This window comes from Haliotis rufescens, unplaced genomic scaffold (assembly GCF_023055435.1).
Source record: "Haliotis rufescens isolate VD_foot unplaced genomic scaffold, xgHalRufe1.0.p SCAF_8, whole genome shotgun sequence".
Lineage (NCBI taxonomy): Eukaryota > Metazoa > Mollusca > Gastropoda > Lepetellida > Haliotidae > Haliotis > Haliotis rufescens.
This window is the reverse complement of record NW_025964372.1, coordinates 29487959-29560047: the sequence shown is the minus strand read 5'-3', so window position 1 is coordinate 29560047 and position 72089 is coordinate 29487959. Positions and strand designations below refer to the sequence as shown.

The following is a 72089-nucleotide window of genomic DNA, read 5'->3' as shown; positions in this document are numbered from 1 at the left end:
GTTGACACAGAGAACAATGACTTGTGTGATAAGGGAAGCTATGTGTTGACACAGAGAACAATGACTTGTGTGAAAAGGGAAGCTATGTGTTGACACAGGGGAACAATGACTTGTGTGATAAGTGAAGCTACGTGTTGACACAGAGAACAATGACTTGTGTGATAAGTGAAGCTACGTGTTGACACAGAGAACAATGACTTGTGTGAAAAGGGAAGCTATATGTTGACACAGAGAACAATGACTTGTGTGATAAGTGAAGCTACGTGTTGACACAGAGAACAATGACTTGTGTGATAAGTGAAGCTACGTGTTGACACAGAGAACAATGACTTGTGTGAAAAGGGAAGCTATATGTTGACACAGAGAACAATGACTTGTGTGATAAGTGAAGCTACGTGTTGACACAGAGAACAATGACTTGTGTGATAAGTGAAGCTACGTGTTGACACAGAGAACAATGACTTGTGTGAAAAGGGAAGCTATATGTTGACACAGAGAACAATGACTTGTGTGATAAGTGAAGCTACGTGTTGACACAGAGAACAATGACTTGTGTGATAAGTGAAGCTACGTGTTGACACAGAGAACAATGACTTGTGTGATAAGGGAATCTATGTGTTAACACAGAGAACAATGACTTGTGTGATAAGGGAATCTATGTGTTGACACAGAGAACAATGACTTGTGTGATAAGGGAATCTATGTGTTGACACAGAGAACAATGACTTGTGTGATAAGGGAATCTATGTGTTGACACAGGGGAACAATGACTTGTGTGATAAGGGAAGCTACGTGTTGACACAGAGAACAATGACTTGTGTGAAAAGGGAAGCTATGTGTTGACACAGGGGAACAATGACTTGTGTGAAAAGGGAAGCTATATGTTAACACAGTGGAAAGAATGCCTTGTATCCTTATACATAGTACCAATACCAAGTTTATCGGATTGGTTTGTCCATCGACACAAATCATTACAAGATAATATGTTATTTCATCGGGGAAAGATCCCATTATTTTATAGCCAACACACAATCACAGCGTGTGCGTAAACACAAACGACATGAAGGTTGTACATGTAATTTTGTTACTGAGACATTTTTTGTTGTTGTTCAACGCCGCACTTAGCAATATTCACCGGTATCACGACAGCTTTGCGTTATACCCCCAGGGAGATGAGAATGGAAAGGGAGTGCACACTGATCCCTTGACAGTGATAATATTGTAGGGGGGCACGGGTGGCCCAGTCGTCTAAGGCGCCGCGTTTCGCTGTGCAGAGTTGCGTCCCTTGGGCACGCCAGAAACCTATGATTGTGGGTTCGAATCCCGGTTTGCCCCGATTATGTTTCTAGGTTTGTCAGCACCATACCCGTGCTCGCGGGTTTCACCGAAGTGGTAAACGTCTGAGACCTGCATCACTTCGGGCTTTAACTGGAATACTGTTAAAAGCGGCGTAAAATCCAACTCACTCACTCACTAATATTGTAGCGCCATCTGAATGGAATCTGTCGCATTGTATATGGACGTATTACTATTACCTCACATCGAGTGCGGTGAGGTGGCCTAGTGGTTAAAGCGTTCGCTAGTCACTCCGAGGCCCCAGGTTCGATCCCCCACATGGGTTCAATGTGTGAAGCCAATGTCTAGTGTGAAATGTTGCTAAGCGGCGTAAAACCATAATCATTCACTACTCATAATATGGAAGAACAGGCGGGCTTATCGCTTCGACAAGTGTATTTTCTTAATCTTGTGTATACGGTTGAAATAAATATATATATGATGGAACAAACATTTTAAAACTTCGCCAATCTGCACCCACGGACCCAATTATTTCCTCGGGTCGAGAGAACCAATAACTTCACTGAACAAAGGTATAATGTTCACGTTTATTCTGTGTGCATGGCCGCCATTAATAAGCTTAGGATGGAGTATTTAATTAATATAGGATAACTACGCTATTAATGGCAAAGAACAATGAAGAACGAAGCGTGGTTTATTTCACGATAAAACATTGTTCTATCATGACGTCATTTCTAGAATTTCGAACACGCTCTCGCAACTTGAATACATCGTATATTGGGCGACGTTATATTTGAGCGGGGAGTATCTCGTGAGTTGTTCCTCATAGATATAGATGGGCAACGCAGATAAACTCGTTGGCCGAACGATCTCATCTAAAAGTGTTAAAGATATCTCAATGGGTATTGGGAGAAAGGAACAGGTAATCGACGTGAGGATTGTGTGATATGCGGGAAATACCCACCCGTGCATGAAATGGACTTGTCCGACATTACCGAGGTCGGATTCTATTCAGGGAGTCATCATTATTAAAACAGGGGTAAATATATTAAAGCTTGTACATTACTTCATCATCCTTAAAAAGGCTGTACAAAATGTTCATATCTCATTTAAGAAATAAACGACTCCTGGTCGCTGTTTATCGTACAATAAAACTCTGCAGGGAGAATAAACCATGAGGAACGCAGCTCCGGGTTGTTTATTCTCCCTGCAATGTTTTATTGTAAACAACCCCCGCACCTCGTTTTTTATTAAGTAAAACAGCTACTGATAAACTGTACTTCACAAACTAAAATCAGGAAATAATTAGTCACAAAAGAGAAAACATACCGTTGTCGGGTGCTTCACATTGCAGGTGCAAGCTATCGTAGTGTATGAGTGAGTGAGTGAGTATTGTTTTACGCCGGTTTTTAGCAATATTCCAGCAATATTACGGCGGGGGACACCAGAAATGGGCTTCACACATTGTACCCATGTCGGGAATCGAACCCGGGTCTTCGGCGTGACGAGCGAACGCTTTAACCACTAGGCTACCCGACCGCCCTCGTAGCGTATGAACACACGATGCTATTTAGAAAGTGGTCAAATGTAACAAATGTTATATTTGGGACAACACTTTCTGAGCAACACTTTCTGAGCATCCGGGATTCAAACCCACACTGCCAGAGTGAGGCACCTAATCACCAGCAAACAAAGTCAGCGATCTAGCCTCGGTGGCTGTGTGGGTTAGATCGCTGTCTTTGTGTGCTGGCGTTTTCCCCAAGACCTGGTAGAATATAAGATTACAGTAAAATACACGGTTCTAATTTTTGAGTAGTACATATTTCATCTTCAACGAAACATGTTTGTAAAGCATAATAGGAAAAAAATACGCCTACGATGAAAAGTAGATTGAAATGAATGATAATAATTTAGAAAGAATCGGTCACAGCAAAGAGAATACCAGACAACTTTCACTCTCCATGCACGTAATCAGTTTTTAAACTGGCTAAGCTATTTCACGAATGGATGAACACAGAGAAGAAGTAAATACATGAATCGTATCCGCTATCTCCTCCGCCAAGACTAATGATGTCCAACTATTTCAGAGACGGCCTGTAAATAGTCGAGTCTGGACCAGACAATCCAGTGATTTACATCATGAAAATCGATCCTCGCAATTGAAAATCGATGACATGCATCAACCAATTCAGCGAGCCTGACCACCCGATCCCGTTTTTCGCCTTTTACGACAAGCATAGTCGCATTTTACGACAATCATGGGTTGCTGAAGACCTATTCTGACCCGGATTTTCTCGGGTCTCCTTGCATTTGGAAAACTCGATTATTTACAGACTGCCGTCATACAGATGGAATATTGCTGAGTGCGGCGTTAAACAACAAACCAACCAACAAAAAGTAATAATCTTCATAACCGTCCCCTGCTGGGGCTGAAAAGTTACATAACAGTCAATACTTTCTTGTGGACATTACACATTTTTTTAAATCAGCTAATATTCAAGTTCTTCTTTCTCCATCATTGTCGATATTTATTTGATTCAGTTTCAAAACGGCTGCATTGATATTAAATGCCATACAAATACAATGTTCGACAGTTGGAATGATGCTTATTCCTAAACATCCAAGTATTGCCATCGATCGATCGCAACGATGAAAAGTTGGAAACAATTACGGCAGACAATTGTCAATTTCGAAAACGATAACCTAAATAGGTTTTTTTAAAAGATATCAAAACTCCTAAACTTAACTTGAATTTAAGAGATAGTATGGAACAAGAAATCACTCAAGAGGAAATTAATAGAGTTGTCATGGATATGAAAAATAACAAGAGTCCAGGTCTTGATGGTTTTAGCATAGAATTTTTTATTTTTTTGTGGAAGGAATTAAGCCCTTGGATCTTAAGATACATTAATAAATCTTTTAGTAATACGAAATTAACAATAACAGTTAACAGAGGTATCATCACCTGTATTCCCAAAGGTAAAAAGGATAGAACTTTACTTCAAAACTGGCGACCTATAACTCTCCTTAATGTATTATACAAAATAATGAGTGCATGTATTGCAAATAGAATAAAGAAAACTCTCCCTTCTCTAATTGATGAAAATCAAACTGGCTTTATACCAGGAAGATGCATTGCAGAAAATATAAGATTATTATATGATATCATATTCCATCTAAAAGAACAAAATAAAACAGGTCTTCTTCTTTTAGATTTTGAGAAAGCCTGTGACACAATTTCCAAATCATTCATAATAAACGTACTTAAAAAAATTGGTTTTGGATCCTATATTGTTGATTGGGTAAATATGCTTATAAACAATAGTTCTTCCTGTGTCATACAAAATGGCCATATTTCTTCTTTCTTTGAAAATAAAAGAGGATGTAGACAAGGTGATCACATTTCCCCATATCTTTTTATTCTAGTAGATGAAATTCTAAGCATACGTATTAGAGAGAATACAAACATAGCGATGCATGGAAAAGACCATAAACTTGGTCAATATGCAGACGACACTGAATTATTCTTAGATGGTACTCCAGAATGTCTTAATGCTGCAATTAAAACACTTAATGATTTCTACCAAATGTCAGGGCTAAAAATAAATATGGATAAAACAAAGGCTATATGGATAGTCGCCCTCGCTGGTAGCAGATTAAAAATATGTGATCAGCTCAACTTGGAGTGGCACAATGAAGACTTTGAAGTTTTAGGTATTATTCTTAACCCGGAATTAAAGGATTTATTGGTAATCAATACTCGTAAAAGATTAGAAAATATCACTTAACTTTTAGTAAACTGGAGAAAAAGGCATTTAACATTAATTGGGAAAATTACAGTTATTAAAACACTTGCTTTACCACAGCTAGTTCACATATTCACTGCACTCCCAAATCCTCCTGATGCTTTTATAAAGAAATCAGATAATATTTTTAATTTTCTTTGAAACGGAAAAACAGATAAAATAAACAGAGAAAATATTAAGAGAGAATATAAAAATGGGGGACTAAGAATGCCCTCCCTCTCCCTAAATCTTGTTTGAAATGGGAAAATCAGCTAGGATGTTCTTTTCCATGGAAACAAATATTCAGTGTATATTGCCATGGGTTAAGGGACACAAAACTCCGGGACTTCCAGTTTAGTTTTATTCATAAAGTAATATTTACTAAACGTGAGTTATTAAGAATGAAACTTATTGATAACGATGAGTGTTCTATGTGTCATACTCACAAAGAAAATGTTTTTCATGTTTATATCGAATGTCATGTTGGTAAGAATTTTTTGTCAGATTTCTGTATTTACTCGACTCATATTTTGCATAGAAAAATTCATATAACTGACAACGAGCTCCTTTTTGGTACCTCTGATGTATTAATTAACCATTTGATTGTAGCTGCTAAAAGATTTATCTTTGTCCAGGGTATTAAGAATGAAAATGTTGACTTTGTTGCTTAAGAACACAATAAGAAGTATCTATGACGTTGAATATCATATTGCACGTAGAAATAACTACTTCTCTGCCTTTAACAGAAAATGGGCTTTGTTTACTCAAATTGTAAAATAACTTATTCACTTGATGCTTGCAGCATAATTTGATGTACCATAAATACCGCACCTTCTTAATTGTATACATAAATATGCCTTCATCTGTACCATGCTGTGGATTATGCCTTAGGCTTCCTCTGTACCACATCCTTTGCGAATTACCTTTATACATGAATTTGTACTGTTATTTGACTGCATCTGTATCCTGTGTATATGACTGAATAAAAAAAAGAAAGAAACAAGAAAAAGAAAAAGAATGCCTGATATTAAAACTTTTGTGAAAACTCTAAAGATCTCTTTTTTAAGTAAATGTATTAAACATCAGAAATGTCAGCAATATGACATTCCAGTAAAAGATTTAGTAAGATTAGGTTCAAATGCTTTTATCTACACAAAAGCTTCTAACCCTTATTGGAATGATGTTATTAAAGCTTGGTGTGAATATTTTAGAAAATATGAATTAGACCTTTCTCTTATTGAAAACAATTATGAATCAACCATTTTGGTTAAACCACTACTTAAACTCCCCAAATTTTGTCATAAAAGATTGGTATAATAAGGGTATTTGGTCCCTAAAACATAAATGTCAGGGAAAGGACTTTTTTGCATTATGTTCAACTTATTTCAATTATTCCTCAAACATGGAAAACAGCAATTAAAAAACAATTTGATGTAGATTTATACTTTGACATGTATATTCTTCCACGTTATCAGGACTTATTGATTTGTAAAAAAAAAGTTCAAGACTTTTTTATGATAAATTTATTTTTTCGGACTCACAACCCAAAATATGTAAGAAATGGGAGATTGAATTTGGTGAATGCTTAGAATGGGCTATTTTTTGGGTCTCTTTTAGAAAAGACATTAGAGATGTAAAATTCATAGATTTTTAATTTAGATTCCTGCATAGAATGATATATACAAAAAAAGAACTGTATAAAATGAAACTTGTCGATGATGATTTATGTGAATTTTGCAAGATAGAGAAAGAAAACTTGATGCATGTATTTTATGACTGTGAATATGTGTTTGAATTCTGGCTAGAACTTGGAGTCTTTTTTCAATTCTGTTGGAACTTGTCATATACTTTTTACAAGATTTAATGTATGTTTTGGTGAAATAAGTGCAAAATCTGCAAATAATCATATTATTATGTAAGCTAAGAGACACATTTTTATTTCTATTTTAAAGAAAATGAAAACCTCAATGGACGTTTTAAAACAAGTATTAAAAGATGCTATTTATTTAGAATACCTGTCAGCAAAAACTAACAATACGCTTTGTACTTATAACAGAAAGTGGAAATCGTATTTTGGTTTACATGATGCCTTGAATCTTACATAGATTGCTGACGGTATGTTATCATTGATTATTTCCAATCACTTTGACTCTACTGCCGATGAAAAACTACTATGTTTCTCCAATATAATGATTACAATATTATAGTTTGGTATTGTTTATTCTTTTATTATTAGCATATCTTTCTATGATTGCTCATAAATATGGTGTTAACAACTTTCATGCCATGCTGTGTCAAATTGTTAATAATGCTATATATATATATATATATATATATATATATATATATATATATATATATATATATATATATATGAGTGCGGCTTTATACACTAAAACAAACTGAACTTGACAACAACAAAATTCCAATCATTTTTATTCCAGTTTCAGTGGTTACATACACAGTGATATATGAGCAAGATATAGAGTGATATATATACCACTGAAACTGGAATAAAAATAATTGGAATTTTGTTGTTGTCAATTTCAGTTTGTTTTAGTGTATAAAGCCGCACTCAGCGGTCTGTAAACAATCGATACTGCACCAGACAGTCCAATGATCGACACAATGAGAAATGATCTACCCAACTGTATTTGACAAGCAAATCAGCAAGTCTGACTCCCCGATCCCGTTAGTCGCCTCTTACGTCAAGCATGAGTTGCTGAAGGCCAATTTTAACCCGGATCTTCACATGGGAAGAAAAGCATAAGTTGTTGAAGACCAATTCCTACCCGGATCTTTACAGGGGAACTGTCGATTAGAAGCGAGGTTACAGTTTGTTTGGAAAAGGATATCCGTATTTTGTGGCCACCAGTGCTAGACGATAAATATAATCCGTTTGACAGTTGTGTTGAAAACATGTCACTATATGTGTTTGTACTGGTGTTGGTTGACCGTAACATTTACGAATGTATTTATGTTTAATATGATCCAACACCGCACCAAGCTATAGTATAGACTATCAAGAGCAATTGGTTTTAATCTCTTTAGTTTCATAAATACAGCAAAGGTGTCCCTTTCACTTTGAGGTGGTGAATTGAAATGAAATGGGGTTTAATGTTGCGTTCAAGATGATTGCACTTATATAGCATCGTGCCTGCACACCGACCAGCCCTTAGGCAGGGTAACAACAAGTAAAACATTTTAAAGGTATTTTGGTATGATACGACCGGGGATCGAACCACCACCCGTCCGCTCTCCGCTCTCCGCTATCCACTAGACCACTTTCACTTTGAATTTTGACCAGTGAATATGTATGTTATCACCAGTCTCCAGTTCTTATTCGCCAAATTAGAATATGTTTCAACAAAGTGTTTAATAAAGTATACCTTACAATACCGACGAATATCTTTTATCCATGTACTCAACAGTAGTGACAGGTTTCCAAATCACATCGCAGCATATTGTTTCTTTACAGCCCACGCTACTATAACTGTATCAGAGAAAACCATATAAACACAGCGATAGAAATTGTAGATTGTTTCTATTTTATGAGAGTATTTTTTTTATGAAACATGTTAACGTTATCTTCATCTGAATTTTAAAAAATTCATTACTGTTTTCATGGTTTTGTTTGTTGTATCTAACAACTGATCAGGACATGACGTAATGTTGATAGTTCCATACCAGTCAGTTTAGTATTAGCCAGGTTGTGTTCGGCAGACGGATGCCTTAAAGGCAGGAACGGGGAGTTTCTTGAAAAAGACCAGTCTTTGAACTTTATAGCCTATCATTTGAACGTTCCCGGATATGGGAGTCTGTTTAAGGTTACGTGTTGCCTGGAGTCGCTACTTTGTAAAGAGATCTTCGAAGACTTGTGTACCTTTTGGATGTTTATACTGGATCGGACATCTTTTCCCATATTAAGGTACATGATCTTAGCTTATTGTCTTCACATAAAGAAATATATAGGATCGCTTTAGTTTTGAAAAAGAGTGAGAATGTTTGGTTTAACGCCGTTTCGACCAGTGATAATGCCATGTGGTGCCAGCTTCATTTGGCAGAAAAAATGATGCCGGTCTTTGACCGTTACCTCTTTGGTGAAACCAAACAACAGGGTAAGGTGGCGACCAACCAAGGATCATAATCGATTCCTTTCCCGACTGTGCCAAAGCAAAAACGAAATATGTACGGTTATGCAAACAATAGATTGTTCTATGCTGAACAATATGTAATGAGTGAGTGAGTTATGATTTTACATCGCATCGGCAGAACAATATGTAAGGGATCGGGAATATTTTTGGGGGTTTCTTTTTGTAGTTTTGAGCACACAATATGGCAAAGATAGTCATGATCCCTCATGGTTTTTTTTCAAGACACATAATGAAGAGGTCATGTTTTTGTTCAGAACATATAATGACGAGGTCATATTCTTGTTCAGTACATATAATGAAGCGGTCTTGTTTTTGTTCAGTACACATAATGAAGAGGTCGTGTTTTTGTTCAGTACACATAATGAAGCGGTCATTTTTTTTGTTCAGTACACATAATGAAGAGGTCGTGTTCTTGTTCAGTACACATAATGAAGCGGTCATTTTTTTTTGTTCAGTACACATAATGAAGAGGTCGTGTTCTTGTTCAGTACACATAATGAAGCGGTCATTTTTTTGTTCAGTACACATAATGAAGAGGTCGTGTTCTTGTTCAGTACACATAATGAAGAGGTCGTGTTCTTGTTCAGTACACATAATGAAGAGGTCGTGTTCTTGTTCAGTACATAAAATGAAGAGGTCGTGTTTTTGTTCAGTACATGTAATATAGAGGTGATGTTTTTGAGCCTAGGAGCATCAAAGCATGACGACCCTGTTGATACATATATTGGGCCCTTTCCAAGTGAATCTATATTAACACGCTGGTTCTCCCACACAATCCCAAATCCCATTTTATGAAGTCATTGCTTACGTGTTGAAGCCCAATTTACTTTAAAATGACCAGCATTCAGTTATAACACATTGTAACATTTCTTTGGAAAACGGATAACTGGTATAGGTAACAGCTTACAAAAAATTGAAACGTCTTTTCATTGCTTACAACATTATTTCAACAGATTACATCGCTTTTGTAGTCCAGATGTAGTGTTGGACAAAATCATGACGTCGTCGCCAACAACAGGAGAAATTGATTTATGCCGGGTGTAATTGTGCATCTGAATAACAAGAGGATTCTACTGTATCTGCTAATGCATAATAAATATAGAAAAAAAGAAAGGACTTAAAAAACATCCTTGGTGTACACAAACCTTACATTTCTGAGAAGAATTATTTATCTAACATTTGATTCACCCAATCGTAAATGGATCTGATGCAAGCTAATGTTTCAAGCGATATACCTTTCTGCTGCAAAACTGGCAATAATGTTAATATACTATGCAAAACATGTAGGGGATGTTTTGCTTTCAGGTGAGTGAGTTACTTGGGTTTAACGCCGCTTTTAACAAAATTCCAGTTATATCGCCGTGTGTCAGCGAAATGTGGGAGGAAAGCCCGAAGTGATGCAGCTCTCAGACGTTTACCACTTTGGTGAAACCAACGAGCACGGGTATGGTGCTGACAGACCTAGAAACATAATCGGGGCGAACCGGGAATCGAACCCACAATCATAGGTTTCTGACATGCCCAAGGGACGCAAATCTGCACCGCGAATCGCGGCGCCTTAGACGACTGGGCCACCCGTGCCCCCGATTTCAGGTGAAACTGGAGGAAAATACACTATTGTCAAAAAATGAAAGTAAGTGATTTAGGTGTCAAGGACATTTCCGAAGAAATCAAACTCCCAAACACAATAGTGTGACAGTCACGTAGCACATGACTCCGGACAGCACGTGCTAGGGGTGGTGTGCCAAATTTACCATTGCCACTCAGACTCGGTTGTGAGCAGACGCATATTCTTTTTTTGGAACCAAACGCTCAAAGACACTTTATTAAACACATTTATTCAGGTAAGGAAGAAACAGCATTGATCATGCGACGTTTGCAACGTGGAGAACGTTTACGTCCCATAGGCATGTGACGGGTGGGCACACGTCAGAATAGTGTTTATCAAACGCTTCATGTTTCTCAATCTGTCTTCAGAAAAGTGTGGGTACGATACCAACAAGCACATAACGTCGATGATCGACGCCGCTCTGATACCACTGAGATACCGTGCCGCAGTTTAACATGAATAGTCACTACGACACAGTGCACTGACTTCGAGCTTACCTTGTTTTTGCCCCTAAATGCCGAGTTCAAGACAGGGTAACAAGAAGTGCCGTCTTTCAGCGTCTTTTTGTATGACGCAGTCTGTGATCGGATCACCGACTTTCCAGTTGTCCACGGAGGCGGTCAAAGTCAATGAAGAGTTGCTAGCACGAAGCATAGCAAAGTGTGTTAATTACAAATGTTTAATTAAGAGCGATAAAAACATTCCACAATAATAAGAAACCTTTACTAACACACCATTCACTGACTGACTGGTTGACTGAACACACCATTCACTGACTGACTGGTTGACTGAACACACCATTCACTGACTGACTGGTTGACTGAACACACCATTCACTGACTGACTGGTTGACTGAACACACCATTCACTGACTGACTGGTTGACTGAACACACCATTCACTGACTGACTGGTTGATTGAACAACTCATTCACTGACTGGCTGGTTGATTGAACAACTCATTCACTGACTGGCTGGTTGATTGAACAACTAATTCACTGACTGACTGGTTGACTGAACAACTCATTCACTGACTGGCTGGTTGACTGAACATACCATTCACTGACTGACTGGTTGACTGTACAACTAATTCACTGACTGACTGGTTGACTGAACACACCATTCACTGACTGACTGGTTGAGTGAACACACCATTCACTGACTGACTGGTTGACTGAACAACTAATTCACTGACTGACTGGTTGACTGAACAACTCATTCACTGACTGGCTGGTTGATTGAACAACTCATTCACTGACTGGCTGGTTGATTGAACAACTAATTCACTGACTGACTGGTTGACTGAACAACTCATTCACTGACTGGCTGGTTGACTGAACAACTCATTCACTGACTGGCTGGTTGGTTGAACAACTCATTCACTGACTAACTGGTTGATTGAACAACTCATTCACTGACTGACTGGTTGATTGAACGCACCATTCACTGACTGACTGGTTGATTGAACAACTCATTCACTGACTGACTGGTTGATTGAACAACTCATTCACTGACTGACTGGTTGATTGAACACACCATTCACTGACTGACTGGTTGATTGAACACACCATTCACTGACTGACTGGTTGATTGAACACACCATTCACTGACTGACTGGTTGACTGAACAACTCATTCACTGACTGGCTGGTTGACTGAACATACCATTCACTGACTGACTGGTTGACTGTACAACTCATTCACTGACTGGCTGGTTGATTGAACAACTCATTCACCGACTGACTGGTTGACTGAACAACTCATTCACTGACTGGCTGGTTGATTGAACAACTCATTCACTGACTGGCTGGTTGATTGAACAACTCATTCACTGACTAACTGGTTGATTGAACAACTCATTCACTGACTGACTGGTTGATTGAACACACCATTCACTGACTGACTGGTTGATTGAACAACTCATTCACTGACTGACTGGTTGATTGAACAACTCATTCACTGACTGACTGGTTGATTGAACACACCATTCACTGACTGGCTGGTTGATTGAACAACTCATTCACTGTTGACTGGTTGACTGAACAACTCATTCACTGACTAACGGGTTGACTGAACAACTCATTCACTGACTGACTGGTTGATTGCACAACTCATTCGCTGACTGACTGACCCACTCATTCACTGACTAACTGACTGACCCACTCATTCACTGACTGACTGACTGACTGACTGACCCACTCATTCACTGACTGAATAACTGACCCACTCATTCACTGACTGACTGACCCACTCATTCACTGACTGACTAACTGACCCACTCATTCACTGACTGACTGACCCACTCATTCACTGACTCACTCATTCACTGACTGACTGACCCACTCATTCACTGACTGACCGACCCACTCATTCACTGCCCGACTAACTGACCCACTCATTCACTGACTGACTGACCCACTCATTCACTGACTAACTGACCCACTCATTCACTGACTGACTGACCCACTCATTCACTGACTGACCGACCCACTCATTCACTGACTAACTGACTGACCCACTCATTCACTGACTGACTGACCCACTCATTCACTGACTCACTGAATGTTCCACTCATTCACTGACTGACTGACCCACTCATTCACTGACTGACCGATCCACTCATTCAATGGCTGACTGACTGACCCACTCATTCACTGACTGACCGACCCACTCATTCACTGGCTAACTGACTGACCCACTCATTCACTGTCTGACTGACCCACTCATTCACCTATTATATCGTGTACGTTGATAACCAAATTAATTATTTTATGGACATCACTCTAGCGCGATATGACACATGACTGATCATGAAAGGATCTTACTCAGTGTATAACGAGATGCTGTCAGTCTGCATCGACAAAGTCAACTATATGACAAAGTCTTTGGTATAAAGAAGACATGATACGTACTGATAGCGTTGGAAACTATAAACTTCAGATACACGGGAGAGGTTCGTCCTAAAGAATATATATTTGAGAAGTTTTGCGTTTTTAAAGTATATACAAAGTAAAAGAAAACACCAAACAAACAAACTTAGCTTAAATAACAAATCTGTTAAGAGCAAACGAACATAACCATATTCCCAAGTCTAAATACCCATGCCAAACCCCACACAAAAATAATATCAATAAAAATATTAACCGGTAATAAGATTTCCAAATTTAAATAAAAAATTATACAACACAAGAAAATTACCCAGATTGCCATGAAAGTTAAAGAAACCCCCCAAAACACAAAACACAAGAAACACCTGTAATTATTTTCCACGACAACGCAGCCATGAGAATTTTCGTATGGATGTACAACGTAAAAAGAAAATGACATTTTTTATGACGAAGAGATAAGCGCACCACCCAGGGGCCTAGTATAGAAATAACTGCTCGTGGATACAGCTCCCAGTCTTTGCTCATCCCAACCACAGGGTGGATATTCTTAGCTATAGCAGAGAAATATGAAGTGAGGTCAAGTCCACGGGTCAATACACATTTAATTTCGAAATTAACGCTTCTATTTAACTGTCATTAATGATATCTCATGAAGGTCATGCGTACTTTTGTACATATACACATGCAAGTATGGACCTAAAGTACTCACGGAAATGAAAAAAACACTTTTTTCGATCTCAGATTTTAAATAAATGCTCTTAATATACAAAATATATAAATATTCAAACAACTCAATTAGTATTAATTGGGCCTTGGCACAAATACATCGTATCAAAGGTTTTTATGTCTTTTTACACGTAAAAGTGTGTAAAAATATGAACAGACTATTGTGAAACTGAGCATAACCAGGTGTTAGTAGATCAAGGTGAATGTCCATGACCTATGACACCTTGACGACAGGTGAAAACAGGTGCTTGAAACCCACGTGCATGTGATTTGTCAGTGGTTAGTGATTTGTGAGTGGCATTGTGGGATAGTGAATCATCGTCAAAATATCAGAATGTAAAAGTAATATATTCCCTTCTAAAACAACAACTTACATGTCATTATTATTATGTACATAAACATAACTGTTATTTTTATTGTTGTTTTGCTAACTTTCTTCAGGCTAATTTGCATAATGCCTATAGCCTGTTTCTGCCATGTCAATTTGGACTTAGTTTTATTTTTGAATGTTGAAAGTGCCTACAAATTACCTCCTGTAAAGTACATTTTGTATTGAGCACTGACATAAAACCATCAAAACCAGACTAGTACTTTTCCAGTTGTTTTGTTATTTCGTATTTACATCTACGTAATGCTTTGTGTCGATTATTAAATCCAGCAAAACAGTTTTTTTCATTTCCATGAGTACTTTAGGATCGGAATTGGGTGTTTTACTTGACGTCTTATTTTGATAATATGAGTTCTTTCAATTTTCAATTTTCGACAGTCCAGATCCCTTCCCACAACAACAGTGTTCAACGCTTTTGGCCATCTACGGGAATACCTGTTCTCCTAGACTGTGGGTAAGTTAAACCAGAGAGACGGCTTCTTGTGCTTCTACACATCTAAAAAAAGGGTTTTGTTAACTGTGTTGAACCAGAAAGACCGCTTCTTGTGCTTCTACACATCTAACAAAAGGGTTTTTAATGACCGTGTTGAACCAGAAAGACGGCTTCTTGTGCTTCTACACATCTAACAACAGGGTTTTGTTGACTGTGTTGAACCAGAAAGACGGCTTCTTGTGCTTCTACACATCTAACAAAAGGGTTTTGTTAACTGTGTTGAACCAGAAAGACCGCTTCTTGTGCTTCTACACATCTAACAAAAGGGTTTTTAATGACCTTGTTGAACCAGAAAGACGGCTTCTTGTGCTTCTACTTGTCTAACAAAAGGGTTTTGTTGACCGTGTTGCAATGAACGGTTTATATTTTCTGTTGTTGCTGAGTATGAAACTAAAAGATGAAATAGTATATTTATCTGAAAATATAAAATGCTATTTATGTATTTGATGATGAAATACTGTATTTATCGTGAAGAAATACAACTGATACCTCATTCGAGTGAAATAACACTCTGTGTTGGAACTACGTACGTTCAGTCTACCTAAATCAAACACTCAGAAAAACACTCAAGAAATATCTTCTTTGAGAGACATTTAGAAGTTGCAGTACTAAATAAGGATAAGATATATGGATGAACAACCTCTGTATTACAATTCGGTGTAGGTTCTAACACCGTTATCAAGCAAGTGATGAACAGAGTATGGTTGACAAGTATACATACAGATAGGAGGCAGTGTTTATACAGTAGGGGGCGGTCGGGTAGCCTAGTGGTTAAAGCGTTCGCTCGTCACGCCGAGAACCCGGGTTCGATTCCCGACATGGGTACAATGTGCCCATTACTGGTATCCCCCGCCGTGATATTGCTGGACTGTTGATAAAAGCGGCGTAAAACCATACTCACTCACTCATTATACAGTGGATTAGATATCAGATGCAGTTACACTGGGTAAACATATTGACCGGTGAAGCAAGTAATGTAAGCAAAAGGATTATGACTGATTGGAGTCTTTGATGAGTTGATGGTACGCATGGGGTATGTAATAGCCTTGATCTCTGTACATCACTTGCTTGGTAACGTCGCTCCTAATTGTAATAAAAAAGGTTTTCATCCATATATCTTATCCTTACACAACAAATAGAACATTTGTGTTTTGTTGTCAAATAACAGGCTGATCACATCCATCGCATTCGTTGATGTCACACAAAGGAAAAACTTTGGTGAAACTCACAAGCGCGGATATGCTGCTGACAAACCTAGAAACATGATCTGGGCGAACCGGGATTCGAATCCACGACCAAAGGTTTCTGGCAAGCCCAAGGAACGAAACTCGGAACAACCAATTGCGGCACCTTAGACGACTGAGCCAACAGTGCCCCCCCCCCCCCCCCCCTTCTTTCAGAAAATATACTAATTGAATAAAATGTCTCACCAGAATATTAATGTCCGGTCTCTTAATGGGGAGTTACCTCCCCTTGACGAAGCAGAACAGGTGGTTTGACGTAGCTTCTAATTTAAGATATATCACTGCGTGCCAGATTACCATGAGGGGAAAAACACCCTAACGCTGACCACTGACGTTGATGTCTGTTATGTATCATAATAGGGTCGGCCTGGGATTCGAACCCACAAGAAGGGAAACTGGCACGGCGTGGAAAATTCCGCGGCTTAGATCACAGAGCCACCCGACATGATGAGTTAGAGTGAGTGAGTGAGTGAGTGAGTGAGTGAGTGAGTGAGTGAGTGAGTGAGTGAGTGAGTGAGTGAGTGAGTGAATATGGTTTTACGCCGCTTTTAGCAATAATCCAGCAATATCATGGCGGGGGACACCAGAAATGGGCTTCACACATTGTACCCATGTCGGGAATCAAACCCGGGTTTTCGGCGTGACGAGCGAAACGATGAGTTAGAACATTGACAGTAATACGGTCGACACCAGTGGTGATGATGTTTTACGACATTGTCGGGGGGGGGGGGGGGGGGGGGGGGGGGGGGGGGGGGTAATGCTTCTATTGCAGATGGATGATTGTATCTGGACCAAGCGCGCGATGATGTGAGCACCATAGCACACCCATTTTAAAAAAATAAATATATTCTTGTATCTCATCTCTTCTTTTGAAATACCTAAGACGCCGTAAGAAATACAATCGCAATCAATAACAACAGGCAGAATTTTGATATTCTTTTTTTTCTCAAATCTATTACTATTTCCTTTATCTTCTTAACATTTAGAGTAATAATCTTGCACCATTCGAAAATTTTGAAATCTGGGAGCGATAATCAATTCCAGACTGCTTTATGAATCCGTCCACCGCAACTGCAAACCTAACGGATACACAATTGTTAGAATTACTGATACAGTCATTTGTGTCTAAAATACATAAAATAGGAGAGAGCACACAACCTTGAGGTGCACCCGTAGATGTAAAGGTTACAGATGACTTGAAACCATTTACAGTCACAAACTGTGGCCTGTTTACAAGAAAAGATTATATCTATATAATATTTGTTGAATTAACAGACATGTTAGATAACTGTTGCAGAAGCAGATGAGGTTGTATGGAATCAAAATCTGAGGAGAAGTCAACAAACAAGATTCCTTCAAATGATTTAGAAGTTTCAAGATGGGTCAGACTGATCTTTAGGGTCGGCTGTACAACGCTGGGCAGTTACAAAACCTATCCCCGGAAACAGATGTTTTCCAACTTCGAAGCTATTTAGCTATTTAGCCCGTATATTGTGTCACATGCAAGGTATCACTTAAAAGACCAGTGAAGATTCCGGGATAGAATAGGTCTTAAGCAACCAATGCTTGCAGTAAAAGGTGACTCTGCTTGTCGTAAAAGGCGACTAACGGGATCGGGTGGTCAGGCTCACTGACTTGGTTGATGCATGTCATCGATCCCAATTGCGTGGATCGATGCTCATGATATTAATCACTGGATTGTCTGGTCCAGGTTCGATTATTTACAGACCGCCGTCATATAGCTGGAATATTGCTGAGTGCGGCGTTAAACAACAAAGCAAGCAACCAACCAACCACTTAAAACAAAATCAAAGAAAGGTTGTCATCAAATTACGCCATAATAATGTATTGACTGTTTTTTACGACTGTTTTATTCAAGAAACAGGTACATTGACTGTTATATGGCCTTGGGGTGTGTGTAATCTAGGTTTGAATCAGGTGTAGTACAGGACGGTTGGCGGGGTGAATGAGTCAGTCGTGCATATATTCCGCGTGGGGCGCCAGCAGAGTACGCCATGTATATATAATTAACATGGTGTCTTTATCTTGCATGTAACAAAGGCATAAAGTTTTACAATCTAACGAGGTTATTATGGTCACTCCTAGGTATCGGCGCCATGATTGTGACGTCATCAAATACTTGGGGGAGACAACTCTTGTATTTACGTTATGATGTCCACTAAGATATATATATACACACATATATATATATATATACATATATATATATATATATATATATATATATATATATATATATATATATATATATATATTATGTTCGAGGGACCTGAGTGAGTGAGTGAGTGAGTGAGGTTTTACGCCGCTTTTAGCAATATTCCAGCGATATCACGGCGGGGGACACCAGAAATGGGCTTCACACATTGTACCCATGTCGGGAATCGAACCCGGGTCTTCGGCGTGACCAGCGAACGCTTTAACCACGAGGCTACCCGACCGCCCCTCGAGGGACCTGAAGTGGTGAATACGATGCAATGCTTGATAAAACAGATTCATTTACAGCATCATTTAATATGAATTCAAGTTTTTTTCTGTATTAAGAAATGTTTAGAACACATAGAGCACATTTCGTTCTCTTGGTGAATGAGTTAATGAGTATTTTACAAGAGGGGCATTATTCAAAACACTAAACCAATGTGTAATGTCTGCAGGATCTGGTACGTGTTGCCTGTGTGGACTACGTTCAAATTCCATACACGTGGGATGGTTAGATTCGGTGACATGGTCGACAGCGTGGTAGTTTGCTCATAATGTCAGCCACTCGTTGTGAAACCCAGGCGTAAGATGCACGCAATACACCCAGTCGCCCCGTACGACACAGATTCCTCGTTACCTATTCTAAGCTGGATTTATGAACTAATTACAAATAAATAATAAGCGCCACATTAATAAAGGGAGAGTAACCCTTTTCTGCCATATTGATCATACTCGTTAGTGAAAATGACATCGATATAAATTGTTGGGCAAAAGAAAGTATACACACATGTTTAATGGTGGTTAACATTTAACAAACAAGAAATGGTTAGTCGATGGGGATGTATTCATACGGGTATCATAGCTACGCTTTAGACTTAGGTTTGCAGTGTTTCGGGATTGTTTTCAGACTGAAAACCTTGTGTAACAAATCTTATATTTGAGATAACACTTTCTTAGTAAAGTACAGATTCTCGTATTTTTGGGGTTGAGTCCCATCCGGGATTCGAACCAACGCTGCCAGAGCGAGGCACTAATTCGCCAGCACACAAAGTCAACGATCTAACCCACTCAGCCACCGAGGCTTCCACCTTGTGATAACGTTTGTAATGTTTTGGTCAAATCAAGTGTATACTTTCTTTTGTCCGGCAGTGTATTTGATGACATTACATGTGGGCAGAAAGTACAAAATACATGATAGTTTGGCTGTAAGCGTTATTCCAGAAGTATGCCAGGAAATAAAGGATGGGTTGTATTCTCTTCACTGATATTGTGAATGGGTAGTAATCATGTTTCGACACAGTTTTACAATATAAATTACGATAAATGTTTCAGACCAGTAAACGAGTTCCTATCTCATTGAGGTACCTCTTGCTGTTTATCTCAATTTCGCACTTGGTAGCACTATTGAATTATTAAAATAGGCCCCAGAAACCCTTGCTTGTCGAAAGAGGAGACTTAATAGATTTGGTGGTGTGGCTCGCTGACAAGGATGATTGGTGTCATCGTACCCTGTTGACGTGGGAGGTTGCTGCTAATATCAACCGCTGGTTTGTCGAGTCCAGAATTGACCCTAACATCTGACCATTTCTTACAGAATGGGGAAACCGAAGGCAGGCTGGCCGCAAGCTCTTCCCTTGGTTTTCGTCCTTGTTGTTCTTCTGACTGGAATACATCCCACCAAGGGTCAAAGTAAATACACGGGCACACATATACTGTGAATCATGAAATTAATGCGAGCATGCGAGTGTCCTTTGACCACATGTCAAGCCGCTGAAGTGTTTTTCGTGATGATATCATACAATCGAAGTTCTATCATCCCATACTATTTGTTTTCCATGAAGTTTAAAGTTTTTTTATGTTATAGTTTGCTGATTAGTTTTTTTAAAGTTTAAAGGCAAGGCTACTTGCATTTATTTCATGACGCATTTTAGGCGTTAGTCGACACTCGCATTATATTGATGGCGCATTAATTTTATTATTTACAGAAATGCATTTTCCTTAGAATTTATTTGTATCTCATTTTAATATTCATAAAAAAAAATGTCATTATGACCTAACTTCCCGACCCGTGAAGATCCATGTTAGAATTGGTCTTCATTAGCCCATGCTTGTCGTAAGAGGCGACTGACGGGGTTGGGTGGTCAGGCATCGGTTGATGTATGTCATCGATCCCACTTGCGTGGATAGATGGTCAGGACATCAATCACTGGATTGTCTGGTCGAGACTCGATTATTACAGAGTGCCGTCATACAGCTGTAACAAACAAACAAACAAACAAACAAACAAGCCAACCAAACCTAACTTCCCGTTATAACCATTAATTTTTGATGGCTCTATTTCTCCTCAGCCTTTGCCAACAATTCTTTGTAAACATCGTAAAAGTAACTAATATTTGCTTTCTAAGTGACCATGTACAAAGCCTGTTCCCCACACTCTTACATGTATCCATGCTTGCCCATTGATTTGTTTGTTTGTTGTTTAACGCCGCAATATTCCAGCTATATTATGGCGGTCTGTAAATGATCGAGTCTGGACCAGACAAGCCAGTGATTGACATCATAAGCATCGATCCACGCATTTGGGATAGCATGACATGCATGAACCAAGTCAGCGAGCCTGACCACCCGATCCCGTTAGTCGCCTCTTACGACAAGCACAGTCGCCTCTTACGGCAAGCATGGGCTGCTGAAGACCTATTCTACTCTGGAACTTCACGGGTCGTATGCCCATTGAAGTTCCCCGGCTGTGGTACAGAAGCGTTTTCTCAGTACCCTTTGTCTGGCATCAAAGCCGACTAATATAGGAATATGGTGGCAACAATGAGTGACCAGGCTCTTTCCAAATGCAACACATTTTCCCGTGTATTTTCGGGTGACATTTGACTTGCCTTTGCATGTGTTTGTAACGGGTGCCACCTGTCGGGGAGAAAACGCTCACTCTTTCACAATACCTGTAACATCACTATTTGTTAGTGATTCAGAATCACATGCTTATAAGTCAGTCGTAATCGTACAAGCAGAGATGTTTTATGATGAAGTAAAGCGTTTTGTCGCTTTTATTTATCGTTGATATCAACCACTTTTAAAATTTGTCCTGACTCGATTTTGCACAAGTTGCCATGTTGTGGCTGAAATATTGCTGACTGCGGCGTTAAACATGATTCATTCACCCACTCACCATTCGTGCGAGGTATCTATTTGTAGTAATTGAACGAATCTTTTTTTACGAATTCAGTTTTTCACAAGTGTATTACTAGCTGCACTGGGGAAGACACTGGTTACTATGGGAACTGTGATTCCTGTGCTGGCTTCATTGTGTGTGTTCACGGTACGCTGATGAAGTTGCCGTGCCCCAGCGGACTGTTCTACAACTTCAACTCAGGCACGTGCACGTATGAATCACAAGCCACATGCAGGTACAAATAATGTGTAAACACGTTTGTTTCAGGAGAGTGAGTGAGTGAGTGAGTGAGTGAGTTGGTTAAACGCCGCTTTGAACAGTATTCCAGTTATATCACGGCGTGTCAGCTTAATGTGGGAGGAAAGCCCGAGGTGATGCAGGTCTCAGACGTTTACCACTTCGGTGAAACCCACGAGCAAGGGTATGGTGCTGACAAACCTAGACACATAATCGGGGCGAACCGGGATTCGAATCCACAATAATAGGTTTCTGGCGTTCCCGCGAATTGCGGCGCGTTAGGCGACTGGGCCATCCATGCCCCCTTGTTTCAGAAGTGTCGAGGTACCAGGGCCCTTTTGCTAACTGGAGATGTCAAATACTAAATTACTGAAAACTTGAAAATATTGTTTTGAAAATTATTGGACATGGTCATAATACTAGTATTACAAATGACAACGAGCTTTTTTCTCGCGTTTTCATCTTTTGACATACTGAAGTATATACATGAACATGACTATAAAAAGGTCCATTGTCAAAGCTGAATGTGTTGTGCCGTCTTTACCAAACTGTTGGGTCCAAGAAAGTTTTCAAATGAAAGTTGGATTTGACCAAAAATGACAAACATTATCAAAACCGTATAAGGCTGAGTGAGTGAGTGAGAGAGTTTAGTTTTACGCCGCTTTTAGCAATAATCCAGCAATATCACGGCGGGGGACACCAGAAATGGGCGTCACACATTGTACCTATGTCGGGATTCGAACCCGGGTCTTCGGCGTGACGAGCGAACGCTTTAACCACTAGGCTACCCGACCGCCCCCGTACTAGGCTGAACACAGTCACCGAATTTTAAGGTCCAAAACTCAACTATGAAAATGTATCAAATACACCACCACCGAAAAACTATTTCTCGTTTGTTTCATTTTTAGCCACTATCCAAAATGGCGGTATACTTCCTTTTGTCCGACAGTTTATACTCCCAAGAAAATCTGCATGATTCAAAGACTTGCTTTTGTTAAAAAAATCTCTTAAATGTCCTTTCGCTATATTTATTGTTGTTATTTTTCGATACCATACAGGTTTTATAAGATATTTTAAACATTCTCGTTCATATGAACTCATTTGATAAATTTCAATTCGTTTCTAAATGTTTAACTCATTTCTTAAATTATGCAGATCTTGTAAAAAGGTCTCAAACCTTACCGTATTCTTTGAATAAAATAATGGTTGTTGATACCGGGATGATTAGGTTCCAGCCACTCATGCCTACGTCCACTTTTGCCTAGTACAGTTACTATTGCCTACAAAAAAATAAAGCAGTGTGGAATAATGCCTACACAATGAAAACAACATACCCATGCTAGGAATGAATTCTTCCAATATTAAATTTCTTTGAAATCAGCAAATATCTGCTGGTGTATACTATAAGAACTAATGCAATGATGCAGAAATCATAAATTATTACTGTTGGTGTTATGGCAATGTGAAATAAAAAGTAACTTCATACAATTTTCTTTCTTTTGTCGCCTATAGGCATTATTCCACTAAAGTGGACTTGCCCAGTTAGAGATTGGCTAGCACTGATAGCATGTTCCGCTGAAAATCCCTGGTGTATGACTTTGTTTATTGTAGACTGTAGGCATTAGTGGATGTAGGCATTAGTGGACGCCGCCGGATGATTACAACAAAGATCTTGCAATAGTAGACGTAATAAGTGAGTGAGAGGCTTTACGTCACTTTCAGCAATATTCCAGCAATATCAGGGCGGGGGACACCAGAAACGGGTGACGTAATTAGCACATGCTATGGCGCCATAGTAAGTGAACGTACCTTACGTATCACTTTAAACCGCGTGCCACATCCATATAAGAATTTTCTCATTGTATTTTTGTCAGGAGAAATATACGTCCTTTTACAACTTTTTGTCTGTAACTAATCGCACAACTCTAAGTTAGTGGATAGGGTTTGACGCCGCTTTGAACAGTATACCAGTCAGATCAAGGCGTGTCAGCTTACTGTGGGAGGAAAGCCCGAAGTGATGAAAGTCTTTGACGTCTACCACTTTGGTGAATTTCACGAGCATGGGTTAGTGCTGACAAACGTAAAAAATAACCTGAGACGACAAGGCAACCCGTGTCCAGTACACAAAGTCTAAAGTGTGACAAATTTTAGTTGTTCCATCAGGGGGGTTATAATGTTCCAGTCACAATCGACGCTGCAGAAATCGCTATATTATGTTGCAGCCAAATAACCAGCCCTACGACGCAGCCCACGACACCCAGTCTCAATGGTAAGTACGGCAACACCCTTAAAGGGGCACTAGGATCGGTATAAATGGCAGTCCCAGCTGATTTGTGTCATGGCATTGAAACACATCTTTAACTGTCTACGTTGCACCTCAATATCACATCAGTGGTTGATGTCAGAGATACAATTCATCAATTTCATACATGACACTAATTACAATGTCTACAAACTGAACAGGCATTAGGGTCGTGACACAGAGCTATCTTAGCGCTAAGACGATCGTAACTGCCATACATTAACACAGACTTGCGACAGTCGTAGCGCTAAGACGATCGTAACTGCCATACCTTAACACAGACTTGCGACAGTCGTAGCGCTAAGACGATCGTAACTGCCATACCTTAACACAGACTTGCGACAATCGTAGCGCTAAGACGATCGTAACTGCCATACCTTCACATAGACTTGCGACAGTCGTAGCGCTAAGACCATCGTAACTGCCATACCTGAACATAGACTTGAGACAGTCGTAGCGCTAAGACGATCGTTACTGCCATACCTTAACATAGACTTGCGACAGTCGTAGCGCTAAGACGATCGTAACTGTCATACCTTAACATAGACTTGCGACAGTCGTAGCGCAGAGACGATCGTAACTGCCATACTTTAACACAGACTTGCGACAGTCATATCGCTAAGACGATCGTAACTGTCATACCTTAACATAGACTTGCGACAGTCGTAGCGCTAAGACGATCGTAACTGTCATACCTTAACATAGACTTGCGACAGTCGTAGCGCTAAGACGATCGTAACTGCCATACCTTAACACAGACTTGCGACAGTCATATCGCTAAGACGATCGTAACTGCGATACCTTTACACAGACTTGCGACAGTCGTAGCGCTAAGACGAACGTAACTGCCATACCTTAACACAGACTTGCGACAGTCGTAGCGCTAAGACGATCGTAACTGTCATACCTTAACACAGACTTGCGACAGTCGTAGGGCTAAGACGATCGTAACTGCCATACCTTAACATAGACTTGCGACAGTCGTAGCGCTAAGACGATCTCAACTCCCATCCTTTAACATATACGCTTTTTATCAGAGGTGACACGCCCTACCTTGATTGCGTTACCCTACACACTGTGTGATATTTCCAGGTAGTCAGTGGGGAAGCCACCGCTACTGAACCACGTTGCACTAAGTTGAGCTATGGCTGTCAAAGATCTGTACGTAAACAAAGCGTCGTTAAACACAACTCACTCACTCTATAGTTAGATAGACGTAAACAATCACCACCCAGTCAGCCTGGCTAAGTCTCGATTATTTACAGGCCGACGTAATTAAATTGCAATATTGTTGATTGTGGCGTTTAGCAGCATTCACTCACCCCTTCACTGTCTGCAGCCTTCACGTCGTGTACAAGCACCTGCGTGGGCAAGGAGGACGGGTACTACCCGAGCTGTACAGACTGCGCCCAGTACAGCATATGCCGCTCCAACAACATGGAACAGCACCAGTGTCCGGGCGGACAGTGGTTTGACGCATCGAGGGGAGTCTGCGACCAGTCCGCCAGCGTATCCTGCAGGTAAAACCAGTCTGTAATGGTTTGCTAATTGCAGAACTGAAAAAGATTAGAATAAAACCGGACGGAGTGATGCGGATATAAACACATAGATGCCTTAAATAATATTAATATAATAATATAATATTGAATTAAGATACACGAAAGACACGCGTAATACTCAGAAGGAACCAAATAGTACTGCATATCCAGATGGTTTATTATGGATGCTGTTCATGTTGTATTTATACATGCGGCATACGTTTATGCATGATATGTCTATGCATACCACTTACTGTTTATTTATGCGTACCGAATAGTGTGTATTTATGCATACCACATATTGTGTATTTATGCAAACCACAGATTGTGTATTTATGCATACCACAGATTGTGTATTTATGCATACCACAGATTGTGTATTTATGCATACCACAGATTGTGTATTTATGCATACCACATATTGTGTATTTATGCATACCACATATTGTGTATTTATGCATACCACATATGGTGCATTTATGCATACCACAGATTGTGTATTTATGCATACCACAGATTGTGTATTTATGCATACCACAGATAGTGTACTTATGCATATCACAGATTGTGTATTTATGCATACCACAGATTGTGTATTTATGCATACCACAGAATGTGTATTTATGCATACCACATATGGTGTATTTATGCATACCACAGATTGTATTTTTATGCAAACCACATACTGTGTATTTATGCATACCACAGATTGTGTATTTATGCATACCACAGATTGTGTATTTATGCATACCACATATTGTGTATTTATGCATACCACAGATTGTGTATTTATGCATACCACATATGGTGTATTTATGCATACCACATATTGTGTATTTATGCATACCACAGATTGTGTATTTATGCATACCACCGATTGTGTATTTATGCATACCACAGATTGTGTATTTATGCATACCACATATTGTGTATTTATGCATACCACATATGGTGTATTTATGCATACGACAGATTGTTTATTTATGCATACCACATATTGTGTATTTATGCATACCACCGATTGTGTACTTATGCATACCACAGATTGTGTATTTATGCATACCACCGATTGTGTATTTATGCATACCACAGAATGTGTATTTATGCATACCACAGATTGTGTATTTATGCATACCACAGATTGTATTTTTATGCAAACCACATACTGTGTATTTATGCATACCACAGATTGTGTATTTATGCATACCACAGATTGTGTACTTATGCATACCACAGATTGTGTATTTATGCATACCACCGATTGTGTATTTATGCATACCACAGAATGTGTATTTATGCATACCACAGATTGTGTATTTATGCATACCACATATTATGTATCTATTCATACCACGGATAGTGTATTTATGCATACCACATTTCGTGTATTTACGTATACAACCTATTGTTTATTTATGCATGTAACATATTGTTAATTATGCATATCACAGATTGTTTATTTCTGCATACCACGGATTGTTTATTTACGCATACACCATTTATTTTTTATGCGTACCCCAAGATTGTTTATTTATGCATATCACAGATTGTTTATTTTTGCATAAGACAGATTGTATATTTATGCATACCGCAGATTGTTTATTTGTGATTGCTGCTTCTTAATTATTACACATGCGTTCCTCAGACGTGTGTCTATCATTCAAGACGTGAACACATTCGAGAGAATGTAATTTGATTACGTCTCTGAGATGAAGCATTGTAGTGTTCAGGTTTTTAAAAACGAACGAATATTAATATATTGGTTGGACTATATTATTCCTGAACATATTTATCTAAGCGCAGAATACACTGAATGCAATTATTTTACGAGCGCATTTTTTGGTTACCAACCATTTCCTCTATTTCCCTTTCAGTGTCACCCCGGTCACTCTCCCGACCACACTGCAGGCACTCTTAGGTGAGTTCCTGATGCCATTGTTGTTGGACGATATCGTAATAACTGTTGTTAGACGACAATGGCAACACTGTTGTTAGGCGACATTGACATCACTGTGGACACATATTGATACGCTAGCCATACAACATCGAGAAGAGTGATGTTTGTCCACCTTCGCACGAGGTTAACATAAACGTTGTTAGACATGGCAGAATGTTGTTAGACGACACGGCTTAAATGTTGTTAGACGAGATGGCTAAAATGTTGTTAGACGACATGGCTAAAATGTTGTTAGACGACATAGCCAAACTGTTGTTAGACGACATGGCTAAAATGTTGTTAGACGACACGGCTAAAATGTTGTTAGACGAGATGGCTAAAATGTTGTTAGACGACACGGCTAAAATGTTGTTAGACGACACGGCTAAAATGTTGTTAGACGACATGGCTAAAATGTTGTTAGACGACACGGCTAAAATGTTGTTAGACGAGATGGCTAAAATGTTGTTAGACGACACGGCTAAAATGTTGTTAGACGACATAGCCAAACGGTTGTTAGTTGACAAGACCAAAATGTTGTTAGACGACACGGCTAAAATGTTGTTAGACGACATGGCTAAAATGTTGTTAGTGGACAAAACCAAAATGTTGTTAGACGACACGGCTTAAATGTTGTTTGACGACACGGCTAAAATGTTGTTAGACGACATAGCCAAACTGTTGTTAGTGGACAAAACCAAAATGTTGTTAGACGACACGGCTTAAATGTTGTTTGACGACACGGCTTAAATGTTGTTCGACGACATAGCCAAACTGTTGTTAGTTGACAAGACCAAAATAATGTTAGACGACATGGCTAAAATGTTGTTCAACGACATAGCCAAACTGTTGTTAGATGACAAGACCAAAATGTTGTTAGACGACACGGCTTAAATGTTGTTAGACGACATGGCCAAACTGTTGTTAGTTGACAAGACCTAAATGTTGTTAGACGACACGGCTTAAATGTTGTTAGACGACACGGCTAAAATGTTGTTATACTACATGGACAAGAAAGCTGTTGGAAGACAATCGCGACAGGTTTTAAGTGTATGCTATCGTAGATTGAATAAACTTTGTTCTAATTTGAAACTCAATATGTGAAATGTGAGTTTACACGTCCAGATATCCGTGACTGACAGTTATACAACTATTTAAAGAATCTCGTGACGTCGGTTGACTGAAATGTACGAAACCACCAAGAAGTCTGAAAACACATAATGTTTATCGACATTGTAAATCAATATTTTTTCGTAGTAAAAAAATACCAAATCATTCATGCATTCGCAGTGAAAAATCTCATTACGTTACAATTACAGAGGATTTTAAGCATGATTCGATTACCTTGATTGAACAGTCATAATCTATTTTTTATTTCTGAATTCCCGTTAAAATTAGCATTGAACATAAAACTTAGACGTGTTATTGTAGGAACTAATATGTTGTCCTTTTCGTAAAAATGATGTTTTTTTCAGCACATACGACATGTCTGACTGGGGACTGTAAGGATCAAGTGGATGGCTATTACCCTGATTGTACATCGCCCTGTAAAATATACTTCCTCTGTGTCGATGAGGATGCTTTCGCTTTCGACTGCAAGGAGCTGTTCTATATGAAGAGCCAGGGCCAGTGCGGCAGTACCCCTGCTGCAGGATGCAGGTACGTGGAGGTTGGGACCCGGGTTAAAATAGGTTCCCTGGATTCTATTTTATGTTGTAAAGGTCACACTGCTGGATCGAGCGGTCAATGTTGCTGTGTGTCATTGTGATTGGGACGTTTCTCATCATGTATCATTTCCTTAGTGGATCGCATGGCCAGGCTCGGCCAGGTTCGGTTAACTGTGCGTCATCGTGCATGCTCTCAATCACTGGTGTGACTGACCAGGTTTCGGTTCTTTACATGCCACATGCTGACTACAGCATCTCAAACATTTACTAACTCAAACATTCACTAACTCAGTTACTAACTCAAACATGTACTAACTCAAACATTTACTAACTCAAACATTTACTAACTCAAACAGTTACTAACTCAAACATTCTCTAACTCAAACATTCACTTACTCAAACAGTTACTAACTCAAACATTAACTAACTCGGTTACTAATTCAAACATTTACTAACTCAAACATTCACCAACTAAAACATTTACTAGCTCAAACATTTACCAGCTGAAACATTTACTGACTCAGTTACTAACTCAAATATTCATCAACTCAAACATTTACTAACTCAAACATTTACTAGCTCAAATATTCACTAGCACAAACATTTACTAACTCAAACGATGGCTAATTCAAATATTCACTGACTCTAACGTTTACGAACACTTTTAATTACTTGGTTTACGAATCCATTTAAGACTTCACAAATTTGAAGGTTAGTTCCCCACCCGTCGAAATTGTTAACGAATTTCGCCAACTGAAGAAAACCCTCAAAAGTAGGTCAAGTGGGGTCGGAGATTACCTTGTATCTACAGTTCTTCTATCTGTTCGCATTTTCTTTATTTTAATTGAGCGATTAAACTTTTACGAGGTAGCTTATTTATTTATTTTATTTTGAAAAAAATAAATTACTGAACATTATTTTTTGCTATAACTTTCAAAATCTGAAAACAAATATTGACCGATTGTGTTTTCATTAATGTTTATTTTGAAGTCCAACCACATCTGTAACAACATCTGCCACAACTTCACCGACGACCTCTGCCACAACCTCTGCAACGACATCCGGAACAACGTCTCCAACAACATCCCCAACAACGTCTGCTACAACCCAGTCACTATTACCAATAAGTAAGCAAACGTTTCAAGAAGTGTATGTCCACCGCATCATATAAACGTCCATTTGAATTCTGGTCTCATTTGTGTCTCTCCATTTAACACCAAATCTCTTCCCAGAATCCCAGACGTGCGCCTCGAGCTGTGTGGGGAGGGCTACCGGGTACTACCCTGACTGTACGGACCCCTGCAAGGTGTTCCGCATCTGTCACGCTGGGCAGGAGTTTGTGACCAACTGTGACCCTTTGTTCTACAACTTTGTTGACGGGGAGTGTGACCATTTCCCCACACCTGGATGCAGGTATGTACTGATATTTGTCCCTTAATTTAATAAATTTAACTTTAAATTACCGTCATATTACCCAGTTCCATTGTCAACATCTTACTAAGGTGTGAACATTGGTCAGATGTGAAATGTTCAAATGGTGTGTCAATACATCCTAATTGTTCAGTCACCTTTAAACATGTTTATTTACAAATTGGGAAATTTTATGACGGGTGGATCCGAACACCATGTAATCAAATGTCTTGTTTAAGTGAGGCGACAGCGTCAGCAACAAGTGCGACAACATCAGCAACGACTTCGGCATCCACGAGTCGTAAGTATTCCTTGTTAGTAATGTTGGTGTAATGGGTGTGTTACGAGATGATTATTATCAATTTGAAACGCAAAGGATTACCAGAAACCGGTCCGTACATAACTAAATTCGGAAATCAGTTAATGACCACATAAGATCTACAAGATCCCCGAATATGAAACACAGGTTTACATTATCAAACACACGTTTAGGTTTACAGTAGATAATGACAATACAATGGGACAAATAAGTGTCACTGTATAATGACAATACAATGGGACAAATATGTGTCATGGTATAACGACAATACAATGGGACAGTCCTCTGGAAACTGCCCCATCCCGAAACTTCTCGATGGATTAAGCTGCACATGTTTGTCAACAACCAATTGAAGTTATTTGAAATCCACCTTTAAAAATCTGGTCACTTATCGACATTTTACCAGCGCTTTAATCATTTGCTGCCACTGACAATCACTTAAAAAACCCAACAACTTACAACAGTCTCTACTGCATCATAACAGGTACATCATGTACTTTATTGATGTTTGGTTTAACGGAAGTAATTATTTATGCAAACAATTGCATGCTTCGGGAAATTGCGAAATATCATTACCGAATAAATAAAAATAAACCATCGAGCGATATTCAAACGTTGGATGACATAAAGTAACACACATGTGTTTTAAATAACAACTTTTTACGTCGGATATGTAGAAAATCCATGTGATCCTAAATTTAGCATGTTTGGTGAGCCTCGTTTGGGGAATAAAGCAGCGGTTGCAATGCTCGTTCGATGTCTACTTTTTAAGTACGTTCATCACCAAGAAAAGAGAATAAGTACTTTCGAATGCTGAATGAGTTTCTTTACTGCTCAACATATTTTTTTATCGAGTTTATAAACACAACCACTATGGTATAAGGATCATAATGTTCGTGATATCTGGTGCTTAATGACCTCAAATGTCTGATGTTGAGTGATCGTATCGACGGTACACTGTGGCCAGAAACTTCTACAACTGCCTAAACAAAGCCAGCAAAACCTCCTAATCATATATGCTAGTGCTCTTTTTTTCCGATCTCCACAGTCACTGTAGTCTGGCTAATATCTTCATTTTACAAACAAACCCTCTTTACCATACCGATCGACCCGAGATCCGGGTTTGAATTGATGTTCAGTAACCGATGCTTGTCGTAAGATGTGACGGTTGCTCAGGCTCGCTGACTTGGTTGAAGCATGTTATCGTATCCTTATTGCTTAGAGCAAAGCTCATGGTGCCAATCACTGGATTGTCTGGTCCAGATGCGATTATTTACAGACCGCCGTTATACAGCTGAGTGCGGCGTTAAACAATAATAAAAAAAACATACTAAGTTCAGGTTTTGTCGATATGTTCATCTGGATGTCTCCGTATCGGTGAGGCAGTGGTTGTTGAGTGACAAAGATGGACATTTTTAAGTTGTATCACGGCGACCTACAACTGAGCCACCACTGACTGAAACCGTAATCATCCACCCCATTGGTGTGAGATGACAAGAAATCAGAAATACTACCCAGCCTGACAACCCGATCTACTTTGTAGTGAGTGAGTGAGTTAATATTTAACGTCACATCGGCAATATTTCAGCCATACCGTGACGAGAAGTAATACGTTATTTATCACCTATATCTAAACTTTATAAAAACCTGTCATCAAAGGATGGTACAATAACTAGAATATCACAGAGTCTATCTAAAACTAGTTGAGGAACATTTAAAAGCAGAAAGAATTAACAACACAATGTAAAAATGGACTTGAGATCGTCAGTAACTAAAGGGAGATCACCATACCAGGGACCATGGGGACTTACAGTGCCTTTGCTTCCTGCATGGACACTGGCAGGATTTATATCATCCCTTCAGTCAATGGCGATATTTTTTATTTGTTAAGCCGAATATTAAAATGACGAAAATTCGACGTTTTAAAATTCTGCATGCATATAAATACTTCGAATGATGTGGGACTTACATACCCTTTTAGGGGGACAATAATTTTACGCTGCTTCAACCCCCCTCGAGGGTACAGCCTCTACTATGTAGTGCCTTCACGACAAGCATTGAGTAAGGGAAACTATTCCTCCCCGGAATCTTTACACAGATAAATTACTAATTGAGTTGGTCGACAGTGAAACTAGGGTCGTCATTACGATGTAATCAACAAGCAAACAGCTACTTCAGTGACACTTTCTCCTACTTCAGGTACAACATCCGTTACTACATCTGCAACCACATCGGTCACAACTTCTCCTACAACCTCTTTCACAACATCACTAAGCACTTCGTCAACTACATCAGCGACTACGTCAGTAACTACTTCTCCTACCACCTCGGCTACGACATCAGCTACTACCTCGCCAACCACATCGGCGACGACATCTGTAACAACGTCTCCTACCACATCCGTCACAACCAGTGGTAAGTAGAGGCCTTTAATTCATGTATATTAAAGAGCTTAAAGTAATAACTAAATGGAAATATTATTTTTGTGTGTTTTTGTGTGTGTGTGTGTGGATAAGTGGATAAGAGCTACCGAGTATGTCAGGTTTGTTCAAAATGATTTGTTTGATGCAGCCATTTTGTACAAAAAAATAAGCCAGACGTCAAATTTAATAATTATCGCTACTATCCACGCCAGCGACTACCTCGCCTACTACATCCCCAACTACGTCAGCTACTACTTCTCCAACAACCTCACCAACCACTTCGCCAACTACATCAGCGACCACCTCGCCAACTACATCAGCGACTACCTCGCCAACCACATCAGCGACCACCTCGCCAACAACTTCGCAAACTACATCAGCGACCACCTCGCCAACTACATCAGCGACTACCTCGCCAACCACATCAGCGACCACCTCGCCAACAACTTCGCCAACTACATCAGCGACCACCTCGCCAACTACATCAGCGACCACCTCGCCAACCACATCAGCGACCACCTCGCCAACCACATCAGCGACCACTTCGCCAACCACATCAGCGACCACCTCGCCAACCACTTCGCCAACTACATCAGCTACCACCTCGCCAACCACATCCCCAACTACATCAGCGACCACTTCTCCAACCACTTCACCAACCACATCAGCGACCACCTCACCAACCACTTCGCCAACTACATCAGCAACAACGTCTGCTACAACTCAAGGACCACCAATAAGTAAGAAACTCTTCTGGCCCATCATGTGATTGTCTGGTTTGTTTACAGAACTCCGTAGGCAGGAGAACTCTTGTGCGGTGTCAGTCAACAAACACTTGCTTTTTTATGCAGATTGTGCGAGTGGCGGGTTCTACCGGTAGGGCAGGACATGCTTACTCCTTCGTTGACAGTTGGTGTCACTGATTTCAGTGAATCATTCATATAATGTTCACCGCTATTTTGTCTTTTACATCCAATGGAATCTGTTGTAACAAAACTCACTAGACTTTCAGCCATGTACGTCCATTGTCAATATTTCACGGGTTTGCACAGCGACCGGGTGTATTCATGGAGGGTGGAATGGGGTAGTGAACACAAGACCGTGAAGTGATATGTAAACTTAATGTGTCTAAATGTCTTCCCAGAATCCCAGACGTGCGCCTCGAGCTGTGTGGGGAGGGCTACCGGGTACTACCCTGACTGTACGGACCCCTGCAAGGTGTTCCGCATCTGTCACGCTGGGCAGGAGTTTGTGACCAACTGTGACCCTTTGTTCTACAACTTTGTTGACGGGGAGTGTGACCATTTCCCCACGCCTGGATGCAGGTATGTACTGATATTTGTCCCTTAATTTAATAAATTTAACTTTAAATTACCGTCAAATTACCCAGTTATCATTGTCAACATCTTACTAAGGTGTGAACATTGGTCAGATGTGAAATTTTCAAATGGTGTGTCTATACATCCTAATTGTTAAATCACATTTAAACATGTTTATTTACAAATTGCGGATCCGAACACTATGAAATTAAATGTCTTGTTTAAGTGAGGCAACAACGTCAGCAACAAGTGCGACAACATCAGCAACGACCTCGGCATCCACGAGTCGTAAGTATTCCTTGTTAGTAATGACATAATTGTAATGATGTGTCACGAGATGATTATCAATTTGAAACGCAAAGGTTAACCACAAACCGGTACGTACATGACAAACTTGGGAAATCAGTAAATGACCACATCAGATCTACAAGATCTCCGAATATCAAACACGCTGGTTTAGGTTAACAATATAGATAATGACAATACAATTGGAAAAAATAAGTGCCATTGTATAATGAAAATACAAAGGGTCAAATATGTGTCGTATAATGACAATACAATTGGAAAAAATAAGTGCCATTGTATAATGACAATACAATGGGTCAAATATGGGTCGTATAATGACAATACAATGGGATAAATAAGTGTCATTGTATTATGACAATACAATGGAAATAATAAGTATCATTGTATAATGACAATACAATGTAAATAATAAGTGTCATTGTATAATGACAATACAATGGAAATGAGAGGTATCATTGTACAGTGACAATACAATGGAAATAATAAGTGTCATTGTATAATGACAATACAATGGGACAAAAAGTGCCCTTGTGTAATGACAATGTAATGAGACAAGTAAGTGTCATTGTATAATGATAATACAATGGTATAAATAAGTGTCATTGTATAATGACAATATAATGTGATAAATAAGTGTCATTGTATAATGACAATATAATGTGATAAATAAGTGTCATTGTATAAGAATATTACAATGGTACAAAAGTGTTATTGTATAATGACAATACAATGTGTCAAATACGTGCCATTGTATAATGACAATACAATCTGATAAATAAGTGTCATTGTATAATTTTATTACAATGGGACAAAAGTGTCATTGTATAATGTCAATACAATGGGACAAAAGTGCCCTTGTTTAATGACAATGTAATGAGACAAGTAAGTGTCATTGTATAATGACAATACAATGGTATAAATAAGTGTCATTGTATAATGACAATACAATGATATTAATAAGTGTTATTGTTTAACGACAATACAATGGGATAATTAGTGTCATTTTGTACTTATATAACAATGGGACAAAGTGTTATTGTATAATGAAAATACAATGGGTCAAATACGTGCCATTGTATAATGACAATACAATGGTATAAATAAGAATCATTGTATAATGACAATACAATGGTATAAATAAGTGCCATTATATAATGACAATACAATGGGGCAGTCCTCTAGAAACTGTCCCATCCCGAAACTTCTCGATGGATTAAGCTGCACATGTTTGTCAACAACCAAGTGAGGTTATTCGAAATCCACCTTTAAAAATCTGGTCACTTATCGACATTTTACCAGCGCTTTAATTATTTGCTGCCACTGACAATCACTTAAAAAACAAACAAACTTACAACAATCTCCACTGCATCATCACAGGTATATCATGTACTTTATCGATGTTTGGTTTAACGGAAGTAATTATTTATACAAACAATTGCTTGCTTCGGGAAATTGCGAAATATCATTACCGAATAAATAAAAATAAACCATCGAGTGATATCCGAACATTGGATGACATAAAGTAACACAAATATGTTTTAAATAACAATCGGATATGTAGAAAATCCATGTGACCCTAAATTTAGCATGTTTGGTGAGCCTCGTTTGGGGGAATAAAGCAGCGGTTGCAATGCTCGTTCGATGTCTACTTTTTAAGTTCGTACATCACGAAGAGAAGAGAATATGTACTTTCGAATGCTGAATGAGTTTCTTTACTGCTCAACATATTTTTTTATCGAGTTTATAAACACAACCACTATGGTATAAGGATTATAAAGTTCGTGATATCAGGTGCTTAATGACCTCAAATGTCTGATGTTGAGTGATCGTATCGACGGTACACTGTGACCAGAAACTTCTACAGCTGCCTAAACAAAGCCAGCAAAACCTCCTGATCATATATGCTAGTGCTCTTTTCTCCGATCTCCACAGTCACTGTAGTCTGGCTAATGTCTTCATTTTACAACCAAACCCTCTTTACCATACCGATCGACCCGAGATCCGGGTTTGAATTGATGTTCAGTAACCGATGCTTGTCGTAAGATGTGACGGTTGCTCAGGCTCGCTGACTTGGTTGATGCATGTTATCGTATCCTTATTGCTTAGAGCAATGCTCATGGTGTCAATCACTGGATTGTCTGGTCCAGATTCGATTATTTACAGACGTTATACAGCTGAGTGCGGCGTTAAACAATAAACAAACATACTAAGATCAGGTTTTGTCTGGATGTCTCCGTATCGGAGAGGCAGTGGATGTTGAGAGACAAAGATGGACATTTTTAAGTTGTATCGCCCTACTTCAGGTACAACATCCGTTACTACATCTGCAACCACATCGGTCACAACTTCTCCTACAACCTCTATCACAACATCACTGAGCACCTCGTCAACTACATCAGCGACTACGTCAGTAACTACTTCTCCTACCACCTCGGCTACGACATCAGCTACTACCTCGCCAACCACATCGGCGACGACATCTGTAACAACGTCTCCTACCACATCCGTCACAACCAGTGGTAAGTACAGGCCTGTAATGCATGTATACTAAAGAGCTTAAAGAAATAACTAAATGGCAGTGTTATTTTGTGTTGTTTTTTTTGTGTGTGTGGATAAGTGAATAAGATCTACCGAGTATGTCAGGTGTGTTCAGAATGTTTTGTTTGATGCAGCCATATTGTACCAAAAGGTACCAAATTTAATAATTATCGCTACTATCCACGCCAGCGACTACCTCGCCTACTACATCCCCAACTACATCAGCGACCACCTCGCCAACCACTTCGCCAACCACATCAGCGACCACCTCGCCAACCACTTCGCCAACTACATCAGCTACGCCCTCGCCAACCACTTCGCCAACTACATCAGCCACCACTTCTCCAACCACTTCGCCAACTACATCAGCTACCACCTCACCAACCACATCCCCAACTACATCAGAGACCACCTCGCCAACCACTTCGCCAACCACATCAGCGACCACCTCGCCAACCACTTCGCCAACTACATCAGCTACGCCCTCGCCAACCACTTCGCCAACTACATCAGCTACCACTTCTCCAACCACTTCGCCAACTACATCAGCTACCACCTCACCAACCACATCCCCAACTACATCAGAGACCACCTCGCCAACCACTTCGCCAACCACATCAGCGACCACCTCGCCAACCACTTCGCCAACCACATCAGCGACCACCTCGCCAACCACTTCGCCAACTACATCAGCTACCACCTCGCCAACCACTTCGCCAACTACATCAGCTACCACTTCTCCAACCACTTCGCCAACTACATCAGCTACCACCTCGCCAACCACTTCGCCAACCACATCAGCGACCACCTCGCCAACCACTTCGCCAACTACATCAGCTACCACTTTGCCAACTACATCAGCGACCACCTCGCCAACCACATCCCCAACTACATCAGCGACCACCTCGCCAACCACTTCGCCAACCACATCAGCGACCATCTCGCCAACCACTTCGCCAACTACATCAGCTACCACTTCGCCAACTACATCAGCGACCACCTCGCCAACCACATCCCCAACTACATCAGCGACCACCTCGCCAACCACTTCGCCAACCACATCAGCGACCATCTCGCCAACCACTTCGCCAACTACATCAGCGACCACCTCGCCAACCACATCCTCAACTACATCAGCTACCACCTCGCCAACCACTTCGCCAGCCACATCAGCGACCACCTCGCCCACCACTTCGCCAACTACATCAGCTACCACTTCTCCAACCACTTCACCAACTACATCAGCTACCACCTCGCCAACCACATCCCCAACTACATCAGCGACCACCTCGCCAACCACTTCGCCAACCACATCAGCGACCACCTCGCCAACCACTTCGCCAACTACATCAGCTACCACTTCTCCAACCACCTCGCCAACTACATCAGCTACCACCCCGCCAACCACATCCCCAACTAAATCAGCGACCACCTCGCCAACCACTTCGCCAACCACATCAGCAACCACCTCGCCAACCACTTCGCCAACTACATCAGCTACCACTTCTCCAACCACTTCGCCAACCACATCAGCGACCACCTCGCCAACCACTTCGCCAACTACATCAGCTACCACTTCTCCAACCACTTCGCCAAATACATCAGCGACCACCTCGCCAACCACTTCGCCAACTACATCAGCTACCACCTCGCCAACCACATCCCCAACTACATCAGCTACCACCTCGCCAACCACATCCCCAACTACATCAGCGACCACCTCGCCAACCACTTCGCCAACTACATCAGCGACCACCTCGCCAACCACTTCGCCAACTACATCAGCTACGTCCTCGCCAACCACTTCGCCAACTACATCAGCGACCACCTCGCCAGCCACATCCCCAACTACATCAGCGACCACCTCGCCAACCACTTCGCCAACCACATCAGCTACGCCCTCGCCAACCACTTCGCCAACTACATCAGCTACCACCTCGCCAACCACTTCGCCAACTACATCAGCTACCACTTCTCCAACCACTTCGCCAACTACATCGGCGACCACCTCGCCAACCACATCCCCAACTACATCAGCGACCACCTCGCCAACCACTTCGCCAACTACATCAGCGACCACCTCGCCAACCACTTCGCCAACTACATCAGCGACCACCTCGCCAACCACTTCGCCAACTACATCAGCTACCACAACTGCAACAACGTCAGTAACCACTTCTCCTACTACATCAGCAACCACATCGGCCACAACATCAGTCACAACCAGTGGTCAGTGCATGCCTACAAATCAATTGTAGATCTTGTAGAAAGTTATCCTATGTGAATAGATTAATCTTTAACGAAATGTTTCGCGCTCTCGTCAACATCTTCTTTACTTCCACCCCCTTCTTCTACTTCAGCCACCACGTCTCCAACTACTTCGGCAAGTACGTCTCCAACTACATCAGCAACAACGTCTGCTACAACTCAAGGACCACCAATAAGTAAGAAACTCTTCTGGCCCATCATGTGATTGTCTGGTTTGTTTACAGAACTCCGTAGGCAGGAGTACTCCTACGCGGTGTCAGTCAACAAACACTTGCTTTTTTATGCAGATTGTGCGAGTGGCGGGTGCTGCCGGTAGGGCAGGACATGCTTACTCTTTTCGTTGACAGTTGGTGTCACTGATTTCAGTGAATCATTCATATAACGTCACCGCTATTTTGTCTTTTACACCCAATGGAATCTGTTAGCAGATAATCGAGATAGATTAATCTCTGGCGTTGATGTTTTATATTTACATTAGTGATGCACCCGTGAAGATCCGGGTTAGAATAGGTCTTCAGCAACCCGTGCTTGCCGTAAAAGGCGACTATGCTTGTCGTAAGAGGCGACTAACGGGATCGAGTGGTCAGACTCAGTGACTTGGTTGATGCATGTCATCATATTCCAATTGCCTGCGTCGAGACTCGATTATTTACAGAGCGCCGTCATATAGCTAGAATATTGCTGAGTGCGGCGTTAAACAACAAACAAACAAACAAAACAGTTAACAGTGCAGAACCCCTTGTAACAACAGGCATTAAACCACCAACAATTAAATGAGAGTTTGTTAAACAACTTTTTCTACACTTCATGACAATATCTCAAATTATGGGAAGGAGTTTGTATGGACAGACACAATTAATAACTTTCATGCCATTCAAGACGAATTGTTGCGTGCGGATTTATAACTATTTTACAGCAAACGGACTGTATTACTAACATAGATTTTCTTTGACGGACATAGAAAGGACACTCTAATAGATAATGAAAAGAGTTTCCCACCCCTGTATTCCCGCTCTGTTATGTGTAACAAAACTCACTCGTCTTTCAGCACAGCGACCGGGTGTATTCATGGAGGGTGTAATGGGGTAGTGTATACAAGACCGTGAAGTCATATGTAAACTTAATGTGTCTAAATCTCTTCCCAGAATCCCAGACGTGCGCCTCGAGCTGTGTGGGGAGGGCTACCGGGTACTACCCTGACTGTACGGACCCCTGCAAGGTGTTCCGCATCTGTCACGCTGGGCAGGAGTTTCTGACCAACTGTGACCCCTTGTTCTACAACTTTGTTGACGGGGAGTGTGACCTGCTCCCCACACCTGGATGCAGGTATAGTACACTACGGTTATAACGAACTCAAAGGGAGCACTAACTTTAGTTCGTTATAACCGTAGTTCGTTATAAGCATATATACAGCAAATGTACCGGACCAAAAAGCAGTTCGTTATAAGCGTGTTCGTTATAAACGTATATTGTTTTCACCAATTATACTTTGATTCGGATAAAACGAATATTAACTTCAGGCATAACAGGATGTGAGTGAGCGAAGGAGCAAGTGGCCATTCAGGAGATATACACTCCGTGTTCTCACCATAGAGGGGGCGGTCGGGTAGCCTAGTGGTTGCCACGCCGAAGACCCAGGTTCGATTCCCGACATGGGTACAATGTGTGAAGCCCATTTCTGGTGTCCCCCGTCGTGATATTGCTGGAATATTGCTAAAAGCGGCGTAAAACCATACTCACTCACTCACTCACTCACTATAGAGCAATGTTACAGCACCTGTAGATGTAACCTCCTAAATTGAATTTGTGGAACCCAGGCGAGCGAGTCTGCACGTTTGCTGTTTCATTCTTTCTCGGCTGTGGTTTCAAAGGGTAGTTTGGACAATGAATATGCATAAATTTCGCTAAATGTCCTGTGCATGACGATACACGTAATCAGAAAGGGAATTCCCTCAACAGTAATTTTGGGATTCTCCGACATTCCGTAATATTGACAGTAGCGGGTGACCTCGCCTTGGTTCATTTCCCGACAACTTCAATCCTTAAGTAATAGAAGTAGTCCGCTTCAGTGGACATGGCTTAATTTTTTACATGCATTGGGAAATGAATGCAATAACACGTGACCAATTCCGCTAATAAGAATGCAGGAATTACAATGAACATAACGAAAATTTATGCATTTATTATCATTTCCTATTCCAGGGATGTAACAACGTCAATGACAACAAGCGAGACAACATCGGTGACCACTTCCATCACTACGAGTCGTAAGTCTCTCGTAAACAACACGACTGTCTGTGCTTTGTTGTCCATGTTAAGGATTGTAACACCAAGGTCCGATCATTGTAGATTCTGCTATTATCTGCTACATGTCAAATAACATTGAGTTTAAATCTAAAAAAACCATGTCTAAAATGAAACTATATTTCAGCAACAACCTCTCCTACTACATCGGGAACTACGTCAGTAACCACATCGCCTACCACGTCGGCAACCACATCGGCAACAACGTCTCCCACAACCTCGCCCACCACTTCACCTACCACATCAGCCACAACTTCGCAAACAATTTCGGTGACTACTTCAGCGACCACGCCTGCAACTACATCGCCAACCACGTCGCCTACCATGTCAGCAACAACTAGTGGTCAGTAAAAGCTTCCAACACTTCTGTAAAGTCAACACTTGTTTAAAGGTTAACGTGTGGCAAGACCAGAACATTGTCCTTTATGTCAATAAGCACCTCTTCAACTCTATTTCAGCAACAACCTCTCCTACTACATCGGCCACTACATCAGTAACCACATCGCCTACCACGTCGGCAACCACATCGGCAACAACGTCTCCCACAACCTCGCCCACCACTTCACCTACCACATCAGCCACAACTTCGCCAACAATCTCGGTGACTACTTCAGCGACCACGTCTGCAACTACATCGCCAACCACGTCGCCTACCACGTCAGCAACAACTAGTGGTCAGTGAAAGCTTCCAACACTTCTGTAAAGTCAACACTTGTTTAAAGGTTAACGTGTGGCAAGACCAGAACATTGTCCTTTATGTCAATAAGCACCTCTGCAACTATATTTCAGCAACAACCTCTCCTACTACATCAGCCACTACATCAGTAACCACATCGCCTACCACGTCGGCAACCACATCGGCAACAACGTCTCCCACAACCTCGCCCACCACTTCACCTACCACATCAGCCCCAACTTCGCCATTAACCTCGGTGACTACTTCAGCGACCACGTCTGCAACTACATCGCCAACCACGTCGCCAACCACGTCAGCAACAACTAGTGGTCAGTAAAAGCTCCAACACTTCTGTAAAGTCAACACGTGTTTAAAGGTTAACGTGTGGCAAGACCAGAACAAATTTCCTTTATGTCAATAAGCACCTCTTCAACTATATTTCAGCAACAACTTCTCCTACTACATCAGCCACTACATCAGTAACCACATCGCCTACCACGTCGGCAACCACATCGGCAACCACATCGGCAACAACTTCGCCAACAACCTCGGTGACTACTTCAGCGACCACGTCTGCAACTACATCGCCAACCACGTCGCCTACCACGTCAGCAACAACTAGTGGTCAGTCAAAGCTTCCAACACTTCTGTAAAGTCAACACTTGTTTAAAGGTTAACGTGTGGCAAGACTAGAACAAATTTCCTTTATGTCAATAAGCACCTCTGCAACTATATTTCAGCAACAACTTCTCATCTTACATCAGCCACTACATCAGTAACCACATCGCCTACCACGTCGGCAACCACATCGGCAACAACGTCTCCCACAACCTCGCCCACCACTTCACCTACCACATCAGCCACAACTTCGCCAACAACCTCGGTGACTACTTCAGCGACCACGTCTGCAACTACATCGCCAACCACGTCGTCTACCACGTCAGCAACAACTAGTGGTTAGTGAAAGCTTCCAACACTTCTGTAAAGTCAACACTTGTTTAAAGGTTAACGTGTGGCAAGACCAGAACATTGTCCTTTATGTCAATAAGCACCTCTACAACTATATTTCAGCAACAACTTCTCCTACTACATCAGCCACTACATCAGTAACCACATCGCCTACCACGTCGGCAACCACATCGGCAACAACGTCTCCCACAACCTCGCCCACCACTTCACCTACCACATCAGCCACAACTAGTGGTCAGTGAAAGCTTCCAACACTTCTGTAAAGTCAACACTTGTTTAAAGGTTAAGGTGTGGCAAGACCAGAACATTGTCCTTTATGTCAATAAGCACCTCTGCAACTATATTTCAGCAACAACTTCTCCTACTACATCAGCCACTACATCAGTAACCACATCGCCTACCACGTCGGCAACCACATCGGCAACAACGTCTCCCACAACCTCGCCCACCACTTCACCTACCACATCAGCCACAACTTCGCCAACAACCTCGGTGACTACTTCAGCGACCACGTCTGCAACTACATCGCCAACCACGTCGCCTACCATGTCAGCAACAACAAGTGGTCAGTAAAAGCTTCCAACAATTCTGTAAAGTCAACACGTTGTTTAAAGGTTAACGTGTGGCAAGACCAGAACATTGTCCTTTATGTCAATAAGCACCTCTGCAACTATATTTCAGCAACAACTTCTCCTACTACATCAGCCACTACATCAGTAACCACATCGCCTACCACGTCGGCAACCACATCGGCAACAACGTCTCCCACAACCTCGCCCCCAACTTCACCTACCACATCAGCCACAACTTCGCCAACAACCTCGGTGACTACTTCAGCGACCACGTCTGCAACTACATCGCCAACCACGTCGCCTACCACGTCAGCAACAACTAGTGGTCAGTAAAAGCTTCCAACACTTCTGTAAAGTCAACACTTGTTTAAAGGTTAACATGTGGCAAGACCAGAACATTGTCCTTTATGTCAATAAGCACCTCTGCAACTATATTTCAGCAACAACTTCTCCTACTACATCAGCCACTACATCAGTAACCACATCGCCTACCACGTCGGCAACCACATCGGCAACAACGTCTCCCACAACCTCGCCCACCACTTCACCTACCACATCAGCCACAACTTCGCCAACAACCTCGGTGACTACTTCAGCGACCACGTCTGCAACTACGTCGCCAACCACGTCGCCTACCACGTCAGCAACAACTAGTGGTCAGTGAAAGCTTCCAACACTTCTGTAAAGTCAACACTTGTTTAAAGGTTAACGTGTGGCAAGACCAAAACATTGTCCTTTATGTCAATAAGCACCTCTGCAACTATATTTCAGCAACAACTTCTCCTACTACATCAGCCACTACATCAGTAACCACATCGCCTACCACTTCGGCAACCACATCGGCAACAACGTCTCCCACAACCTCGCCCACCACTTCACCTACCACATCAGCCACAACTTCGCCAACAACCTCGGTGACTACTTCAGCGACCACGTCTGCAACTCCATCGCCAACCACGTCGCCTACCACGTCAGCAACAACTAGTGGTCAGTGAAAGCTTCCAACACTTCTGTAAAGTCAACACTTGTTTAAAGGTTAACGTGTGGCAAGACCAGAACATTGTCCTCTTGTGTCAATAAGCACCTCTGCAACTATATTTCAGCAACAACTTCTCCTACTACATCAGCCACTACGTCAGTAACCACATCGCCTACCACGTCGGCAACCACATCGGCAACAACGTCTCCCACAACCTCGCCCACCACTTCACCTACCACATCAGCCACAACTTCGCCAACAACCTCGGTGACTACTTCAGCGACCACGTCTGCAACTACGTCGCCAACCACGTCGCCTACCACGTCAGCAACAACTAGTGGTCAGTGAAAGCTTCCAACACTTCTGTAAAGTCAACACTTGTTTAAAGGTTAAGGTGTGGCAAGACCAGAACATTGTCCTTTATGTCAATAAGCACCTCTGCAACTATATTTCAGCAACAACTTCTCCTACTACATCAGCCACTACATCAGTAACCACATCGCCTACCACGTCGGCAACCACATCGGCAACAATGTCTCCCACAACCTCGCCCACCACTTCACCTACCACATCAGCCACAACTTCGCCAACAACCTCGGTGACTACTTCAGCGACCACGTCTGCAACTACATCGCCAACCACGTCGCCTACCATGTCAGCAACAACTAGTGGTCAGTAAAAGCTTCCAACACTTCTGTAAAGTCAACACTTGTTTAAAGGTTAACATGTGGCAAGACCAGAACATTGTCCTTTATGTCAATAAGCACCTCTGCAACTATATTTCAGCAACAACTTCTCCTACTACATCAGCCACTACATCAGTAACCACATCGCCTACCACGTCGGCAACCACATCGGCAACAACGTCTCCCACAACCTCGCCCACCACTTCACCTACCACATCAGCCACAACTTCGCCAACAACCTCGGTGACTACTTCAGCGACCACGTCTGCAACTACATCGCCAACCACGTCGCCTACCACGTCAGCAACAACTAGTGGTCAGTAAAAGCTTCAAACACTTATGTAAAGTCAACACTTGTTTAAAGGTTAACGTGTGGCAAGACCAGAACATTGTCCTTTATGTCAATAAGCACCTCTGCAACTATATTTCAGCAACAACTTCTCCTACTACATCAGCCACTACATCAGTAACCACATCGCCTACCACGTCGGCAACCACATCGGCAACAACGTCTCCCACAACCTCGCCCACCACTTCACCTACCACATCAGCCACAACTTCGCCAACAACATCGGTGACTACTTCAGCGACCACGTCTGCAACTCCATCGCCAACCACGTCGCCTACCACGTCAGCAACAACAAGTGGTCAGTGAAAGCTTCCAACACTTCTGTAAAGTGAACACTTGTTTAAAGGTTAACGTGTGGCAAGACCAGAACATTGTCCTTTATGTCAATAAGCACCTCTGCAACTATATTTCAGCAACAACTTCTCCTACTACATCAGCCACTACATCAGTAACCACATCACCTACCACGTCGGCAACCACATCGGCAACAACGTCTCCCACAACTTCGCCAACAACCTCGGTGACTTCTTCAGCGACCACGTCTGCAACTACATCGCCAACCACGTCGCCTACCACGTCGGCAACAACTAGTGGTCAGTAAAAGCTTCCAACACTTCTGTAAAGTCAACACTTGTTTAAAGGTTAACGTGTGGCAAGACTAGAACATTGTCCTTTATGTCAATAAGCACCTCTGCAACTATATTTCAGCAACAACTTCTCCTACTACATCAGCCACTACATCAGTAACCACATCGCCTACCACGTCGGCAACCACATCGGCAACAACGTCTCCCACAACCTCGCCCACCACTTCACCTACCACATCAGCCACAACTTCGCCAACAACCTCGGTGACTACTTCAGCGACCACGTCTGCAACTACATCGCCAACCACGTCGCCTACCACGTCAGCAACAACTAGTGGTCAGTGAAAGCTTCCAACACTTCTGTAAAGTCAACACTTGTTTAAAGGTTAACGTGTGGCAAGACCAGAACATTGTCCTTCATGTCAATAAGCACCTCTGCAACTATATTTCAGCAACAACTTCTCCTACTACATCAGCCACTACGTCAGTAACCACATCGCCTACCACGTCGGCAACCATATCGGCAACAACGTCTCCCACAACCTCGCCCACCACTTCACCTACCACATCAGCCACAACTTCGCCAACAACCTCGGTGACTACTTCAGCGACCACGTCTGCAACTACGTCGCCAACCACGTCGCCTACCACGTCAGCAACAACTAGTGGTCAGTGAAAGCTTCCAACACTTCTGTAAAGTCAACACTTGTTTAAAGGTTAACGTGTGGCAAGACCAGAACATTGTCCTTTATGTCAATAAGCACCTCTGCAACTATATTTCAGCAACAACTTCTCCTACTACATCAGCCACTACATCAGTAACCACATCGCCTACCACGTCGGCAACCACATCGGCAACAACGTCTCCCACAACCTCGCCCACCACTTCACCTACCACATCAGCCACAACTTCGCTAACAACCTCGGTGACTACTTCAGCGACCACGTCTGCAACTACATCGCCAACCACGTCGCCTACCATGTCAGCAACAACTAGTGGTCAGTAAAAGCTTCCAACACTTCTGTAAAGTCAACACTTGTTTAAAGGTTAACGTGTGGCAAGACCAGAACATTGTCCTTTATGTCAATAAGCACCTCTGCAACTATATTTCAGCAACAACTTCTCCTACTACATCAGCCACTACATCAGTAACCACATCGCCTACCACGTCGGCAACCACATCGGCAACAACGTCTCCCACAACCTCGCCCACCACTTCACCTACCACATCAGCCACAACTTCGCCAACAACCTCGGTGACTACTTCAGCGACCACGTCTGCAACTACATCGCCAACCACTTCGCCTACCACGTCAGCAACAACTAGTGGTCAGTGAAAGCTTCCAACACTTATGTAAAGTGAACACTTGTTTAAAGGTTAACGTGTGGCAAGACCAGAACATTGTCCTTTATGTCAATAAGCACCTCTGCAACTATATTTCAGCAACAACTTCTCCTACTACATCAGCCACTACATCAGTAACCACATCGCCTACCACGTCGGCAACCACATCGGCAACAACGTCTCCCACAACCTCGCCCCCAACTTCACCTACCACATCAGCCACAACTTCGCCAACAACCTCGGTGACTACTTCAGCGACCACGTCTGCAACTACATCGCCAACCACGTCGCCTACCACGTCAGCAACAACTAGTGGTCAGTAAAAGCTTCCAACAATTCTGTCAAGTCAACACTTGTTTAAAGGTTAACGTGTGGCAAGACCAGAACATTGTCCTTTATGTCAATAAGCACCTCTGCAACTATATTTCAGCAACAACTTCTCCTACTACATCAGCCACTACATCAGTAACCACATCGCCTACCACGTCGGCAACCACATCGGCAACAACGTCTCCCACAACCTCGCCCACCACTTCACCTACCACATCAGCCACAACTTCGCCAACAACCTCGGTGACTACTTCAGCGACCACGTCTGCAACTACATCGCCAACCACGTCGCCTACCACGTCAGCAACAACTAGTGGTCAGTGAAAGCTTCCAACACTTCTGTAAAGTCAACACTTGTTTAAAGGTTAACGTGTGGCAAGACCAGAACATTGTCCTTTATGTCAATAAGCACATCTGCAACTATATTTCAGCAACAACTTCTCCTACTACATCAGCCACTACATCAGTAACCACATCGCCTACCACGTCGGCAACCACATCGGCAACAACGTCTCCCACAACCTCGCCCACCACTTCACCTACCACATCAGCCACAACTTCGCCAACAACCTCGGTGACTACTTCAGCGACCACGTCTGCAACTACATCGCCAACCACGTCGCCTACCACGTCAGCAACAACAAGTGGTCAGTGAAAGCTTCCAACACTTCTGTAAAGTCAACACTTGTTTAAAGGTTAACGTGTGGCAAGACCAGAACATTGTCCTTTATGTCATTAAGCACCTCTGCAACTATATTTCAGCAACAACTTCTCCTACTACATCAGCCACTACGTCAGTAGCCACATCGCCTACCACGTCGGCAACCACATCGGCAACAACGTCTCCCACAACCTCGCCCACCACTTCACCTACCACATCAGCCACAACTTCGCTAACAACCTCGGTGACTACTTCAGCGACCACGTCTGCAACTACATCGCCAACCACGTCGCCTACCACGTCAGCAACAACTAGTGGTCAGTAAAAGCTTCCAACACTTCTGTAAAGTCAACACTTGTTTAAAGGTTAACGTGTGGCAAGACCAGAACATTGTCCTTTATGTCAATAAGCACCTCTGCAACTATATTTCAGCAACAACTTCTCCTACTACATCAGCCACTACATCAGTAACCACATCGCCTACCACGTCGGCAACCACATCGGCAACAATGTCTCCCACAACCTCGCCCACCACTTCACCTACCACATCAGCCACAACTTCGCCAACAACCTCGGTGACTACTTCAGCGACCACGTCTGCAACTACGTCGCCAACCACGTCGCCTACCACGTCAGCAACAACTAGTGGTCAGTGAAAGCTTCCAACACTTCTGTAAAGTCAACACTTGTTTAAAGGTTAAGGTGTGGCAAGACCAGAACATTGTCCTTTATGTCAATAAGCACATCTGCAACTATATTTCAGCAACAACTTCTCCTACTACATCAGCCACTACATCAGTAACCACATCGCCTACCACGTCGGCAACCACATCGGCAACAACGTCTCCCACAACCTCGCCCACCACTTCACCTACCACATCAGCCACAACTTCGCCAACAACCTCGGTGACTACTTCAGCGACCACGTCTGCAACTACATCGCCAACCACGTCGCCTACCACGTCAGCAACAACTAGTGGTCAGTGAAAGCTTCCAACACTTCTGTAAAGTGAACACTTGTTTAAAGGTTAAGGTGTGGCAAGACCAGAACATTGTCCTTTATGTCAATAAGCACCTATGCAACTATATTTCAGCAACAACTTCTCCTACTACATCAGCCACTACATCAGTAACCACATCGCCTACCACGTCGGCAACCACATCGGCAACAACGTCTCCCACAACCTCGCCCACCACTTCACCTACCACATCAGCCACAACTTCGCCAACAACCTCGGTGACTACTTCAGCGACCACGTCTGCAACTACATCGCCAACCACGTCGCCTACCACGTCAGCAACAACTAGTGGTCAGTGAAAGCTTCCAACACTTCTGTAAAGTCAACACTTGTTTAAAGGTTAACGTGTGGCAAGACTAGAACATTGTCCTTTATGTCAATAAGCACCTCTGCAACTATATTTCAGCAACAACTTCTCCTACTACATCAGCCACTACATCAGTAACCACATCGCCTACCACGTCGGCAACCACATCGGCAACAACGTCTCCCACAACCTCGCCCACCACTTCACCTACCACATCAGCCACAACTTCGCCAACAACCTCGGTGACTACTTCAGCGACCACGTCTGCAACTACATCGCCAACCACGTCGCCTACCACGTCAGCAACAACTAGTGGTCAGTAAAAGCTTCCAACACTTCTGTAAAGTCAACACTTGTTTAAAGGTTAACGTGTGGCAAGACCAGAACATTGTCCTTTATGTCAATAAGCACCTCTGCAACTATATTTCAGCAACAACTTCTCCTACTACATCAGCCACTAAATCAGTAACCACATCGCCTACCACGTCGGCAACCACATCGGCAACAATGTCTCCCACAACCTCGCCCACCATTTCACCTACCACATCAGCCACAACATCGCCAACAACCTCGGTGACTACTTCAGCGACCACGTCTGCAACTACATCGCCAACCACTTCGCCTACCACGTCAGCAACAACTAGTGGTCAGTGAAAGCTTCCAGCACTTCTGTAAAGTCAACACTTGTTTAAAGGTTAACGTGTGGCAAGACCAGAACATTGTCCTTTATGTCAATAAGCACCTCTGCAACTATATTTCAGCAACAACTTCTCCTACTACATCAGCCACTACATCAGTAACCACATCGCCTACCACGTCGGCAACCACATCGGCAACAACGTCTCCCACAACCTCGCCCACCACTTCACCTACCACATCAGCCACAACTTCGCCAACAACCTCGGTGACTACTTCAGCGACCACGTCTGCAACTACGTCGCCAACCACTTCGCCTACCACGTCAGCAACAACTAGTGGTCAGTGAAAGCTTCCAACACTTCTGTAAAGTCAACACTTGTTTAAAGGTTAAGGTGTGGCAAGACCAGAACATTGTCCTTTATGTCAATAAGCACCTCTGCAACTATATTTCAGCAACAACTTCTCCTACTACATCAGCCACTACATCAGTAACCACATCGCCTACCACGTCGGCAACCACATCGGCAACAACGTCTCCCACAACCTCGCCCCCAACTTCACCTACCACATCAGCCACAACTTCGCCAACAACCTCGGTGACTACTTCAGCGACCACGTCTGCAGCTACATCGCCAACCACGTCGCCTACCACGTCAGCAACAACTAGTGGTCAGTGAAAGCTTCCAACACTTCTGTAAAGTCAACACTTGTTTAAAGGTTAACGTGTGGCAAGACCAGAACATTGTCCTTTATGTCAATAAGCACCTCTGCAACTATATTTCAGCAACAACTTCTCCTACTACATCAGCCACTAAATCAGTAACCACATCGCCTACCACGTCGGCAACCACATCGGCAACAACGTCTCCCACAACCTCGCCCACCATTTCACCTACCACATCAGCCACAACATCGCCAACAACCTCGGTGACTACTTCAGCGACCACGTCTGCAACTACATCGCCAACCACGTCGCCTACCACGTCAGCAACAACTAGTGGTCAGTGAAAGCTTCCAGCACTTCTGTAAAGTCAACACTTGTTTAAAGGTTAACGTGTGGCAAGACCAGAACATTGTCCTTTATGTCAATAAGCACCTCTGCAACTATATTTCAGCAACAACTTCTCCTACTACATCAGCCACTACGTCAGTAACCACATCGCCTACCACGTCGGCAACCACATCGGCAACAACGTCTCCCACAACCTCGCCCACCACTTCACCTACCACATCAGCCACAACTTCGCCAACAACCTCGGTGACTACTTCAGCGACCACGTCTGCAAGTACGTCGCCAACCACGTCGCCTACCACGTCAGCAACAACTAGTGGTCAGTGAAAGCTTCCAACAATTCTGTAAAGTCAACACTTGTTTAAAGGTTAACGTGTGGCAAGACCAGAACATTGTCCTTTATGTCAATAAGCACCTCTGCAACTATATTTCAGCAACAACTTCTCCTACTACATCAGCCACTACATCAGTAACCACATCGGCTACCACGTCGGCAACCACATCGGCAACAACGTCTCCCACAACCTCGCCCACCACTTCACCTACCACATCAGCCACAACTTCGCTAACAACCTCGGTGACTACTTCAGCGACCACGTCTGCAACTACATCGCCAACCACGTCGCCTACCACGTCAGCAACAACTAGTGGTCAGTAAAAGCTTCCAACACTTCTGTAAAGTCAACACTTGTTTAAAGGTTAACGTGTGGCAAGACCAGAACATTGTCCTTTATGTCAATAAGCACCTCTGCAACTATATTTCAGCAACAACTTCTCCTACTACATCAGCCACTACGTCAGTAACCACATCGCCTACCACGTCGGCAACCACATCGGCAACAACGTCTCCCACAACCTCGCCCACCACTTCACCTACCACATCAGCCACAACTTCGCCAACAACCTCGGTGACTACTTCAGCGACCACGTCTGCAAGTACGTCGCCAACCACGTCGCCTACCACGTCAGCAACAACTAGTGGTCAGTGAAAGCTTCCAACACTTCTGTAAAGTCAACACTTGTTTAAAGGTTAACGTGTGGCAAGACCAGAACATTGTCCTTTATGTCAATAAGCACATCTGCAACTATATTTCAGCAACAACTTCTCCTACTACATCAGCCACTACATCAGTAACCACATCGCCTACCACGTCGGCAACCACATCGGCAACAACGTCTCCCACAACCTCGCCCACCACTTCACCTACCACATCAGCCACAACTTCGCCAACAACCTCGGTGACTACTTCAGCGACCACGTCTGCAACTACATCGCCAACCACTTCGCCTACCACGTCAGCAACAACTAGTGGTCAGTGAAAGCTTCCAACACTTCTGTAAAGTCAACACTTGTTTAAAGGTTAAGGTGTGGCAAGACCAGAACATTGTCCTTTATGTCAATAAGCACCTCTGCAACTATATTTCAGCAACAACTTCTCCTACTACATCAGCCACTACATCAGTAACCACATCGCCTACCACGTCGGCAACCACATCGGCAACAACGTCTCCCACAACCTCGCCCACCACTTCACCTACCACATCAGCCACAACTTCGCCAACAACCTCGGTGACTACTTCAGCGACCACGTCTGCAACTACATCGCCAACCACGTCGCCTACCATGTCAGCAACAACAAGTGGTCAGTAAAAGCTTCCAACAATTCTGTCAAGTCAACACTTGTTTAAAGGTTAACGTGTGGCAAGACAAGAACATTGTCCTTTATGTCAATAAGCACCTCTGCAACTATATTTCAGCAACAACTTCTCCTACTACATCAGCCACTACATCAGTAACCACATCGCCTACCACGTCGGCAACCACATCGGCAACAACGTCTCCCACAACCTCGCCCCCAACTTCACCTACCACATCAGCCACAACTTCGCCAACAACCTCGGTGACTACTTCAGCGACCACGTCTGCAACTACATCGCCAACCACGTCGCCTACCACGTCAGCAACAACTAGTGGTCAGTGAAAGCTTCCAACACTTCTGTAAAGTCAACACTTGTTTAAAGGTTAACGTGTGGCAAGACTAGAACATTGTCCTTTATGTCAATAAGCACCTCTGCAACTATATTTCAGCAACAACTTCTCCTACTACATCAGCCACTACATCAGTAACCACATCGCCTACCACGTCGGCAACCACATCGGCAACAACGTCTCCCACAACCTCGCCCACCACTTCACCTACCACATCAGCCACAACTTCGCCAACAACCTCGGTGACTACTTCAGCGACCACGTCTGCAACTACATCGCCAACCACGTCGCCTACCACGTCAGCAACAACTAGTGGTCAGTAAAAGCTTCCAACACTTCTGTAAAGTCAACACTTGTTTAAAGGTTAACGTGTGGCAAGACCAGAACATTGTCCTTTATGTCAATAAGCACCTCTGCAACTATATTTCAGCAACAACTTCTCCTACTACATCAGCCACTAAATCAGTAACCACATCGCCTACCACGTCTTCAACCACATCGGCAACAACGTCTCCCACAACCTCGCCCACCATTTCACCTACCACATCAGCCACAACATCGCCAACAACCTCGGTGACTACTTCAGCGACCACGTCTGCAACTACATCGCCAACCACGTCGCCTACCACGTCAGCAACAACTAGTGGTCAGTGAAAGCTTCCAGCACTTCTGTAAAGTCAACACTTGTTTAAAGGTTAACGTGTGGCAAGACCAGAACATTGTCCTTTATGTCAATAAGCACCTCTGCAACTATATTTCAGCAACAACTTCTCCTACTACATCAGCCACTACATCAGTAACCACATCGCCTACCACGTCGGCAACCACATCGGCAACAACGTCTCCCACAACCTCGCCCACCACTTCACCTACCACATCAGCCACAACTTCGCCAACAACCTCGGTGACTACTTCAGCGACCACGTCTGCAACTACATCGCCAACCACTTCGCCTACCACGTCAGCAACAACTAGTGGTCAGTGAAAGCTTCCAACACTTCTGTAAAGTCAACACTTGTTTAAAGGTTAACGTGTGGCAAGACCAGAACATTGTCCTTTATGTCAATAAGCACCTCTGCAACTATATTTCAGCAACAACTTCTCCTACTACATCAGCCACTACGTCAGTAACCACATCGCCTACCACGTCGGCAACCACATCGGCAACAACGTCTCCCACAACCTCGCCCACCACTTCACCTACCACATCAGCCACAACTTCGCCAACAACCTCGGTGACTACTTCAGCGACCACGTCTGCAAGTACGTCGCCAACCACGTCGCCTACCACGTCAGCAACAACTAGTGGTCAGTGAAAGCTTCCAACACTTCTGTAAAGTCAACACTTGTTTAAAGGTTAACGTGTGGCAAGACCAGAACATTGTCCTTTATGTCAATAAGCACCTCTGCAACTATATTTCAGCAACAACTTCTCCTACTACATCAGCCACTACATCAGTAACCACATCGCCTACCACGTCGGCAACCACATCGGCAACAACGTCTCCCACAACCTCGCCCCCAACTTCACCTACCACATCAGCCACAACTTCGCCAACAACCTCGGTGACTACTTCAGCGACCACGTCTGCAACTACATCGCCAACCACGTCGCCTACCACGTCAGCAACAACTAGTGGTCAGTGAAAGCTTCCAACACTTCTGTAAAGTCAACACTTGTTTAAAGGTTAACGTGTGGCAAGACTAGAACATTGTCCTTTATGTCAATAAGCACCTCTGCAACTATATTTCAGCAACAACTTCTCCTACTACATCAGCCACTACATCAGTAACCACATCGCCTACCACGTCGGCAACCACATCGGCAACAACGTCTCCCACAACCTCGCCCACCACTTCACCTACCACATCAGCCACAACTTCGCCAACAACCTCGGTGACTACTTCAGCCACAACTTCGCCAACAACCTCGGTGACTACTTCAGCGACCACGTCTGCAACTACATCGCCAACCACGTCGCCTACCACGTCAGCAACAACTAGTGGTCAGTAAAAGCTTACAACACTTCTGTAAAGTCAACACTTGTTTAAAGGTTAACGTGTGGCAAGACCAGAACATTGTCCTTTATGTCAATAAGCACCTCTGCAACTATATTTCAGCAACAACTTCTCCTACTACATCAGCCACTAAATCAGTAACCACATCGCCTACCAAGTCGGCAACCACATCGGCAACAACGTCTCCCACAACCTCGCCCACCATTTCACCTACCACATCAGCCACAACATCGGCAACAACCTCGGCGACTACTTCAGCGACCACGTCTGCAACTACATCGCCAACCACGTCGCCTACCACGTCAGCAACAACTAGTGGTCAGTGAAAGCTTCCAGCACTTCTGTAAAGTCAACACTTGTTTAAAGGTTAACGTGTGGCAAGACCAGAACATTGTCCTTTATGTCAATAAGCACCTCTGCAACTATATTTCAGCAACAACTTCTCCTACTACATCAGCCACTACATCAGTAACCACATCGCCTACCACGTCGGCAACCACATCGGCAACAACGTCTCCCACAACCTCGCCCACCACTTCACCTACCACATCAGCCACAACTTCGCCAACAACCTCGGTGACTACTTCAGCGACCACGTCTGCAACTACGTCGCCAACCACTTCGCCTACCACGTCAGCAACAACTAGTGGTCAGTGAAAGCTTCCAACACTTCTGTAAAGTCAACACTTGTTTAAAGGTTAACGTGTGGCAAGACCAGAACATTGTCCTTTATGTCAATAAGCACCTCTGCAACTATATTTCAGCAACAACTTCTCCTACTACATCAGCCACTACGTCAGTAACCACATCGCCTACCACGTCGGCAACCACATCGGCAACAACGTCTCCCACAACCTCGCCCACCACTTCACCTACCACATCAGCCACAACTTCGCCAACAACCTCGGTGACTACTTCAGCGACCACGTCTGCAACTACGTCGCCAACCACGTCGCCTACCACGTCAGCAACAACTAGTGGTCAGTGAAAGCTTCCAACAATTCTGTAAAGTCAACACTTGTTTAAAGGTTAACGTGTGGCAAGACCAGAACATTGTCCTTTATGTCAATAAGCACCTCTGCAACTATATTTCAGCAACAACTTCTCCTACTACATCAGCCACTACATCAGTAACCACATCGCCTACCACGTCGGCAACCACATCGGCAACAATGTCTCCCACAACCTCGCCCACCACTTCACCTACCACATCAGCCACAACTTCGCCAACAACCTCGGTGACTACTTCAGCGACCACGTCTGCAACTACATCGCCAACCACGTCGCCTACCACGTCAGCAACAACTAGTGGTCAGTGAAAGCTTCCAGCACTTCTGTAAAGTCAACACTTGTTTAAAGGTTAACGTGTGGCAAGACCAGAACATTGTCCTTTATGTCAATAAGCACCTCTGCAACTATATTTCAGCAACAACTTCTCCTACTACATCAGCCACTACATCAGTAACCACATCGCCTACCACGTCGGCAACCACATCGGCAACAACGTCTCCCACAACCTCGCCCACCACTTCACCTACCACATCAGCCACAACTTCGCCAACAACCTCGGTGACTACTTCAGCGACCACGTCTGCAACTACATCGCCAACCACTTCGCCTACCACGTCAGCAACAACTAGTGGTCAGTGAAAGCTTCCAACACTTCTGTAAAGTCAACACTTGTTTAAAGGTTAACGTGTGGCAAGACCAGAACATTGTCCTTTATGTCAATAAGCACCTCTGCAACTATATTTCAGCAACAACTTCTCCTACTACATCAGCCACTACGTCAGTAACAACATCGCCTACCACGTCGGCAACCACATCGGCAACAACGTCTCCCACAACCTCGCCCACCACTTCACCTACCACATCAGCCACAACTTCGCTAACAACCTCGGTGACTACTTCAGCGACCACGTCTGCAACTACATCGCCAACCACGTCGCCTACCACGTCAGCAACAACTAGTGGTCAGTAAAAGCTTCCAACACTTCTGTAAAGTCAACACTTGTTTAAAGGTTAACGTGTGGCAAGACCAGAACATTGTCCTTTATGTCAATAAGCACCTCTGCAACTATATTTCAGCAACAACTTCTCCTACTACATCAGCCACTACGTCAGTAACCACATCGCCTACCACGTCGGCAACCACATCGGCAACAACGTCTCCCACAACCTCGCCCACCACTTCACCTACCACATCAGCCACAACTTCGCCAACAACCTCGGTGACTACTTCAGCGACCACGTCTGCAACTACGTCGCCAACCACGTCGCCTACCACGTCAGCAACAACTAGTGGTCAGTGAAAGCTTCCAACAATTCTGTAAAGTCAACACTTGTTTAAAGGTTAACGTGTGGCAAGACCAGAACATTGTCCTTTATGTCAATAAGCACCTCTGCAACTATATTTCAGCAACAACTTCTCCTACTACATCAGCCACTACATCAGTAACCACATCGCCTACCACGTCGGCAACCACATCGGCAACAATGTCTCCCACAACCTCGCCCACCACTTCACCTACCACATCAGCCACAACTTCGCCAACAACCTCGGTGACTACTTCAGCGACCACGTCTGCAACTACATCGCCAACCACGTCGCCTACCACGTCAGCAACAACTAGTGGTCAGTGAAAGCTTCCAACACTTCTGTAAAGTCAACACTTGTTTAAAGGTTAACGTGTTGCAAGACCAGAACATTGTCCTTTATGTCAATAAGCACCTCTGCAACTATATTTCAGCAACAACTTCTCCTACTACATCAGCCACTACATCAGTAACCACATCGCCTACCACGTCGGCAACCACATCGGCAACAATGTCTCCCACAACCTCGCCCACCACTTCACCTACCACATCAGCCACAACTTCGCCAACAACCTCGGTGACTACTTCAGCGACCACGTCTGCAACTACATCGCCAACCACGTCGCCTACCACGTCAGCAACAACTAGTGGTCAGTAAAAGCTTCCAACACTTCTGTAAAGTCAACACTTGTTTAAAGGTTAACGTGTGGCAAGACCAGAACATTGTCCTTTATGTCAATAAGCACCTCTGCAACTATATTTCAGCAACAACTTCTCCTACTACATCAGCCACTACATCAGTAACCACATCGCCTACCACGTCGGCAACCACATCGGCAACAACGTCTCCCACAACCTCGCCCACCACTTCACCTACCACATCAGCCACAACTTCGCCAACAACCTCGGTGACTACTTCAGCGACCACGTCTGCAACTACGTCGCCAACCACGTCGCCTACCACGTCAGCAACAACTAGTGGTCTGTGAAAGCTTCCAACACTTCTGTAAAGTCAACACTTGTTTAAAGGTTAACGTGTGGCAAGACCAGAACATTGTCCTTTATGTCAATAAGCACCTCTGCAACTATATTTCAGCAACAACTTCTCCTACTACATCAGCCACTACATCAGTAACCACATCGCCTACCACGTCGGCAACCACATCGACAACAACGTCTCCCACAACCTCGCCCACCACTTCACCTACCACATCAGCCACAACTTCGCCAACAACCTCGGTGACTACTTCAGCGACCACGTCTGCAACTACATCGCCAACCACGTCGCCTACCACGTCAGCAACAACTAGTGGTCAGTGAAAGCTTCCAACACTTCTGTAAAGTCAACACTTGTTTAAAGGTTAACGTGTGGCAAGACCAGAACATTGTCCTTTATGTCAATAAGCACCTCTGCAACTATATTTCAGCAACAACTTCTCCTACTACATCAGCCACTACGTCAGTAACCACATCGCCTACCACGTCGGCAACCACATCGGCAACAACGTCTCCCACAACCTCGCCCACCACTTCACCTACCACATCAGCCACAACTTCGCCAACAACCTCGGTGACTACTTCAGCGACCACGTCTGCAACTACGTCGCCAACCACGTCGCCTACCAAGTCAGCAACAACTAGTGGTCTGTGAAAGCTTCCAACACTTCTGTAAAGTCAACACTTGTTTAAAGGTTAACGTGTGGCAAGACTAGAACATTGTCCTTTATGTCAATAAGCACCTCTGCAACTATATTACAGCAACAACTTCTCCTACTACATCAGCCACTACATCAGTAACCACATCGCCTACCACGTCGGCAACCACATCGGCAACAACGTCTCCCACAACCTCGCCCACCACTTCACCTACCACATCAGCCACAACTTCGCCAACAACCTCGGTGACTACTTCAGCGACCACGTCTGCAACTACATCGCCAACCACGTCGCCTACCACGTCAGCAACAACTAGTGGTCAGTAAAAGCTTCCAACACTTCTGTAAAGTCAACACTTGTTTAAAGGTTAACGTGTGGCAAGACCAGAACATTGTCCTTTATGTCAATAAGCACCTCTGCAACTATATTTCAGCAACAACTTCTCCTACTACATCAGCCACTACATCAGTAACCACATCGCCTACCACGTCGGCAACCACATCGGCAACAACGTCTCCCACAACCTCGCCCACCACTTCACCTACCACATCAGCCACAACTTCGCCAACAACCTCGGTGACTACTTCAGCGACCACGTCTGCAACTACATCGCCAACCACGTCGCCTACCACGTCAGCAACAACTAGTGGTCAGTGAAAGCTTCCAACACTTCTTTAAAGTCAACACTTGTTTAAAGGTTAACGTGTGGCAAGACTAGAACATTGTCCTTTATGTCAATAAGCACCTCTGCAACTATATTTCAGCAACAACTTCTCCTACTACATCAGCCACTACATCAGTAACCACAACGCCTACCACGTCGGCAACCACATCGGCAACAACGTCTCCCACAACCTCGCCCACCACTTCACCTACCACATCAGCCACAACTTCGCCAACAACCTCGGTGACTACTTCAGCGACCACGTCTGCAACTACATCGCCATCCACGTCGCCTACCACGTCAGCAACAACTAATGGTCAGTAAAAGCTTCCAACACTTCTTTAAAGTCAACACTTGTTTAAAGGTTAACGTGTGGCAAGACCAGAACATTGTCCTATTCGCCTACTATGTCAGCAACAACTAGTGGTCAGTAAAAGCTTCCAACACTTCTGTAAAGTCAACACTTGTTTAAAGGTTAACGTGTGGCAAGACCAGAACATTGTCCTTTATGTCAATAAGCACCTCTGCAACTATATTTCAGCAACAACTTCTCCTACTACATCAGCCACTACATCAGTAACCACATCGCCTACCACGTCGGCAACCACATCGGCAACAATGTCTCCCACAACCTCGCCCACCACTTCACCTACCACATCAGCCACAACTTCGCCAACAACCTCGGTGACTACTTCAGCGACCACGTCTGCAACTACATCGCCAACCACGTCGCCTACCACGTCAGCAACAACTAGTGGTCAGTGAAAGCTTCCAACACTTCTGTAAAGTCAACACTTGTTTAAAGGTTAACGTGTGGCAAGACCAGAACATTGTCCTTTATGTCAATAAGCACATCTGCAACTATATTTCAGCAACAACTTCTCCTACTACATCAGCCACTACATCAGTAACCACATCGCCTACCACGTCGGCAACCACATCGGCAACAATGTCTCCCACAACCTCGCCCACCACTTCACCTACCACATCAGCCACAACTTCGCCAACAACCTCGGTGACTACTTCAGCGACCACGTCTGCAACTACGTCGCCAACCACGTCGCCTACCACGTCAGCAACAACTAGTGGTCAGTGAAAGCTTCCAACACTTCTTTAAAGTCAACACGTGTTTAAAGGTTAACGTGTGGCAAGACCAGAACATTGTCCTTTATGTCAATAAGCACCTCTGCAACTATATTTCAGCAACAACTTCTCATTCTACATCAGCCACTGCATCAGTAACCACATCGCCTACCACGTCGGCAACCACATCGGCAACAACGTCTCCCACAACCTCGCCCACCACTTCACCTACCACATCAGCCACAACTTCGCCAACAACCTCGGTGACTACTTCAGCGACCACGTCTGCAACTACATCGCCAACCACGTCGCCTACCACGTCAGCAACAACTAGTGGTCAGTGAAAGCTTCCAACACTTCTGTAAAGTCAACACTTGTTTAAAGGTTAACGTGTGGCAAGACCAGAACATTGTCCTTTATGTCAATAAGCACCTCTGCAACTATATTTCAGCAACAACTTCTCCTACTACATCAGCCACTACATCAGTAACCACATCGCCTATCACGTCGGCAACCACATCGGCAACAATGTCTCCCACAACCTCGCCCACCACTTCACCTACCACATCAGCCACAACTTCGCCAACAACCTCGGTGACTACTTCAGCGACCACGTCTGCAACTACATCGCCAACCACGTCGCCTACCACGTCAGCAACAACTAGTGGTCAGTAAAAGCTTCCAACACTTCTGTAAAGTCAACACTTGTTTAAAGGTTAACGTGTGGCAAGACCAGAACATTGTCCTTTATGTCAATAAGCACCTCTGCAACTATATTTCAGCAACAACTTCTCCTACTACATCAGCCACTACATCAGTAACCACATCGCCTACCACGTCGGCAACCACATCGGCAACAACGTCTCCCACAACCTCGCCCACCACTTCACCTACCACATCAGCCACAACTTCGCCAACAACCTCGGTGACTACTTCAGCGACCACGTCTGCAACTACGTCGCCAACCACGTCGCCTACCACGTCAGCAACAACTAGTGGTCAGTGAAAGCTTCCAACACTTCTGTAAAGTCAACACTTGTTTAAAGGTTAACGTGTGGCAAGACCAGAACATTGTCCTTTATGTCAATAAGCACCTCTGCAACTATATTTCAGCAACAACTTCTCCTACTACATCAGCCACTACGTCAGTAACCACATCGCCTACCACGTCTTCAACCACATCGGCAACAACGTCTCCCACAACCTCGCCCACCACTTCACCTACCACATCAGCCACAACTTCGCCAACAACCTCGGTGACTACTTCAGCGACCACGTCTGCAACTACGTCGCCAACCACGTCGCCTACCACGTCAGCAACAACTAGTGGTCAGTGAAAGCTTCCAACACTTCTGTAAAGTCAACACTTGTTTAAAGGTTAACGTGTGGGAAGACCAGAACATTGTCCTTTATGTCAATAAGCACCTCTGCAACTATATTTCAGCAACAACTTCTCCTACAACATCAGCCACTACATCAGTAACCACATCGCCTACCACGTCGGCAACCACATCGGCAACAACGTCTCCCACAACCTCGCCCACCACTTCACCTACCACATCAGCCACAACTTCGCCAACAACCTCGGTGACTACTTCAGCGACCACGTCTGCAACTACGTCGCCAACCACGTCGCCTACCACGTCAGCAACAACTAGTGGTCAGTGAAAGCTTCCAACACTTCTGTAAAGTCAACACGTGTTTAAAGGTTAACGTGTGGCAAGACCAGAACATTGTCCTTTATGTCAATAAGCACCTCTGCAACTATATTTCAGCAACAACCTCTCCTACTACATCAGCCACTACATCAGTAACCACATCGCCTACCACGTCGGCAACAACATCGGTAACAACGTCTCCCACAACCTCGCCCACCACTTCACCTACCACATCAGCCACAACTTCGCCAACAACCTCGGTGACTACTTCAGCGACCACGTCTGCAACTACGTCGCCAACCACGTCAGCAACAACTAGTGGTCAGTAAAAGCTTCCAACACTTCTTTAAAGTCAACACTTGTTTAAAGGTTAACGTGTGGCAAGACCAGAACATGTCCATCATGTCAATAAGCACCTCTGCAACTATATTTCAGCAACAACCTCTCCTACTACATCAGCCACTACATCAGTAACCACATCGCCTACCACGTCGGCAACCACTTCAGGAACAACGTCTCCCACAACCTCTCCCACCACTTCACCTACCACATCAGCCACAACTTCGGTGACTACTTCAGCGACCACGTCTGCAACTACATCGCCAACTACGTCGCCTACCACGTCAGCAACAACTAGTGGTCAGTAAAAGTTTTCAAAATTTGTTTACAGCCAATATTTGTGTTAAGTTTTTTATCATACGTGCAGGTGAGAATGATGAGGTCTGATTGGTCCACGTGATGTTCGTAAAAATGCCCGTATATTCCGCCTTGGAGAGGAGTAAATCGCTTATACTCATCAACGAGCTAGTCCGGCTGCTCGTGGGTTTCTGACAGGCAGAATAAATCCCTTAAAACCCGCTTCATAGCGAAAAGCCTCTACGAGGTGTTGAATGTTGTAACCTTGATCAAACAATTTGTTCAGCAAGAGTCGTATGACGCTCTTGAAATCTTCGTAGAAAGAGCATGCTCGATTCTACCTAACAAAATTTGGAAATGTAGACACCAAAAGCTGGAGCTGCTGAAATATTGCTCGACATAAAGGGAAAGCTGACTATTGGAAAGTCACCCCACTTGTCTTGTGGAGAGCTTTGTGTCTCTCTGGATCTTCATGCACAGATCTAAATAAGAATCAGATGGGCAAACTCACTGGTCTGCTTTATGTCTCGTTCAGGTGGGTAAGTCAGAGGAAGGGAAGTGGCTACTTAAATTATTGAACCTTGTTCCTTGAATTTGCACAGTTTATCAACATAATTTCCACACTTCATTTCAGCAACTTCAGCCACAACGACCTTACCACAGGTTTCCTACACCTGTGTCGTGGAATGTCCAGCTGAGGGGACTGTCAACGTTGTGATCTGCGGGACTCTTTGTGTTACTGCATGTTCCAATGGGGTGATCACAAGCCAGTTGTGCTTTACATCAGTAACCACATCGCCTACCACGTCGGCAACCACATCGGCAACAACGTCTCCCACAACCTCGCCCACCACTTCACCTACCACATCAGCCACAACTTCGCCAACAACCTCGGTGACTACTTCAGCGACCACGTCTGCAACTACGTCGCCAACCACGTCGCCTACCACGTCAGCAACAACTAGTGGTCAGTGAAAGCTTCCAACACTTCTGTAAAGTCAACACTTGTTTAAAGGTTAACGTGTGGCAAGACCAGAACATTGTCCTTTATGTAAATAAGCACCTCTGCAACTATATTTCAGCAACAACTTCTCCTACTACATCAGCCACTACGTCAGTAACCACATCGCCTACCACGTCTTCAACCACATCGGCAACAACGTCTCCCACAACCTCGCCCACCACTTCACCTACCACATCAGCCACAACTTCGCCAACAACCTCGGTGACTACTTCAGCGACCACGTCTGCAACTACGTCGCCAACCACGTCGCCTACCACGTCAGCAACAACTAGTGGTCAGTGAAAGCTTCCAACACTTCTGTAAAGTCAACACTTGTTTAAAGGTTAACGTGTGGGAAGACCAGAACATTGTCCTTTATGTCAATAAGCACCTCTGCAACTATATTTCAGCAACAACTTCTCCTACTACATCAGCCACTACATCAGTAACCACATCGCCTACCACGTCGGCAACCACATCGGCAACAACGTCTCCCACAACCTCGCCCACCACTTCACCTACCACATCAGCCACAACTTCGCCAACAACCTCGGTGACTACTTCAGCGACCACGTCTGCAACTACGTCGCCAACCACGTCGCCTACCACGTCAGCAACAACTAGTGGTCAGTAAAAGCTTCCAACACTTCTGTAAAGTCAACACTTGTTTAAAGGTTAACGTGTGGCAAGACAAGAACATTGTCCTTTATGTCAATAAGCACCTCTGCAACTATATTTCAGCAACAACTTCTCCTACTACATCAGCCACTACATCAGTAACCACATCGCCTACCACGTCGGCAACCACATCGGCAACAACGTCTCCCACAACCTCGCCCACCACTTCACCTACCACATCAGCCACAACTTCGCCAACAACCTCGGTGACTACTTCAGCGACCACGTCTGCAAATACGTCGCCAACCACGTCGCCTACCACGTCAGCAACAACTAGTGGTCAGTGAAAGCTTCCAACACTTCTGTAAAGTCAACACTTGTTTAAAGGTTAACGTGTGGGAAGACCAGAACATTGTCCTTTATGTCAATAAGCACCTCTGCAACTATATTTCAGCAACAACTTCTCCTACAACATCAGCCACTACATCAGTAACCACATCGCCTACCACGTCGGCAACCACATCGGCAACAACGTCTCCCACAACCTCGCCCACCACTTCACCTACCACATCAGCCACAACTTCGCCAACAACCTCGGTGACTACTTCAGCGACCACGTCTGCAACTACGTCGCCAACCACGTCGCCTACCACGTCAGCAACAACTAGTGGTCAGTGAAAGCTTCCAACACTTCTGTAAAGTCAACACGTGTTTAAAGGTTAACGTGTGGCAAGACCAGAACATTGTCCTTTATGTCAATAAGCACCTCTGCAACTATATTTCAGCAACAACCTCTCCTACTACATCAGCCACTACATCAGTAACCACATCGCCTACCACGTCGGCAACAACATCGGTAACAACGTCTCCCACAACCTCGCCCACCACTTCACCTACCACATCAGCCACAACTTCGCCAACAACCTCGGTGACTACTTCAGCGACCACGTCTGCAACTACGTCGCCAACCACGTCAGCAACAACTAGTGGTCAGTAAAAGCTTCCAACACTTCTTTAAAGTCAACACTTGTTTAAAGGTTAACGTGTGGCAAGACCAGAACATGTCCATCATGTCAATAAGCACCTCTGCAACTATATTTCAGCAACAACCTCTCCTACTACATCAGCCACTACATCAGTAACCACATCGCCTACCACGTCGGCAACCACTTCAGGAACAACGTCTCCCACAACCTCTCCCACCACTTCACCTACCACATCAGCCACAACTTCGGTGACTACTTCAGCGACCACGTCTGCAACTACATCGCCAACTACGTCGCCTACCACGTCAGCAACAACTAGTGGTCAGTAAAAGTTTTCAAAATTTGTTTACAGCCAATATTTGTGTTAAGTTTTTTATCATACGTGCAGGTGAGAATGATGAGGTCTGATTGGTCCACGTGATGTTCGTAAAAATGCCCGTATATTCCGCCTTGGAGAGGAGTAAATCGCTTATACTCATCAACGAGCTAGTCCGGCTGCTCGTGGGTTTCTGACAGGCAGAATAAATCCCTTAAAACCCGCTTCATAGCGAAAAGCCTCTACGAGGTGTTGAATGTTGTAACCTTGATCAAACAATTTGTTCAGCAAGAGTCGTATGACGCTCTTGAAATCTTCGTAGAAAGAGCATGCTCGATTCTACCTAACAAAATTTGGAAATGTAGACACCAAAAGCTGGAGCTGCTGAAATATTGCTCGACATAAAGGGAAAGCTGACTATTGGAAAGTCACCCCACTTGTCTTGTGGAGAGCTTTGTGTCTCTCTGGATCTTCATGCACAGATCTAAATAAGAATCAGATGGGCAAACTCACTGGTCTGCTTTATGTCTCGTTCAGGTGGGTAAGTCAGAGGAAGGGAAGTGGCTACTTAAATTATTGAACCTTGTTCCTTGAATTTGCACAGTTTATCAACATAATTTCCACACTTCATTTCAGCAACTTCAGCCACAACGACCTTACCACAGGTTTCCTACACCTGTGTCGTGGAATGTCCAGCTGAGGGGACTGTCAACGTTGTGATCTGCGGGACTCTTTGTGTTACTGCATGTTCCAATGGGGTGATCACAAGCCAGTTGTGCTTTACATCAGTAACCACATCGCCTACCACGTCGGCAACCACATCGGCAACAACGTCTCCCACAACCTCGCCCACCACTTCACCTACCACATCAGCCACAACTTCGCCAACAACCTCGGTGACTACTTCAGCGACCACGTCTGCAACTACGTCGCCAACCACGTCGCCTACCACGTCAGCAACAACTAGTGGTCAGTGAAAGCTTCCAACACTTCTGTAAAGTCAACACTTGTTTAAAGGTTAACGTGTGGCAAGACCAGAACATTGTCCTTTATGTAAATAAGCACCTCTGCAACTATATTTCAGCAACAACTTCTCCTACTACATCAGCCACTACGTCAGTAACCACATCGCCTACCACGTCTTCAACCACATCGGCAACAACGTCTCCCACAACCTCGCCCACCACTTCACCTACCACATCAGCCACAACTTCGCCAACAACCTCGGTGACTACTTCAGCGACCACGTCTGCAACTACGTCGCCAACCACGTCGCCTACCACGTCAGCAACAACTAGTGGTCAGTGAAAGCTTCCAACACTTCTGTAAAGTCAACACTTGTTTAAAGGTTAACGTGTGGGAAGACCAGAACATTGTCCTTTATGTCAATAAGCACCTCTGCAACTATATTTCAGCAACAACTTCTCCTACTACATCAGCCACTACATCAGTAACCACATCGCCTACCACGTCGGCAACCACATCGGCAACAACGTCTCCCACAACCTCGCCCACCACTTCACCTACCACATCAGCCACAACTTCGCCAACAACCTCGGTGACTACTTCAGCGACCACGTCTGCAACTACGTCGCCAACCACGTCGCCTACCACGTCAGCAACAACTAGTGGTCAGTAAAAGCTTCCAACACTTCTGTAAAGTCAACACTTGTTTAAAGGTTAACGTGTGGCAAGACAAGAACATTGTCCTTTATGTCAATAAGCACCTCTGCAACTATATTTCAGCAACAACTTCTCCTACTACATCAGCCACTACATCAGTAACCACATCGCCTACCACGTCGGCAACCACATCGGCAACAACGTCTCCCACAACCTCGCCCACCACTTCACCTACCACATCAGCCACAACTTCGCCAACAACCTCGGTGACTACTTCAGCGACCACGTCTGCAAATACGTCGCCAACCACGTCGCCTACCACGTCAGCAACAACTAGTGGTCAGTGAAAGCTTCCAACACTTCTGTAAAGTCAACACTTGTTTAAAGGTTAACGTGTGGCAAGACCAGAACATTGTCCTTTATGTCAATAAGCACCTCTGCAACTATATTTCAGCAACAACTTCTCCTACAACATCAGCCACTACATCAGTAACCACATCGCCTACCACGTCGGCAACCACATCGGCAACAACGTCTCCCACAACCTCGCCCACCACTTCACCTACCACATCAGCCACAACTTCGCCAACAACCTCGGTGACTACTTCAGCGACCACGTCTGCAACTACGTCGCCAACCACGTCGCCTACCACGTCAGCAACAACTAGTGGTCAGTGAAAGCTTCCAACACTTCTGTAAAGTCAACACGTGTTTAAAGGTTAACGTGTGGCAAGACCAGAACATTGTCCTTTATGTCAATAAGCACCTCTGCAACTATATTTCAGCAACAACCTCTCCTACTACATCAGCCACTACATCAGTAACCACATCGCCTACCACGTCGGCAACAACATCGGTAACAACGTCTCCCACAACCTCGCCCACCACTTCACCTACCACATCAGCCACAACTTCGCCAACAACCTCGGTGACTACTTCAGCGACCACGTCTGCAACTACGTCGCCAACCACGTCAGCAACAACTAGTGGTCAGTAAAAGCTTCCAACACTTCTTTAAAGTCAACACTTGTTTAAAGGTTAACGTGTGGCAAGACCAGAACATGTCCATCATGTCAATAAGCACCTCTGCAACTATATTTCAGCAACAACCTCTCCTACTACATCAGCCACTACATCAGTAACCACATCGCCTACCACGTCGGCAACCACTTCAGGAACAACGTCTCCCACAACCTCTCCCACCACTTCACCTACCACATCAGCCACAACTTCGGTGACTACTTCAGCGACCACGTCTGCAACTACATCGCCAACTACGTCGCCTACCACGTCAGCAACAACTAGTGGTCAGTAAAAGTTTTCAAAATTTGTTTACAGCCAATATTTGTGTTAAGTTTTTTATCATACGTGCAGGTGAGAATGATGAGGTCTGATTGGTCCACGTGATGTTCGTAAAAATGCCCGTATATTCCGCCTTGGAGAGGAGTAAATCGCTTATACTCATCAACGAGCTAGTCCGGCTGCTCGTGGGTTTCTGACAGGCAGAATAAATCCCTTAAAACCCGCTTCATAGCGAAAAGCCTCTACGAGGTGTTGAATGTTGTAACCTTGATCAAACAATTTGTTCAGCAAGAGTCGTATGACGCTCTTGAAATCTTCGTAGAAAGAGCATGCTCGATTCTACCTAACAAAATTTGGAAATGTAGACACCAAAAGCTGGAGCTGCTGAAATATTGCTCGACATAAAGGGAAAGCTGACTATTGGAAAGTCACCCCACTTGTCTTGTGGAGAGCTTTGTGTCTCTCTGGATCTTCATGCACAGATCTAAATAAGAATCAGATGGGCAAACTCACTGGTCTGCTTTATGTCTCGTTCAGGTGGGTAAGTCAGAGGAAGGGAAGTGGCTACTTAAATTATTGAACCTTGTTCCTTGAATTTGCACAGTTTATCAACATAATTTCCACACTTCATTTCAGCAACTTCAGCCACAACGACCTTACCACAGGTTTCCTACACCTGTGTCGTGGAATGTCCAGCTGAGGGGACTGTCAACGTTGTGATCTGCGGGACTCTTTGTGTTACTGCATGTTCCAATGGGGTGATCACAAGCCAGTTGTGCTTTACATCAGTAACCACATCGCCTACCACGTCGGCAACCACATCGGCAACAACGTCTCCCACAACCTCGCCCACCACTTCACCTACCACATCAGCCACAACTTCGCCAACAACCTCGGTGACTACTTCAGCGACCACGTCTGCAACTACATCGCCAACCACGTCGCCTACCGCGTCAGCAACAACTAGTGGTCAGTAAAAGCTTCCAACACTTCTGTAAAGTCAACACTTGTTTAAAGGTTAAGGTGTGGCAAGACCAAAACATTGTCCTTTATGTCAATAAGCACCTCTGCAACTATATTTCAGCAACAACCTCTCCTACTACATCAGCCACTACATCAGTAACCACATCGCCTACCACGTCGGTAACCACATCGGCAACAACGTCTCCCACAACCTCGCCCACCACTTCACCTACCAAATCAGCCACAACTTCGCCAACAACCTCGGTGACTACTTCAGCGACCACGTCTGCAACTACGTCGCCAACCACGTCGCCTACCACGTCAGCAACAACTAGTGGTCAGTAAAAGCTTCCAACACTTCTGTAAAGTCAACACTTGTTTAAAGGTTAACGTGTGGGAAGACCAGAACATGTCCATCATGTCAATAAGCACCTCTGCAACTATATTTCAGCAACAACCTCTCCTACTACATCAGCCACTACATCAGTAACCACATCGCCTACCACGTCGGCAACCACTTCAGGAACAACGTCTCCCACAACCTCTCCCACCACTTCACCTACCACATCAGCCACAACT

The 72089-nt window shown here is 43.5% G+C and overlaps 5 protein-coding genes and 1 long non-coding RNA gene across 6 annotated transcripts; all 6 read left to right on the top strand.

Moving 5' to 3' along the window:
- The first annotated feature begins 20392 nt into the window (after positions 1-20392).
- Positions 20393-40257, top strand: LOC125377003 (mucin-5AC-like). Its single transcript, XM_048389773.1, has 13 exons — positions 20393-20486; positions 25857-26037; positions 27930-27973; positions 29467-29650; positions 30649-30785; positions 30891-31071; positions 33587-33802; positions 34023-34189; positions 34239-34550; positions 34955-35135; positions 37739-37917; positions 38163-39276; positions 39399-40257. The coding sequence occupies exons 1-13, from the start codon at positions 20393-20395 to the stop codon at positions 40255-40257; spliced, it is 3849 nt and encodes a 1282-aa protein (XP_048245730.1).
- A 20-nt stretch (positions 40258-40277) lies between these two features.
- Positions 40278-43558, top strand: LOC125377002 (cell wall integrity and stress response component 4-like). Its single transcript, XM_048389772.1, has 7 exons — positions 40278-40417; positions 40529-40587; positions 41387-41567; positions 42444-42508; positions 42829-42888; positions 43004-43219; positions 43335-43558. The coding sequence occupies exons 1-7, from the start codon at positions 40278-40280 to the stop codon at positions 43556-43558; spliced, it is 945 nt and encodes a 314-aa protein (XP_048245729.1).
- Positions 43559-43752: 194 nt separating this feature from the next.
- On the top strand, positions 43753-46079 carry LOC125377001 (streptococcal hemagglutinin-like). Its single transcript, XM_048389771.1, has 7 exons — positions 43753-43845; positions 44293-44407; positions 44655-44755; positions 44872-45087; positions 45203-45418; positions 45534-45732; positions 45866-46079. Exons 3-7 carry the CDS (start codon positions 44737-44739, stop codon positions 46077-46079), a joined length of 864 nt encoding a protein of 287 aa, XP_048245728.1. The 5' UTR covers positions 43753-43845; positions 44293-44407; positions 44655-44736.
- A 315-nt stretch (positions 46080-46394) lies between these two features.
- LOC125376823 lies at positions 46395-47020 on the top strand. The gene is made up of 3 exons (XR_007219279.1): positions 46395-46412; positions 46528-46743; positions 46859-47020. It is a non-coding gene; the product is annotated as an uncharacterized LOC125376823 (long non-coding RNA).
- A 136-nt stretch (positions 47021-47156) lies between these two features.
- On the top strand, positions 47157-57664 carry LOC125377000 (pneumococcal serine-rich repeat protein-like). The gene is made up of 26 exons (XM_048389770.1): positions 47157-47166; positions 47214-47369; positions 47485-47700; positions 48147-48362; positions 48478-48693; positions 48809-49024; positions 49140-49355; positions 49471-49686; positions 50133-50348; positions 50464-50679; positions 50795-51010; positions 51126-51341; positions 51788-52003; positions 52119-52334; positions 52450-52665; positions 53112-53327; positions 53774-53989; positions 54105-54320; positions 54436-54651; positions 54767-54982; positions 55429-55644; positions 55760-55975; positions 56091-56306; positions 56422-56673; positions 57120-57318; positions 57451-57664. The coding sequence occupies exons 1-26, from the start codon at positions 47157-47159 to the stop codon at positions 57662-57664; spliced, it is 5367 nt and encodes a 1788-aa protein (XP_048245727.1).
- A 1148-nt stretch (positions 57665-58812) lies between these two features.
- LOC125376999 (mucin-5AC-like) lies at positions 58813-71514 on the top strand. Its single transcript, XM_048389769.1, has 19 exons — positions 58813-58990; positions 59106-59321; positions 59437-59652; positions 59768-59983; positions 60099-60314; positions 60761-60976; positions 61092-61307; positions 61864-62079; positions 62195-62225; positions 65482-65666; positions 66113-66328; positions 66444-66659; positions 66775-66990; positions 69038-69253; positions 69369-69584; positions 69700-69915; positions 70031-70234; positions 70349-70479; positions 71317-71514. The coding sequence occupies exons 2-19, from the start codon at positions 59183-59185 to the stop codon at positions 71512-71514; spliced, it is 3480 nt and encodes a 1159-aa protein (XP_048245726.1). The 5' UTR covers positions 58813-58990; positions 59106-59182.
- The last annotated feature ends 575 nt before the right edge of the window (positions 71515-72089 follow it).

What these genes read in the sequence shown, in the direction of transcription:
- LOC125376999 (XM_048389769.1), top strand. Translation starts at nt 59,183, where the DNA reads ATGTCTCCCACAACCTCGCCCACCACTTCACCTACCACATCAGCCACA. An exon ending in CACGTCAGCAACAACTAGTG is followed by an intron (nt 59,653 to 59,767) that starts GTCAGTAAAAGC and finishes ACTATATTTCAG; the next exon opens with CAACAACTTCTCCTACTACA. An exon ending in CACGTCAGCAACAACTAGTG is followed by an intron (nt 69,585 to 69,699) that starts GTCAGTGAAAGC and finishes ACTATATTTCAG; the next exon opens with CAACAACTTCTCCTACAACA.
- LOC125377002 (XM_048389772.1), top strand. Translation starts at nt 40,278, where the DNA reads ATGTTTCGCGCTCTCGTCAACATCTTCTTTACTTCCACCCCCTTCTTC. An exon ending in CTCCCCACACCTGGATGCAG is followed by an intron (nt 41,568 to 42,443) that starts GTATAGTACACT and finishes TTCCTATTCCAG; the next exon opens with GGATGTAACAACGTCAATGA. An exon ending in CACTTCCATCACTACGAGTC is followed by an intron (nt 42,509 to 42,828) that starts GTAAGTCTCTCG and finishes TGACTACTTCAG; the next exon opens with CGACCACGCCTGCAACTACA.
- LOC125377000 (XM_048389770.1), top strand. An exon ending in CACGTCAGCAACAACTAGTG is followed by an intron (nt 52,004 to 52,118) that starts GTCAGTGAAAGC and finishes ACTATATTTCAG; the next exon opens with CAACAACTTCTCCTACTACA. An exon ending in CACGTCAGCAACAACTAGTG is followed by an intron (nt 55,645 to 55,759) that starts GTCAGTGAAAGC and finishes ACTATATTTCAG; the next exon opens with CAACAACTTCTCCTACTACA.
- LOC125377003 (XM_048389773.1), top strand. Translation starts at nt 20,393, where the DNA reads ATGGGGAAACCGAAGGCAGGCTGGCCGCAAGCTCTTCCCTTGGTTTTC. An exon ending in TCCGCCAGCGTATCCTGCAG is followed by an intron (nt 26,038 to 27,929) that starts GTAAAACCAGTC and finishes TTTCCCTTTCAG; the next exon opens with TGTCACCCCGGTCACTCTCC. An exon ending in CACACTGCAGGCACTCTTAG is followed by an intron (nt 27,974 to 29,466) that starts GTGAGTTCCTGA and finishes TGTTTTTTTCAG; the next exon opens with CACATACGACATGTCTGACT.
- LOC125377001 (XM_048389771.1), top strand. An exon ending in CACGTCAGCAACAACTAGTG is followed by an intron (nt 45,088 to 45,202) that starts GTCAGTAAAAGC and finishes ACTATATTTCAG; the next exon opens with CAACAACTTCTCCTACTACA. An exon ending in CACGTCAGCAACAACTAGTG is followed by an intron (nt 45,419 to 45,533) that starts GTCAGTGAAAGC and finishes ACTATATTTCAG; the next exon opens with CAACAACTTCTCCTACTACA.